This window comes from Equus asinus, chromosome 27 (assembly GCF_041296235.1).
Source record: "Equus asinus isolate D_3611 breed Donkey chromosome 27, EquAss-T2T_v2, whole genome shotgun sequence".
Lineage (NCBI taxonomy): Eukaryota > Metazoa > Chordata > Mammalia > Perissodactyla > Equidae > Equus > Equus asinus.
Genome location: NC_091816.1, coordinates 43,488,922 through 43,561,010, shown reverse-complemented (window position 1 = coordinate 43,561,010; position 72,089 = coordinate 43,488,922).

Here is a 72,089-nt window from a genome sequence, read left to right as displayed (position 1 = left end):
CTAGGGTTCCTTTCTTATCCCTTGCATCAGACTCTGTTTTATCTCTTCTAGTTTCTGTGCCTGCTTTCTGTTTGCCAAACCTGTTTCTGGGTATCTGTCCCTTTAATAGCCTAGCCTAGGCCAATCCTCAGACTGTAACCATGCGGCCACCCTGGGGGACATGTTCACCGTGATGTCATAAGCGACCTCAAAATTCGAAGTTGTCCTGACAACCTCCGTGCACACAGAGTTTCACAGCCATCTCAGACCAGTCTGACTCCTCACCCTGTCTAGGTAGGATAGTTTTCCTTTTTCTGCAATTGTTGTCAGTTTCTATCTTTCTCCTTGAACTTCGAAAGGGCTCCTACATTCTCTCTAGACACTGGTTTCACTCCTGTAAGATTATCCTGGGTTTTATCTCTTATATCTTGGGTAGATGGCAAAATGGGTGGACCTTACCCAGAAAAAGTCCTGGACTCCCTCACAAGTTGAAGTTGCCCAGGGAATGTTCTGATGCACAATGATGGTGTCATCTCGTGGCACTCTGCCAATTCCACCTTGGCAGGTCACAAGATTTCCTTCCTTCTGCCTTTGGGAAGTGTACCAGATACTTCCATAGATTGTAATATTCTTATGGTTCCTTTTCTTGTGCGTATTGATAACGTATCCTCACAATTGCTGCTTATTTATGATCTCTGCCCGCACCATACCATGAAATCTATATTTCCTAACACTACTAATGTGATATGCACTCGTAATGTGAAACAGTGAGGCCCGGGCCGCCCAAGCGGAATGTGGGCACTTACCTGCTCCACCACAGGGCCGGCCCTGAATTGTACTTTTGGACCAACCTTTTGCCTGAACTTGGGAAGACGTGGGCCTGTTTGGATTATTCGTGAAGGTGATTAGTAATAACATCATGGACGGTAACATTTTCCGTTCGTTCATGGGTTTAGGACTGATCATGTTCTCTTCGTAGTATTCCTCTTCACCTATTTGGAATGGTCTGCCTTTCTGTAGCATCTGTAAGCATTTGGAGGTGATTTTCCATCCTTGGAAGTTCACCTTCCGTAAACTCTTTCCGCCCCCAAAGCTTTATGACATCATTCTGGACCCCTTTTTGGATTTTTGATTTGAGGTGAATTTCTAGCCATGACCCTGCATTAGAACGTACTATAACTTCCAGATTCACATCCTCATTGCTTTAGACTTCTGTGTAGCTTACATCATCTTCACCAGTGTAAGACTAATCACAGGCCCTCACCACACACTTGTGCCTAATCTTCTCTTTCACCCTCCGTCACCGCCCCTCTTTGCCTCTGGGAGCCCGCATACAAATGTTCAGTGCCACCTGATGGTTAGTGCTTGCTTTTTCTTCGCCTTGTAAGTGAGATTCTATGGTATTTGAATTTCTCACTGGGGCTTGTTACACTTCCCCTAAAACCCTCACAGCCATTCTGGTGGTCACAAATGGCTGGATTGCATCATTTGTTCCGGCTGAGTGGTATACCATTGTGTGGCTATAGCCCATCTTCCTTCTCCAATCATCCCTTGCTGGACACCAGGGTGCTTTCCAAGTCTTGGATATCAGGAGTAAGACTGTGGTGAACACAGCCATGCACATGTCTTTATGCGGTAGTCTTTCTGACTTTTTTGGATAAACAAGCGGCAGATTAATAGCTGGGTCATACGGGACATGGATACTTAAATTTCTGAGGCAGTTCCACACCTTTGGCATCGTGGCTGCACCGGGTTACACTCCCACCAGCAGTGCAGGAGGCTTCCCTTCTCTCCACCTCCTCCCTGACACTTGTTATTTCCTGTCTGCTTCCTTCTAGCCATGCTGACCACAGTGAGCTGCCATGGCCTTGCAGTTTGGATTTGCATTTTCCTGAGACTTAATGATGGTGAACAAGTTTTCATGCACCTACTGGCCCTCTTTCTGTCTTCTTCGGAGAAATCTCTGCTTCCATCTTTTGACCAGGTTTTCATTGGCTTGTTTTTTTTCTTGTGGAGACGTGCGAGTTGATTGTATCTTTGGGCTTTTCACCCCTTGTCCGATGTGTGGTTTGCAAACATCCTCTCCCAATTGTTGTGGTGTCTTAGTATTCAGTTGATGGTTTCCTTGAGTGGGCAGAAGTGTGTGCATTTGATGTGGTCCCGTTTGTTTCTTGTTTCCTTTGTTGCCCTTGCCCAGTCAGACATGCTTCTTCCAAATAGGCGGCTCAGACAGATGGCAAAGAGCACTCTGCCTAGGTCTTCTCCTACAAGGTTCACGGTTTCAAGTCTGCCATTCAAGGCTTTAATCCATTTCAGGTGGTGTGTGTGCCAGGTGTAACATCATGGTGTACTCTCGTTGTGTTCCATGTGGCTGTGCAGGCTTCCCAGCACCGTTTATTGTAGAGACTCTCCTTTCTCCGCTGTCTAGACTTGGCTCCCTGGTCCAAAATGGGCTGTCCATGTAAGTTTGAGTTGGGCTCTGGGCTCTCAATTGTTTTGCATGGGTCTTCATGCCTGTTTTGGGGCCCAGACTGTGCCGTTTCGGTACCTAGCGCTTCGTCCTCTATGTTGAAATCAGAAATTGTGACACGTGCCGCTTTGTTCGTTTTCCTGAGGATTCCTTTGCCTAGTCAGGGTCTCGTGTTGCTGGCTAGAAACTTTAGGATTCTCTCTTCTTCTCTGTGGCAAATACTGCTGCAACTTTGACTGGGATTGCATGGAATCCAGAGATTCCTTACTGCGGTATGAACCTTTCAAGTGTGTTAATCCTTCCATTCCTAGATCCCTCGATATCTTTTTTTTTCTTGTGTCTTCTTGAGTTTCTTTCCCCAAAGGTTTGCTAGTTTTTGAATTAACATAGAATTCACCTGTTTTGCTAAGGTTATTCACAGAGATCCTATTCTTCGTAATGGCAAGCTCCTGTTTTTTTGTTTTTTTTTTTTTCTTAGCTTCAGTTTTTCTATTCTTTGCAACTTTTAATTGGTTTTGTTTTGGCACAAGTGCATTGCTGTGCTCACATCTGCTGGCAATGCTCCTGTATTTGCTGTGGAAGTGTGGCCCTGTCCAACGTCCCTTCCCATCTGCCTCTACTCTACCTCGGACGCCTGCACCAGAACAACTGAAGCAGTGGTGAGGAGGCCCAAACCGAGGATTCCACCCAGCCCATACTGGGCCACAGACCCAGAAGGTGCGGACCTCACCACTGCACCACCGGCCGGCCACTTACATGTTCAGTGGCAACGTGCAGTTGAGTGCAATGGGAGTTAAATATACTAGTGAGCCCAACTCTAGCACTGTGTAGATGAGGCTAGGTTGTTTTTCGGGTCCATTGTGATGTCAGAGGATTTGTCATAATTGTGTCTCTGAGGTCCAGCATGCTTCCTGGATACAGGTTTCAGAGCCTGCTTGGAGCAGTCTCATAACTCACCCTTCCCAGTTAGCCCATGCTTGACCTTCGCTGCCGTTTTTTGGCTTGTGAATTTCTCTGACTTTCAAACGTTCCAGCAGAGTCTGTCTAAAGACGGACATCATCTTTCATTGTGGATAATTCAGGTGTGATTTCTGTTCACCTTCCATTTTCTGGGTCCTCTTTTTCTTTTCCATAGTATACTCGTCATGGTCTTTCTCAGCTATCTCCCTTAGACATGCTTATCAGTCCGTTCTCCTTCATTCCAAGGGATTAGTTTGTATTTCTTTAATCGCTGTATGTTCTCTAGGGTGAGGTGTGAGTGCTTTCGTGACTCTTGGTTGTTGTCCTTGAATTTGCACCGGTCACTTGTAGGACTCTTGGCTACCCTAGCCAAGGTCAAACTAAGCACTGAGAACACGTGGTCATGTGGGTTGGTTTGACATCCTGAGATCAGAAACTCCAAATTCGAGGTGGTCCTGGCAACCCCCTTCACGGACACAATGTTTCCAAGACAACTTAGACAAATCGGATGAATTCCACTCTCCAGGAAAGATATTTTTCTGTCTCTTTTCCGGATTTGGGAAGTTTCGAACTTGACCCCTGATCCTTGAACGTTCCCCTAGATTCCGTCCAGATACGGGCTTACTTAATTTTTATAGGGTGTGCCATTTGTTTGCCCTACATCCTCTACCCTGGCCTGTTTATTTTTCTTGAAACACAACTGTAAAGTTCTAATTTTCGTGCAACTTCCTTACATATGGTGTCAAAACACATAATCAATAATCCTTCTACGGCAAGAGGTAGGGGGAGAGAATTTCGATGGAGGCAAACAGAGCACACTAGCCTGGGAGGGCAGCCTTCACGAAGGAACGAAGCCCTGTGGAAGAGGGTGCTTTTCAGCACCCTTGTAGAGCACTTCCAAACAAAGAGACATACCCCAAGCGTGACAGGGCTCCATTCCTTCAAGGCTTCCAAGACATCTCTTGGGACACATTACCATGTGCCCAGTGGGCCCACGTGACACCAGAGCTTCGGAAAAAGAGACTGACCTTCAAAGAATGCTATGGGCCTTGGAAAGGAGGCATCGATTCTTCTCTTCAATGTCCTCAAGACATCTTTCTTGACTTTGCATTATGCTTAAGGCACAAGGGCACTGTAGGTGTGATGAACGCCAAGTCCGGCCACTTGTTTCCAATGAAGTTGCAAGCTTGAATCAGCATGACCTCCCCATAGACTTGAATAGATGACAATGTTCTCCTCTCCGTGCCTGTCCCTCTATTCTCACTTGTGGCCTAGGGTTCCTTTCTTATCCCTTGCATCAGACTCTGTTTTATCTCTTCTAGTTTCTGTGCCTGCTTTCTGTTTGCCAAACCTGTTTCTGGGTATCTGTCCCTTTAATAGCCTAGCCTAGGCCAATCCTCAGACTGTAACCATGCGGCCACCCTGGGGGACATGTTGACCGTGATGTCATAAGCGACCTCAAAATTCGAAGTTGTCCTGACAACCTCCGTGCACACAGAGTTTCACAGCCATCTCAGACCAGTCTGACTCCTCACCCTGTCTAGGTAGGATAGTTTTCCTTTTTCTGCAATTGTTGTCAGTTTCTATCTTTCTCCTTGAACTTCGAAAGGGCTCCTACATTCTCTCTAGACACTGGTTTCACTCCTGTAAGATTATCCTGGGTTTTATCTCTTATATCTTGGGTAGATGGCAAAATGGGTGGACCTTACCCAGAAAAAGTCCTGGACTCCCTCACAAGTTGAAGTTGCCCAGGGAATGTTCTGATGCACAATGAGGGTGTCATCTCGTGGCACTCTGCCAATTCCGCCTTGGCAGGTCACAAGATTTCCTTCCTTCTGCCTTTGGGAAGTGTACCAGATACTTCCATAGATTGTAATATTCTTATGGTTCCTTTTCTTGTGCGTATTGATAACGTATCCTCACAATTGCTGCTTATTTATGATCTCTGCCCGCACCATACCATGAAATCTATATTTCCTAACACTACTAATGTGATATGCACTCGTAATGTGAAACAGTGAGGCCCGGGCCGCCCAAGCGGAATGTGGGCACTTACCTGCTCCACCACAGGGCCGGCCCTGAATTGTACTTTTGGACCAACCTTTTGCCTGAACTTGGGAAGACGTGGGCCTGTTTGGATTATTCGTGAAGGTGATTAGTAAGAACATCATGGACGGTAACATTTTCCGTTCGTTCATGGGTTTAGGACTGATCATGTTCTCTTCGTAGTATTCCTCTTCACCTATTTGGAATGGTCTGCCTTTCTGTAGCATCTGTAAGCATTTGGAGGTGATTTTCCATCCTTGGAAGTTCACCTTCCGTAAACTCTTTCCGCCCCCAAAGCTTTATGACATCATTCTGGACCCCTTTTTGGATTTTTGATTTGAGGTGAATATATAGCCATGACCCTGCATTAGAACGTACTATAACTTCCAGATTCACATCCTCATTGCTTTAGACTTCTGTGTAGCTTACATCATCTTCACCAGTGTAAGACTAATCACAGGCCCTCACCACACACTTGTGCCTAATCTTCTCTTTCACCCTCCGTCACCGCCCCTCTTTGCCTCTGGGAGCCCGCATACAAATGTTCAGTGCCACCTGTTGGTTAGTGCTTGCTTTTTCTTCGCCTTGTAAGTGAGATTCTATGGTATTTGAATTTCTCCCTGGGGCTTGTTACACTTCCCCTAAAACCCTCACAGCCATTCTGGTGGTCACAAATGGCTGGATTGCATCATTTGTTCCGGCTGAGTGGTATACCATTGTGTGGCTATAGCCCATCTTCCTTCTCCAATCATCCCTTGCTGGACACCAGGGTGCTTTCCAAGTCTTGGATATCAGGAGTAAGACTGTGGTGAACACAGCCATGCACATGTCTTTATGCGGTAGTCTTTCTGACTTTTTTGGATAAACAAGCGGCAGATTAATAGCTGGGTCATACGGGACATGGATACTTAAACTTCTGAGGCAGTTCCACACCTTTGGCATCGTGGCTGCACCGGGTTACACTCCCACCAGCAGTGCAGGAGGCTTCCCTTCTCTCCACCTCCTCTCTGACACTTGTTATTTCCTGTCTGCTTCCTTCTAGCCATGCTGACCACAGAGAGCTGCCATGGCCTTGCAGTTTGGATTTGCATTTTCCTGAGACTTAATGATGGTGAACAAGTTTTCATGCACCTACTGGCCCTCTTTCTGTCTTCTTCGGAGAAATCTCTGCTTCCATCTTTTGACCAGGTTTTCATTGGCTTGTTTTTTTTCTTGTGGAGACGTGCGAGTTGATTGTATCTTTGGGCTTTTCACCCCTTGTCCGATGTGTGGTTTGCAAACATCCTCTCCCAATTGTTGTGGTGTCTTAGTATTCAGTTGATGGTTTCCTTGAGTGGGCAGAAGTGTGTGCATTTGATGTGGTCCCGTTTGTTTCTTGTTTCCTTTGTTGCCCTTGCCCAGTCAGACATGCTTCTTCCCAATAGGCGGCTCAGACAGATGGCAAAGAGCACTCTGCCTAGGTCTTCTCCTACAAGGTTCACGGTTTCAAGTCTGCCATTCAAGGCTTTAATCCACTTCAGGTGGTGTGTGTGCCAGGTGTAACATCATGGCGTACTCTCGTTGTGTTCCATGTGGCTGTGCAGGCTTCCCAGCACCGTTTATTGTAGAGACTCTCCTTTCTCCGCTGTCTCCACTTGGCTCCCTGGTCCAAAATGGGCTGTCCATGTAAGTTTGAGTTGGGCTCTGGGCTCTCAATTGTTTTGCATGGGTCTTCATGCCTGTTTTGGGGCCCAGACTGTGCCGTTTCGGTACCTAGCGCTTCGTCCTCTATGTTGAAATCAGAAATTGTGACACGTGCTGCTTTGTTCGTTTTCCTGAGGATTCCTTTGCCTAGTCAGGGTCTCGTGTTGCTGGCTAGAAACTTTAGGATTCTCTCTTCTTCTCTGTGGCAAATACTGCTGCAACTTTGACTGGGATTGCATGGAATCCAGAGATTCCTTACTGCGGTATGAACCTTTCAAGTGTGTTAATCCTTCCATTCCTAGATCCCTCGATATCTTTTTTTTTCTTGTGTCTTCTTGAGTTTCTTTCCCCAAAGGTTTGCTAGTTTTTGAATTAACATAGAATTCACCTGTTTTGCTAAGGTTATTCACAGAGATCCTATTCTTCGTAATGGCAAGCTCCTGTTTTTTTGTTTTTTTTTCCTTAGCTTCAGTTTTTCTATTCTTTGCAACTTTTAATTGGTTTTGTTTTGGCACAAGTGCATTGCTGTGCTCACATCTGCTGGCAATGCTCCTGTATTTGCTGTGGAAGTCTGGCCCTGTCCAACGTCCCTTCCCATCTGCCTCTACTCTACCTCGGACGCCTGCACCAGAACAACTGAAGCAGTGGTGAGGAGGCCCAAACCGAGGATTCCACCCAGCCCATACTGGGCCACAGACCCAGAAGGTGCGGACCTCACCACTGCACCACCGGCCGGCCACTTACATGTTCAGTGGCAACGTGCAGTTGAGTGCAATGGGAGTTAAATATACTAGTGAGCCCAACTCTAGCACTGTGTAGATGAGGCTAGGTTGTTTTTCGGGTCCATTGTGATGTCAGAGGATTTGTCATAATTGTGTCTCTGAGGTCCAGCATGCTTCCTGGATACAGGTTTCAGAGCCTGCTTGGAGCAGTCTCATAACTCACCCTTCCCAGTTAGCCCATGCTTGACCTTCGCTGCCGTTTTTTGGCTTGTGAATTTCTCTGACTTTCAAACGTTCCAGCAGAGTCTGTCTAAAGACGGACATCATCTTTCATTGTGGATAATTCAGGTGTGATTTCTGTTCACCTTCCATTTTCTGGGGCCTCTTTTTCTTTTCCATAGTATACTCGTCATGGTCTTTCTCAGCTATCTCCCTTAGACATGCTTATCAGTCCGTTCTCCTTCATTCCAAGGGATTAGTTTGTATTTCTTTAATCGCTGTATGTTCTCTAGGGTGAGGTGTGAGTGCTTTCGTGACTCTTGGTTGTTGTCCTTGAATTTGCACCGGTCACTTGTAGGACTCTTGGCTACCCTAGCCAAGGTCAAATTAAGCACTGAGAACACGTGGTCATGTGGGTTGGTTTGACATCCTGAGATCAGAAACTCCAAATTCGAGGTGGTCCTGGCAACCCCCTTCACGGACACAATGTTTCCAAGACAACTTAGACAAATCGGATGAATTCCACTCTCCAGGAAAGATATTTTTCTGTCTCTTTTCCGGATTTGGGAAGTTTCGAACTTGACCCCTGATCCTTGAACGTTCCCCTAGATTCCGTCCAGATACGGGCTTACTTAATTTTTATAGGGTGTGCCATTTGTTTGCCCTACATCCTCTACCCTGGCCTGTTTATTTTTCTTGAAACACAACTGTAAAGTTCTAATTTTCGTGCAACTTCCTTACATATGGTGTCAAAACACATAATCAATAATCCTTCTACGGCAAGAGGTAGGGGGAGAGAATTTCGATGGAGGCAAACAGAGCACACTAGCCTGGGAGGGCAGCCTTCACGAAGGAACGAAGCCCTGTGGAAGAGGGTGCTTTTCAGCACCCTTGTAGAGCACTTCCAAACAAAGAGACATACCCCAAGCGTGACAGGGCTCCATTCTTTCAAGGCTTCCAAGACATCTCTTGGGACACATTACCATGTGCCCAGTGGGCCCACGTGACACCAGAGCTTCGGAAAAAGAGACTGACCTTCAAAGAATGCTATGGGCCTTGTTAAGGAGGCATCGATTCTTCTCTTCAATGTCCTCAAGACATCTTTCTTGACTTTGCATTATGCTTAAGGCACAAGGGCACTGTAGGTGTGATGAACGCCAAGTCCGGCCACTTGTTTCCAATGAAGTTGCAAGCTTGAATCAGCATGACCTCCCCATAGACTTGAATAGATGACAATGTTCTCCTCTCCGTGCCTGTCCCTCTATTCTCACTTGTGGCCTAGGGTTCCTTTCTTATCCCTTGCATCAGACTCTGTTTGATCTCTTCTAGTTTCTGTGCCTGCTTTCTGTTTGCCAAACCTGTTTCTGGCTATCTGTCCCTTTAATAGCCTAGCCTAGGCCAATCCTCAGACTGTAACCATGCGGCCACCCTGGGGGACATGTTCACCGTGATGTCATAAGCGACCTCAAAATTCGAAGTTGTCCTGACAACCTCCGTGCACACAGAGTTTCACAGCCATCTCAGACCAGTCTGACTCCTCACCCTGTCTAGGTAGGATAGTTTTCCTTTTTCTGCAATTGTTGTCAGTTTCTATCTTTCTCCTTGAACTTCGAAAGGGCTCCTACATTCTCTCTAGACACTGGTTTCACTCCTGTAAGATTATCCTGGGTTTTATCTCTTATATCTTGGGTAGATGGCAAAATGGGTGGACCTTACCCAGAAAAAGTCCTGGACTCCCTCACAAGTTGAAGTTGCCCAGGGAATGTTCTGATGCACAATGATGGTGTCATCTCGTGGCACTCTGCCAATTCCACCTTGGCAGGTCACAAGATTTCCTTCCTTCTGCCTTTGGGAAGTGTACCAGATACTTCCATAGATTGTAATATTCTTATGGTTCCTTTTCTTGTGCGTATTGATAACGTATCCTCACAATTGCTGCTTATTTATGATCTCTGCCCGCACCATACCATGAAATCTATATTTCCTAACACTACTAATGTGATATGCACTCGTAATGTGAAACAGTGAGGCCCGGGCCGCCCAAGCGGAATGTGGGCACTTACCTGCTCCACCACAGGGCCGGCCCTGAATTGTACTTTTGGACCAACCTTTTGCCTGAACTTGGGAAGACGTGGGCCTGTTTGGATTATTCGTGAAGGTGATTAGTAAGAACATCATGGACGGTAACATTTTCCGTTCGTTCATGGGTTTAGGACTGATCATGTTCTCTTCGTAGTATTCCTCTTCACCTATTTGGAATGGTCTGCCTTTCTGTAGCATCTGTAAGCATTTGGAGGTGATTTTCCATCCTTGGAAGTTCACCTTCCGTAAACTCTTTCCGCCCCCAAAGCTTTATGACATCATTCTGGACCCCTTTTTGGATTTTTGATTTGAGGTGAATTTCTAGCCATGACCCTGCATTAGAACGTACTATAACTTCCAGATTCACATCCTCATTGCTTTAGACTTCTGTGTAGCTTACATCATCTTCACCAGTGTAAGACTAATCACAGGCCCTCACCACACACTTGTGCCTAATCTTCTCTTTCACCCTCCGTCACCGCCCCTCTTTGCCTCTGGGAGCCCGCATACAAATGTTCAGTGCCACCTGTTGGTTAGTGCTTGCTTTTTCTTCTCCTTGTAAGTGAGATTCTATGGTATTTGAATTTCTCACTGGGGCTTGTTACACTTCCCCTAAAACCCTCACAGCCATTCTGGTGGTCACAAATGGCTGGATTGCATCATTTGTTCCGGCTGAGTGGTATACCATTGTGTGGCTATAGCCCATCTTCCTTCTCCAATCATCCCTTGCTGGACACCAGGGTGCTTTCCAAGTCTTGGATATCAGGAGTAAGACTGTGGTGAACACAGCCATGCACATGTCTTTATGCGGTAGTCTTTCTGACTTTTTTGGATAAACAAGCGGCAGATTAATAGCTGGGTCATACGGGACATGGATACTTAAACTTCTGAGGCAGTTCCACACCTTTGGCATCGTGGCTGCACCGGGTTACACTCCCACCAGCAGTGCAGGAGGCTTCCCTTCTCTCCACCTCCTCTCTGACACTTGTTATTTCCTGTCTGCTTCCTTCTAGCCATGCTGACCACAGTGAGCTGCCATGGCCTTGCAGTTTGGATTTGCATTTTCCTGAGACTTAATGATGGTGAACAAGTTTTCATGCACCTACTGGCCCTCTTTCTGTCTTCTTCGGAGAAATCTCTGCTTCCATCTTTTGACCAGGTTTTCATTGGCTTGTTTTTTTTCTTGTGGAGACGTGCGAGTTGATTGTATCTTTGGGCTTTTCACCCCTTGTCCGATGTGTGGTTTGCAAACATCCTCTCCCAATTGTTGTGGTGTCTTAGTATTCAGTTGATGGTTTCCTTGAGTGGGCAGAAGTGTGTGCATTTGATGTGGTCCCGTTTGTTTCTTGTTTCCTTTGTTGCCCTTGCCCAGTCAGACATGCTTCTTCCAAATAGGCGGCTCAGACAGATGGCAAAGAGCACTCTGCCTAGGTCTTCTCCTACAAGGTTCACGGTTTCAAGTCTGCCATTCAAGGCTTTAATCCACTTCAGGTGGTGTGTGTGCCAGGTGTAACATCATGGCGTACTCTCGTTGTGTTCCATGTGGCTGTGCAGGCTTATCAGCACCGTTTATTGTAGAGACTCTCCTTTCTCCGCTGTCTCCACTTGGCTCCCTGGTCCAAAATGGGCTGTCCATGTAAGTTTGAGTTGGGCTCTGGGCTCTCAATTGTTTTGCATGGGTCTTCATGCCTGTTTTGGGGCCCAGACTGTGCCGTTTCGGTACCTAGCGCTTCGTCCTCTATGTTGAAATCAGAAATTGTGACACGTGCTGCTTTGTTCGTTTTCCTGAGGATTCCTTTGCCTAGTCAGGGTCTCGTGTTGCTGGCTAGAAACTTTAGGATTCTCTCTTCTTCTCTGTGGCAAATACTGCTGCAACTTTGACTGGGATTGCATGGAATCCAGAGATTCCTTACTGCGGTATGAACCTTTCAAGTGTGTTAATCCTTCCATTCCTAGATCCCTCGATATCTTTTTTTTTCTTGTGTCTTCTTGAGTTTCTTTCCCCAAAGGTTTGCTAGTTTTTGAATTAACATAGAATTCACCTGTTTTGCTAAGGTTATTCACAGAGATCCTATTCTTCGTAATGGCAAGCTCCTGTTTTTTTGTTTTTTTTTTCCTTAGCTTCAGTTTTTCTAATCTTTGCAACTTTTAATTGGTTTTGTTTTGGCACAAGTGCATTGCTGTGCTCACATCTGCTGGCAATGCTCCTGTATTTGCTGTGGAAGTGTGGCCCTGTCCAACGTCCCTTCCCATCTGCCTCTACTCTACCTCGGACGCCTGCACCAGAACAACTGAAGCAGTGGTGAGGAGGCCCAAACCGAGGATTCCACCCAGCCCATACTGGGCCACAGACCCAGAAGGTGCGGACCTCACCACTGCACCACCGGCCGGCCACTTACATGTTCAGTGGCAACGTGCAGTTGAGTGCAATGGGAGTTAAATATACTAGTGAGCCCAACTCTAGCACTGTGTAGATGAGGCTAGGTTGTTTTTCGGGTCCATTGTGATGTCAGAGGATTTGTCATAATTGTGTCTCTGAGGTCCAGCATGCTTCCTGGATACAGGTTTCAGAGCCTGCTTGGAGCAGTCTCATAACTCACCCTTCCCAGTTAGCCCATGCTTGACCTTCGCTGCCGTTTTTTGGCTTGTGAATTTCTCTGACTTTCAAACGTTCCAGCAGAGTCTGTCTAAAGACGGACATCATCTTTCATTGTGGATAATTCAGGTGTGATTTCTGTTCACCTTCCATTTTCTGGGGCCTCTTTTTCTTTTCCATAGTATACTCGTCATGGTCTTTCTCAGCTATCTCCCTTAGACATGCTTATCAGTCCGTTCTCCTTCATTCCAAGGGATTAGTTTGTATTTCTTTAATCGCTGTATGTTCTCTAGGGTGAGGTGTGAGTGCTTTCGTGACTCTTGGTTGTTGTCCTTGAATTTGCACCGGTCACTTGTAGGACTCTTGGCTACCCTAGCCTAGGTCAAACTAAGCACTGAGAACACGTGGTCATGTGGGTTGGTTTGACATCCTGAGATCAGAAACTCCAAATTCGAGGTGGTCCTGGCAACCCCCTTCACGGACACAATGTTTCCAAGACAGCTTAGATAAATCGGATGAATTCCACGCTCCAGGAAAGATATTTTTCTGTCTCTTTTCCGGATTTGGGAAGTTTCGAACTTGACCCCTGATCCTTGAACGTTCCCCTAGATTCCGTCCAGATACGGGCTTACTTAATTTTTATAGGGTGTGCCATTTGTTTGCCCTACATCCTCTACCCTGGCCTGTTTATTTTTCTTGAAACACAACTGTAAAGTTCTAATTTTCGTGCAACTTCCTTACATATGGTGTCAAAACACATAATCAATAATCCTTCTACGGCAAGAGGTAGGGGGAGAGAATTTCGATGGAGGCAAACAGAGCACACTAGCCTGGGAGGGCAGCCTTCACGAAGGAACGAAGCCCTGTGGAAGAGGGTGCTTTTCAGCACCCTTGTAGAGCACTTCCAAACAAAGAGACATACCCCAAGCGTGACAGGGCTCCATTCTTTCAAGGCTTCCAAGACATCTCTTGGGACACATTACCATGTGCCCAGTGGGCCCACGTGACACCAGAGCTTCGGAAAAAGAGACTGACCTTCAAAGAATGCTATGGGCCTTGTTAAGGAGGCATCGATTCTTCTCTTCAATGTCCTCAAGACATCTTTCTTGACTTTGCATTATGCTTAAGGCACAAGGGCACTGTAGGTGTGATGAACGCCAAGTCCGGCCACTTGTTTCCAATGAAGTTGCAAGCTTGAATCAGCATGACCTCCCCATAGACTTGAATAGATGACAATGTTCTCCTCTCCGTGCCTGTCCCTCTATTCTCACTTGTGGCCTAGGGTTCCTTTCTTATCCCTTGCATCAGACTCTGTTTTATCTCTTCTAGTTTCTGTGCCTGCTTTCTGTTTGCCAAACCTGTTTCTGGGTATCTGTCCCTTTAATAGCCTAGCCTAGGCCAATCCTCAGACTGTAACCATGCGGCCACCCTGGGGGACATGTTCACCGTGATGTCATAAGCGACCTCAAAATTCGAAGTTGTCCTGACAACCTCCGTGCACACAGAGTTTCACAGCCATCTCAGACCAGTCTGACTCCTCACCCTGTCTAGGTAGGATAGTTTTCCTTTTTCTGCAATTGTTGTCAGTTTCTATCTTTCTCCTTGAACTTCCAAAGGGCTCCTACATTCTCTCTAGACACTGGTTTCACTCCTGTAAGATTATCCTGGGTGTTATCTCTTATATCTTGGGTAGATGGCAAAATGGGTGGACCTTACCCAGAAAAAGTCCTGGACTCCCTCACAAGTTGAAGTTGCCCAGGGAATGTTCTGATGCACAATGAGGGTGTCATCTCGTGGCACTCTGCCAATTCCGCCTTGGCAGGTCACAAGTTTTCCTTCCTTCTGCCTTTGGGAAGTGTACCAGATACTTCCATAGATTGTAATATTCTTATGGTTCCTTTTCTTGTGCGTATTGATAACGTATCCTCACAATTGCTGCTTATTTATGATCTCTGCCCGCACCATACCATGAAATCTATATTTCCTAACACTACTAATGTGATATGCACTCGTAATGTGAAACAGTGAGGCCCGGGCCGCCCAAGCGGAATGTGGGCACTTACTTGCTCCACCACAGGGCCGGCCCTGAATTGTACTTTTGGACCAACCTTTTGCCTGAACTTGGGAAGACGTGGGCCTGTTTGGATTATTCGTGAAGGTGATTAGTAAGAACATCATGGACGGTAACATTTTCCGTTCGTTCATGGGTTTAGGACTGATCATGTTTTCTTCGTAGTATTCCTCTTCACCTATTTGGAATGGTCTGCCTTTCTGTAGCATCTGTAAGCATTTGGAGGTGATTTTCCATCCTTGGAAGTTCACCTTCCGTAAACTCTTTCCGCCCCCAAAGCTTTATGACATCATTCTGGACCCCTTTTTGGATTTTTGATTTGAGGTGAATTTCTAGCCATGACCCTGCATTAGAACGTACTATAACTTCCAGATTCACATCCTCATTGCTTTAGACTTCTGTGTAGCTTACATCATCTTCACCAGTGTAAGACTAATCACAGGCCCTCACCACACACTTGTGCCTAATCTTCTCTTTCACCCTCCGTCACCGCCCCTCTTTGCCTCTGGGAGCCCGCATACAAATGTTCAGTGCCACCTGTTGGTTAGTGCTTGCTTTTTCTTCTCCTTGTAAGTGAGATTCTATGGTATTTGAATTTCTCCCTGGGGCTTGTTACACTTCCCCTAAAACCCTCACAGCCATTCTGGTGGTCACAAATGGCTGGATTGCATCATTTGTTCCGGCTGAGTGGTATACCATTGTGTGGCTATAGCCCATCTTCCTTCTCCAATCATCCCTTGCTGGACACCAGGGTGCTTTCCAAGTCTTGGATATCAGGAGTAAGACTGTGGTGAACACAGCCATGCACATGTCTTTATGCGGTAGTCTTTCTGACTTTTTTGGATAAACAAGCGGCAGATTAATAGCTGGGTCATACGGGACATGGATACTTAAACTTCTGAGGCAGTTCCACACCTTTGGCATCGTGGCTGCACCGGGTTACACTCCCACCAGCAGTGCAGGAGGCTTCCCTTCTCTCCACCTCCTCTCTGACACTTGTTATTTCCTGTCTGCTTCCTTCTAGCCATGCTGACCACAGTGAGCTGCCATGGCCTTGCAGTTTGGATTTGCATTTTCCTGAGACTTAATGATGGTGAACAAGTTTTCATGCACCTACTGGCCCTCTTTCTGTCTTCTTCGGAGAAATCTCTGCTTCCATCTTTTGACCAGGTTTTCATTGGCTTGTTTTTTTTCTTGTGGAGACGTGCGAGTTGATTGTATCTTTGGGCTTTTCACCCCTTGTCCGATGTGTGGTTTGCAAACATCCTCTCCCAATTGTTGTGGTGTCTTAGTATTCAGTTGATGGTTTCCTTGAGTGGGCAGAAGTGTGTGCATTTGATGTGGTCCCGTTTGTTTCTTGTTTCCTTTGTTGCCCTTGCCCAGTCAGACATGCTTCTTCCCAATAGGCGGCTCAGACAGATGGCAAAGAGCACTCTGCCTAGGTCTTCTCCTACAAGGTTCACGGTTTCAAGTCTGCCATTCAAGGCTTTAATCCACTTCAGGTGGTGTGTGTGCCAGGTGTAACATCATGGCGTACTCTCGTTGTGTTCCATGTGGCTGTGCAGGCTTCCCAGCACCGTTTATTGTAGAGACTCTCCTTTCTCCGCTGTCTCCACTTGGCTCCCTGGTCCAAAATGGGCTGTCCATGTAAGTTTGAGTTGGGCTCTGGGCTCTCAATTGTTTTGCATGGGTCTTCATGCCTGTTTTGGGGCCCAGACTGTGCCGTTTCGGTACCTAGCGCTTCGTCCTCTATGTTGAAATCAGAAATTGTGACACGTGCTGCTTTGTTCGTTTTCCTGAGGATTCCTTTGCCTAGTCAGGGTCTCGTGTTGCTGGCTAGAAACTTTAGGATTCTCTCTTCTTCTCTGTGGCAAATACTGCTGCAACTTTGACTGGGATTGCATGGAATCCAGAGATTCCTTACTGCGGTATGAACCTTTCAAGTGTGTTAATCCTTCCATTCCTAGATCCCTTGATATCTTTTTTTTTCTTGTGTCTTCTTGAGTTTCTTTCCCCAAAGGTTTGCTAGTTTTTGAATTAACATAGAATTCACCTGTTTTGCTAAGGTTATTCACAGAGATCCTATTCTTCGTAATGGCAAGCTCCTGTTTTTTTGTTTTTTTTTCCTTAGCTTCAGTTTTTCTATTCTTTGCAACTTTTAATTGGTTTTGTTTTGGCACAAGTGCATTGCTGTGCTCACATCTGCTGGCAATGCTCCTGTATTTGCTGTGGAAGTCTGGCCCTGTCCAACGTCCCTTCCCATCTGCCTCTACTCTACCTCGGACGCCTGCACCAGAACAACTGAAGCAGTGGTGAGGAGGCCCAAACCGAGGATTCCACCCAGCCCATACTGGGCCACAGACCCAGAAGGTGCGGACCTCACCACTGCACCACCGGCCGGCCACTTACATGTTCAGTGGCAACGTGCAGTTGAGTGCAATGGGAGTTAAATATACTAGTGAGCCCAACTCTAGCACTGTGTAGATGAGGCTAGGTTGTTTTTCGGGTCCATTGTGATGTCAGAGGATTTGTCATAATTGTGTCTCTGAGGTCCAGCATGCTTCCTGGATACAGGTTTCAGAGCCTGCTTGGAGCAGTCTCATAACTCACCCTTCCCAGTTAGCCCATGCTTGACCTTCGCTGCCGTTTTTTGGCTTGTGAATTTCTCTGACTTTCAAACGTTCCAGCAGAGTCTGTCTAAAGACGGACATCATCTTTCATTGTGGATAATTCAGGTGTGATTTCTGTTCACCTTCCATTTTCTGGGGCCTCTTTTTCTTTTCCATAGTATACTCGTCATGGTCTTTCTCAGCTATCTCCCTTAGACATGCTTATCAGTCCGTTCTCCTTCATTCCAAGGGATTAGTTTGTATTTCTTTAATCGCTGTATGTTCTCTAGGGTGAGGTGTGAGTGCTTTCGTGACTCTTGGTTGTTGTCCTTGAATTTGCACCGGTCACTTGTAGGACTCTTGGCTACCCTAGCCTAGGTCAAACTAAGCACTGAGAACACGTGGTCATGTGGGTTGGTTTGACATCCTGAGATCAGAAACTCCAAATTCGAGGTGGTCCTGGCAACCCCCTTCACGGACACAATGTTTCCAAGACAGCTTAGATAAATCGGATGAATTCCACGCTCCAGGAAAGATATTTTTCTGTCTCTTTTCCGGATTTGGGAAGTTTCGAACTTGACCCCTGATCCTTGAACGTTCCCCTAGATTCCGTCCAGATACGGGCTTACTTAATTTTTATAGGGTGTGCCATTTGTTTGCCCTACATCCTCTACCCTGGCCTGTTTATTTTTCTTGAAACACAACTGTAAAGTTCTAATTTTCGTGCAACTTCCTTACATATGGTGTCAAAACACATAATCAATAATCCTTCTACGGCAAGAGGTAGGGGGAGAGAATTTCGATGGAGGCAAACAGAGCACACTAGCCTGGGAGGGCAGCCTTCACGAAGGAACGAAGCCCTGTGGAAGAGGGTGCTTTTCAGCACCCTTGTAGAGCACTTCCAAACAAAGAGACATACCCCAAGCGTGACAGGGCTCCATTCCTTCAAGGCTTCCAAGACATCTCTTGGGACACATTACCATGTGCCCAGTGGGCCCACGTGACACCAGAGCTTCGGAAAAAGAGACTGACCTTCAAAGAATGCTATGGGCCTTGGAAAGGAGGCATCGATTCTTCTCTTCAATGTCCTCAAGACATCTTTCTTGACTTTGCATTATGCTTAAGGCACAAGGGCACTGTAGGTGTGATGAACGCCAAGTCCGGCCACTTGTTTCCAATGAAGTTGCAAGCTTGAATCAGCATGACCTCCCCATAGACTTGAATAGATGACAATGTTCTCCTCTCCGTGCCTGTCCCTCTATTCTCACTTGTGGCCTAGGGTTCCTTTCTTATCCCTTGCATCAGACTCTGTTTGATCTCTTCTAGTTTCTGTGCCTGCTTTCTGTTTGCCAAACCTGTTTCTGGGTATCTGTCCCTTTAATAGCCTAGCCTAGGCCAATCCTCAGACTGTAACCATGCGGCCACCCTGGGGGACATGTTCACCGTGATGTCATAAGCGACCTCAAAATTCGAAGTTGTCCTGACAACCTCCGTGCACACAGAGTTTCACAGCCATCTCAGACCAGTCTGACTCCTCACCCTGTCTAGGTAGGATAGTTTTCCTTTTTCTGCAATTGTTGTCAGTTTCTATCTTTCTCCTTGAACTTCCAAAGGGCTCCTACATTCTCTCTAGACACTGGTTTCACTCCTGTAAGATTATCCTGGGTGTTATCTCTTATATCTTGGGTAGATGGCAAAATGGGTGGACCTTACCCAGAAAAAGTCCTGGACTCCCTCACAAGTTGAAGTTGCCCAGGGAATGTTCTGATGCACAATGATGGTGTCATCTCGTGGCACTCTGCCAATTCCACCTTGGCAGGTCACAAGTTTTCCTTCCTTCTGCCTTTGGGAAGTGTACCAGATACTTCCATAGATTGTAATATTCTTATGGTTCCTTTTCTTGTGCGTATTGATAACGTATCCTCACAATTGCTGCTTATTTATGATCTCTGCCCGCACCATACCATGAAATCTATATTTCCTAACACTACTAATGTGATATGCACTCGTAATGTGAAACAGTGAGGCCCGGGCCGCCCAAGCGGAATGTGGGCACTTACCTGCTCCACCACAGGGCCGGCCCTGAATTGTACTTTTGGACCAACCTTTTGCCTGAACTTGGGAAGACGTGGGCCTGTTTGGATTATTCGTGAAGGTGATTAGTAATAACATCATGGACGGTAACATTTTCCGTTCGTTCATGGGTTTAGGACTGATCATGTTCTCTTCGTAGTATTCCTCTTCACCTATTTGGAATGGTCTGCCTTTCTGTAGCATCTGTAAGCATTTGGAGGTGATTTTCCATCCTTGGAAGTTCACCTTCTGTAAACTCTTTCCGCCCCCAAAGCTTTATGACATCATTCTGGACCCCTTTTTGGATTTTTGATTTGAGGTGAATTTCTAGCCATGACCCTGCATTAGAACGTACTATAACTTCCAGATTCACATCCTCATTGCTTTAGACTTCTGTGTAGCTTACATCATCTTCACCAGTGTAAGACTAATCACAGGCCCTCACCACACACTTGTGCCTAATCTTCTCTTTCACCCTCCGTCACCGCCCCTCTTTGCCTCTGGGAGCCCGCATACAAATGTTCAGTGCCACCTGTTGGTTAGTGCTTGCTTTTTCTTCTCCTTGTAAGTGAGATTCTATGGTATTTGAATTTCTCCCTGGGGCTTGTTACACTTCCCCTAAAACCCTCACAGCCATTCTGGTGGTCACAAATGGCTGGATTGCATCATTTGTTCCGGCTGAGTGGTATACCATTGTGTGGCTATAGCCCATCTTCCTTCTCCAATCATCCCTTGCTGGACACCAGGGTGCTTTCCAAGTCTTGGATATCAGGAGTAAGACTGTGGTGAACACAGCCATGCACATGTCTTTATGCGGTAGTCTTTCTGACTTTTTTGGATAAACAAGCGGCAGATTAATAGCTGGGTCATACGGGACATGGATACTTAAACTTCTGAGGCAGTTCCACACCTTTGGCATCGTGGCTGCACCGGGTTACACTCCCACCAGCAGTGCAGGAGGCTTCCCTTCTCTCCACCTCCTCTCTGACACTTGTTATTTCCTGTCTGCTTCCTTCTAGCCATGCTGACCACAGTGAGCTGCCATGGCCTTGCAGTTTGGATTTGCATTTTCCTGAGACTTAATGATGGTGAACAAGTTTTCATGCACCTACTGGCCCTCTTTCTGTCTTCTTCGGAGAAATCTCTGCTTCCATCTTTTGACCAGGTTTTCATTGGCTTGTTTTTTTTCTTGTGGAGACGTGCGAGTTGATTGTATCTTTGGGCTTTTCACCCCTTGTCCGATGTGTGGTTTGCAAACATCCTCTCCCAATTGTTGTGGTGTCTTAGTATTCAGTTGATGGTTTCCTTGAGTGGGCAGAAGTGTGTGCATTTGATGTGGTCCCGTTTGTTTCTTGTTTCCTTTGTTGCCCTTGCCCAGTCAGACATGCTTCTTCCCAATAGGCGGCTCAGACAGATGGCAAAGAGCACTCTGCCTAGGTCTTCTCCTACAAGGTTCACGGTTTCAAGTCTGCCATTCAAGGCTTTAATCCATTTCAGGTGGTGTGTGTGCCAGGTGTAACATCATGGTGTACTCTCGTTGTGTTCCATGTGGCTGTGCAGGCTTCCCAGCACCGTTTATTGTAGAGACTCTCCTTTCTCCGCTGTCTCCACTTGGCTCCCTGGTCCAAAATGGGCTGTCCATGTAAGTTTGAGTTGGGCTCTGGGCTCTCAATTGTTTTGCATGGGTCTTCATGCCTGTTTTGGGGCCCAGACTGTGCCGTTTCGGTACCTAGCGCTTCGTCCTCTATGTTGAAATCAGAAATTGTGACACGTGCTGCTTTGTTCGTTTTCCTGAGGATTCCTTTGCCTAGTCAGGGTCTCGTGTTGCTGGCTAGAAACTTTAGGATTCTCTCTTCTTCTCTGTGGCAAATACTGCTGCAACTTTGACTGGGATTGCATGGAATCCAGAGATTCCTTACTGCGGTATGAACCTTTCAAGTGTGTTAATCCTTCCATTCCTAGATCCCTCGATATCTTTTCTTTTCTTGTGTCTTCTTGAGTTTCTTTCCCCAAAGGTTTGCTAGTTTTTGAATTAACATAGAATTCACCTGTTTTGCTAAGGTTATTCACAGAGATCCTATTCTTCGTAATGGCAAGCTCCTGTTTTTTTGTTTTTTTTTTCCTTAGCTTCAGTTTTTCTATTCTTTGCAACTTTTAATTGGTTTTGTTTTGGCACAAGTGCATTGCTGTGCTCACATCTGCTGGCAATGCTCCTGTATTTGCTGTGGAAGTCTGGCCCTGTCCAACGTCCCTTCCCATCTGCCTCTACTCTACCTCGGACGCCTGCACCAGAACAACTGAAGCAGTGGTGAGGAGGCCCAAACCCAGGATTCCACCCAGCCCATACTGGGCCACAGACCCAGAAGGTGCGGACCTCACCACTGCACCACCGGCCGGCCACTTACATGTTCAGTGGCAACGTGCAGTTGAGTGCAATGGGAGTTAAATATACTAGTGAGCCCAACTCTAGCACTGTGTAGATGAGGCTAGGTTGTTTTTGGGTCCATTGTGATGTCAGAGGATTCGTCATAATTGTGTCTCTGAGGTCCAGCATGCTTCCTGGATACAGGTTTCAGAGCCTGCTTGGAGCAGTCTCATAACTCACCCTTCCCAGTTAGCCCATGCTTGACCTTCGCTGCCGTTTTTTGGCTTGTGAATTTCTCTGACTTTCAAACGTTCCAGCAGAGTCTGTCTAAAGACGGACATCATCTTTCATTGTGGATAATTCAGGTGTGATTTCTGTTCACCTTCCATTTTCTGGGTCCTCTTTTTCTTTTCCATAGTATACTCGTCATGGTCTTTCTCAGCTATCTCCCTTAGACATGCTTATCAGTCCGTTCCCCTTCATTCCAAGTGATTAGTTTGTATTTCTTTAATCGCTGTATGTTCTCTAGGGTGAGGTGTGAGTGCTTTCGTGACTCTTGGTTGTTGTCCTTGAATTTGCACCGGTCACTTGTAGGACTCTTGGCTATCCTAGCCTAGGTCAAACTAAGCACTGAGAACACGTGGTCATGTGGGTTGGTTTGACATCCTGAGATCAGAAACTCCAAATTCGAGGTGGTCCTGGCAACCCCCTTCACGGACACAATGTTTCCAAGACAGCTTAGACAAATCGGATGAATTCCACTCTCCAGGAAAGATATTTTTCTGTCTCTTTTCCGGATTTGGGAAGTTTCGAACTTGACCCCTGATCCTTGAACGTTCCCCTAGATTCCGTCCAGATACGGGCTTACTTAATTTTTATAGGGTGTGCCATTTGTTTGCCCTACATCCTCTACCCTGGCCTGTTTATTTTTCTTGAAACACAACTGTAAAGTTCTAATTTTCGTGCAACTTCCTTACATATGGTGTCAAAACACATAATCAATAATCCTTCTACGGCAAGAGGTAGGGGGAGAGAATTTCGATGGAGGCAAACAGAGCACACTAGCCTGGGAGGGCAGCCTTCACGAAGGAACGAAGCCCTGTGGAAGAGGGTGCTTTTCAGCACCCTTGTAGAGCACTTCCAAACAAAGAGACATACCCCAAGCGTGACAGGGCTCCATTCCTTCAAGGCTTCCAAGACATCTCTTGGGACACATTACCATGTGCCCAGTGGGCCCACGTGACACCAGAGCTTCGGAAAAAGAGACTGACCTTCAAAGAATGCTATGGGCCTTGGAAAGGAGGCATCGATTCTTCTCTTCAATGTCCTCAAGACATCTTTCTTGACTTTGCATTATGCTTAAGGCACAAGGGCACTGTAGGTGTGATGAACGCCAAGTCCGGCCACTTGTTTCCAATGAAGTTGCAAGCTTGAATCAGCATGACCTCCCCATAGACTTGAATAGATGACAATGTTCTCCTCTCCGTGCCTGTCCCTCTATTCTCACTTGTGGCCTAGGGTTCCTTTCTTATCCCTTGCATCAGACTCTGTTTTATCTCTTCTAGTTTCTGTGCCTGCTTTCTGTTTGCCAAACCTGTTTCTGGGTATCTGTCCCTTTAATAGCCTAGCCTAGGCCAATCCTCAGACTGTAACCATGCGGCCACCCTGGGGGACATGTTCACCGTGATGTCATAAGCGACCTCAAAATTCGAAGTTGTCCTGACAACCTCCGTGCACACAGAGTTTCACAGCCATCTCAGACCAGTCTGACTCCTCACCCTGTCTAGGTAGGATAGTTTTCCTTTTTCTGCAATTGGTGTCAGTTTCTATCTTTCTCCTTGAACTTCCAAAGGGCTCCTACATTCTCTCTAGACACTGGTTTCACTCCTGTAAGATTATCCTGGGTTTTATCTCTTATATCTTGGGTAGATGGCAAAATGGGTGGACCTTACCCAGAAAAAGTCCTGGACTCCCTCACAAGTTGAAGTTGCCCAGGGAATGTTCTGATGCACAATGATGGTGTCATCTCGTGGCACTCTGCCAATTCCACCTTGGCAGGTCACAAGTTTTCCTTCCTTCTGCCTTTGGGAAGTGTACCAGATACTTCCATAGATTGTAATATTCTTATGGTTCCTTTTCTTGTGTGTATTGATAACGTATCCTCACAATTGCTGCTTATTTATGATCTCTGCCCGCACCATACCATGAAATCTATATTTCCTAACACTACTAATGTGATATGCACTCGTAATGTGAAACAGTGAGGCCCGGGCCGCCCAAGCGGAATGTGGGCACTTACCTGCTCCACCACAGGGCCGGCCCTGAATTGTACTTTTGGACCAACCTTTTGCCTGAACTTGGGAAGACGTGGGCCTGTTTGGATTATTCGTGAAGGTGATTAGTAATAACATCATGGACGGTAACATTTTCCGTTCGTTCATGGGTTTAGGACTGATCATGTTCTCTTCGTAGTATTCCTCTTCACCTATTTGGAATGGTCTGCCTTTCTGTAGCATCTGTAAGCATTTGGAGGTGATTTTCCATACTTGGAAGTTCACCTTCTGTAAACTCTTTCCACCCCCAAAGCTTTATGACATCATTCTGGACCCCTTTTTGGATTTTTGATTTGAGGTGAATTTCTAGCCATGACCCTGCATTAGAACGTACTATAACTTCCAGATTCACATCCTCATTGCTTTAGACTTCTGTGTAGCTTACATCATCTTCACCAGTGTAAGACTAATCACAGGCCCTCACCACACACTTGTGCCTAATCTTCTCTTTCACCCTCCGTCACCGCCCCTCTTTGCCTCTGGGAGCCCGCATACAAATGTTCAGTGCCACCTGTTGGTTAGTGCTTGCTTTTTCTTCTCCTTGTAAGTGAGATTCTATGGTATTTGAATTTCTCCCTGGGGCTTGTTACACTTCCCCTAAAACCCTCACAGCCATTCTGGTGGTCACAAATGGCTGGATTGCATCATTTGTTCCGGCTGAGTGGTATACCATTGTGTGGCTATAGCCCATCTTCCTTCTCCAATCATCCCTTGCTGGACACCAGGGTGCTTTCCAAGTCTTGGATATCAGGAGTAAGACTGTGGTGAACACAGCCATGCACATGTCTTTATGCGGTAGTCTTTCTGACTTTTTTGGATAAACAAATGGAAGATTAATAGCTGGGTCATACGGGACATGGATACTTAAACTTCTGAGGCAGTTCCACACCTTTGGCATCGTGGCTGCACCGGGTTACACTCCCACCAGCAGTGCAGGAGGCTTCCCTTCTCTCCACCTCCTCTCTGACACTTGTTATTTCCTGTCTGCTTCCTTCTAGCCATGCTAACCACAGTGAGCTGCCATGGCCTTGCAGTTTGGATTTGCATTTTCCTGAGACTTAATGATGGTGAACAAGTTTTCATGCACCTACTGGCCCTCTTTCTGTCTTCTTCGGAGAAATCTCTGCTTCCATCTTTTGACCAGGTCTTCATTGGCTTGTTTTTTTTCTTGTGGAGACGTGCGAGTTGATTGTATCTTTGGGCTTTTCACCCCTTGTCCGATGTGTGGTTTGCAAACATCCTCTCCCAATTGTTGTGGTGTCTTAGTATTCAGTTGATGGTTTCCTTGAGTGGGCAGAAGTGTGTGCATTTGATGTGGTCCCGTTTGTTTCTTGTTTCCTTTGTTGCCCTTGCCCAGTCAGACATGCTTCTTCCAAATAGGCGGCTCAGACAGATGGCAAAGAGCACTCTGCCTAGGTCTTCTCCTACAAGGTTCACGGTTTCAAGTCTGCCATTCAAGGCTTTAATCCACTTCAGGTGGTGTGTGTGCCAGGTGTAACATCATGGTGTACTCTCGTTGTGTTCCATGTGGCTGTGCAGGCTTCCCAGCACCGTTTATTGTAGAGACTCTCCTTTCTCCGCTGTCTCCACTTGGCTCCCTGGTCCAAAATGGGCTGTCCATGTAAGTTTGAGTTGGGCTCTGGGCTCTCAATTGTTTTGCATGGGTCTTCATGCCTGTTTTGGGGCCCAGACTGTGCCGTTTCGGTACCTAGCGCTTCGTCCTCTATGTTGAAATCAGAAATTGTGACACGTGCTGCTTTGTTCGTTTTCCTGAGGATTCCTTTGCCTAGTCAGGGTCTCGTGTTGCTGGCTAGAAACTTTAGGATTCTCTCTTCTTCTCTGTGGCAAATACTGCTGCAACTTTGACTGGGATTGCATGGAATCCAGAGATTCCTTACTGCGGTATGAACCTTTCAAGTGTGTTAATCCTTCCATTCCTAGATCCCTCGATATCTTTTTTTTTCTTGTGTCTTCTTGAGTTTCTTTCCCCAAAGGTTTGCTAGTTTTTGAATTAACATAGAATTCACCTGTTTTGCTAAGGTTATTCACAGAGATCCTATTCTTCGTAATGGCAAGCTCCTGTTTTTTTGTTTTTTTTTTCCTTAGCTTCAGTTTTTCTATTCTTTGCAACTTTTAATTGGTTTTGTTTTGGCACAAGTGCATTGCTGTGCTCACATCTGCTGGCAATGCTCCTGTATTTGCTGTGGAAGTCTGGCCCTGTCCAACGTCCCTTCCCATCTGCCTCTACTCTACCTCGGACGCCTGCACCAGAACAACTGAAGCAGTGGTGAGGAGGCCCAAACCGAGGATTCCACCCAGCCCATACTGGGCCACAGACCCAGAAGGTGCGGACCTCACCACTGCACCACCGGCCGGCCACTTACATGTTCAGTGGCAACGTGCAGTTGAGTGCAATGGGAGTTAAATATACTAGTGAGCCCAACTCTAGCACTGTGTAGATGAGGCTAGGTTGTTTTTCGGGTCCATTGTGATGTCAGAGGATTTGTCATAATTGTGTCTCTGAGGTCCAGCATGCTTCCTGGATACAGGTTTCAGAGCCTGCTTGGAGCAGTCTCATAACTCACCCTTCCCAGTTAGCCCATGCTTGACCTTCGCTGCCGTTTTTTGGCTTGTGAATTTCTCTGACTTTCAAACGTTCCAGCAGAGTCTGTCTAAAGACGGACATCATCTTTCATTGTGGATAATTCAGGTGTGATTTCTGTTCACCTTCCATTTTCTGGGTCCTCTTTTTCTTTTCCATAGTATACTCGTCATGGTCTTTCTCAGCTATCTCCCTTAGACATGCTTATCAGTCCGTTCTCCTTCATTCCAAGTGATTAGTTTGTATTTCTTTAATCGCTGTATGTTCTCTAGGGTGAGGTGTGAGTGCTTTCGTGACTCTTGGTTGTTGTCCTTGAATTTGCACCGGTCACTTGTAGGACTCTTGGCTACCCTAGCCTAGGTCAAACTAAGCACTGAGAACACGTGGTCATGCGGGTTGGTTTGACATCCTGAGATCAGAAACTCCAAATTCGAGGTGGTCCTGGCAACCCCCTTCACGGACACAATGTTTCCAAGACAGCTTAGACAAATCGGATGAATTCCACTCTCCAGGAAAGATATTTTTCTGTCTCTTTTCCGGATTTGGGAAGTTTCGAACTTGACCCCTGATCCTTGAACGTTCCCCTAGATTCCGTCCAGATACGGGCTTACTTAATTTTTATAGGGTGTGCCATTTGTTTGCCCTACATCCTCTACCCTGGCCTGTTTATTTTTCTTGAAACACAACTGTAAAGTTCTAATTTTCGTGCAACTTCCTTACATATGGTGTCAAAACACATAATCAATAATCCTTCTACGGCAAGAGGTAGGGGGAGAGAATTTCGATGGAGGCAAACAGAGCACACTAGCCTGGGAGGGCAGCCTTCACGAAGGAACGAAGCCCTGTGGAAGAGGGTGCTTTTCAGCACCCTTGTAGAGCACTTCCAAACAAAGAGACATACCCCAAGCGTGACAGGGCTCCATTCCTTCAAGGCTTCCAAGACATCTCTTGGGACACATTACCATGTGCCCAGTGGGCCCACGTGACACCAGAGCTTCGGAAAAAGAGACTGACCTTCAAAGAATGCTATGGGCCTTGGAAAGGAGGCATCGATTCTTCTCTTCAATGTCCTCAAGACATCTTTCTTGACTTTGCATTATGCTTAAGGCACAAGGGCACTGTAGGTGTGATGAACGCCAAGTCCGGCCACTTGTTTCCAATGAAGTTGCAAGCTTGAATCAGCATGACCTCCCCATAGACTTGAATAGATGACAATGTTCTCCTCTCCGTGCCTGTCCCTCTATTCTCACTTGTGGCCTAGGGTTCCTTTCTTATCCCTTGCATCAGACTCTGTTTTATCTCTTCTAGTTTCTGTGCCTGCTTTCTGTTTGCCAAACCTGTTTCTGGGTATCTGTCCCTTTAATAGCCTAGCCTAGGCCAATCCTCAGACTGTAACCATGCGGCCACCCTGGGGGACATGTTCACCGTGATGTCATAAGCGACCTCAAAATTCGAAGTTGTCCTGACAACCTCCGTGCACACAGAGTTTCACAGCCATCTCAGACCAGTCTGACTCCTCACCCTGTCTAGGTAGGATAGTTTTCCTTTTTCTGCAATTGTTGTCAGTTTCTATCTTTCTCCTTGAACTTCCAAAGGGCTCCTACATTCTCTCTAGACACTGGTTTCACTCCTGTAAGATTATCCTGGGTTTTATCTCTTATATCTTGGGTAGATGGCAAAATGGGTGGACCTTACCCAGAAAAAGTCCTGGACTCCCTCACAAGTTGAAGTTGCCCAGGGAATGTTCTGATGCACAATGATGGTGTCATCTCGTGGCACTCTGCCAATTCCACCTTGGCAGGTCACAAGTTTTCCTTCCTTCTGCCTTTGGGAAGTGTACCAGATACTTCCATAGATTGTAATATTCTTATGGTTCCTTTTCTTGTGCGTATTGATAACGTATCCTCACAATTGCTGCTTATTTATGATCTCTGCCCGCACCATACCATGAAATCTATATTTCCTAACACTACTAATGTGATATGCACTCGTAATGTGAAACAGTGAGGCCCGGGCCGCCCAAGCGGAATGTGGGCACTTACCTGCTCCACCACAGGGCCGGCCCTGAATTGTACTTTTGGACCAACCTTTTGCCTGAACTTGGGAAGACGTGGGCCTGTTTGGATTATTCGTGAAGGTGATTAGTAATAACATCATGGACGGTAACATTTTCCGTTCGTTCATGGGTTTAGGACTGATCATGTTCTCTTCGTAGTATTCCTCTTCACCTATTTGGAATGGTCTGCCTTTCTGTAGCATCTGTAAGCATTTGGAGGTGATTTTCCATCCTTGGAAGTTCACCTTCTGTAAACTCTTTCCGCCCCCAAAGCTTTATGACATCATTCTGGACCCCTTTTTGGATTTTTGATTTGAGGTGAATTTATAGCCATGACCCTGCATTAGAACGTACTATAACTTCCAGATTCACATCCTCATTGCTTTAGACTTCTGTGTAGCTTACATCATCTTCACCAGTGTAAGACTAATCACAGGCCCTCACCACACACTTGTGCCTAATCTTCTCTTTCACCCTCCGTCACCGCCCCTCTTTGCCTCTGGGAGCCCGCATACAAATGTTCAGTGCCACCTGTTGGTTAGTGCTTGCTTTTTCTTCTCCTTGTAAGTGAGATTCTATGGTATTTGAATTTCTCCCTGGGGCTTGTTACACTTCCCCTAAAACCCTCACAGCCATTCTGGTGGTCACAAATGGCTGGATTGCATCATTTGTTCCGGCTGAGTGGTATACCATTGTGTGGCTATAGCCCATCTTCCTTCTCCAATCATCCCTTGCTGGACACCAGGGTGCTTTCCAAGTCTTGGATATCAGGAGTAAGACTGTGGTGAACACAGCCATGCACATGTCTTTATGCGGTAGTCTTTCTGACTTTTTTGGATAAACAAGCGGCAGATTAATAGCTGGGTCATACGGGACATGGATACTTAAACTTCTGAGGCAGTTCCACACCTTTGGCATCGTGGCTGCACCGGGTTACACTCCCACCAGCAGTGCAGGAGGCTTCCCTTCTCTCCACCTCCTCTCTGACACTTGTTATTTCCTGTCTGCTTCCTTCTAGCCATGCTGACCACAGTGAGCTGCCATGGCCTTGCAGTTTGGATTTGCATTTTCCTGAGACTTCATGATGGTGAACAAGTTTTCATGCACCTACTGGCCCTCTTTCTGTCTTCTTCGGAGAAATCTCTGCTTCCATCTTTTGACCAGGTTTTCATTGGCTTGTTTTTTTTCTTGTGGAGACGTGCGAGTTGATTGTATCTTTGGGCTTTTCACCCCTTGTCCGATGTGTGGTTTGCAAACATCCTCTCCCAATTGTTGTGGTGTCTTAGTATTCAGTTGATGGTTTCCTTGAGTGGGCAGAAGTGTGTGCATTTGATGTGGTCCCGTTTGTTTCTTGTTTCCTTTGTTGCCCTTGCCCAGTCAGACATGCTTCTTCCCAATAGGCGGCTCAGACAGATGGCAAAGAGCACTCTGCCTAGGTCTTCTCCTACAAGGTTCACGGTTTCAAGTCTGCCATTCAAGGCTTTAATCCATTTCAGGTGGTGTGTGTGCCAGGTGTAACATCATGGTGTACTCTCGTTGTGTTCCATGTGGCTGTGCAGGCTTCCCAGCACCGTTTATTGTAGAGACTCTCCTTTCTCCGCTGTCTCCACTTGGCTCCCTGGTCCAAAATGGGCTGTCCATGTAAGTTTGAGTTGGGCTCTGGGCTCTCAATTGTTTTGCATGGGTCTTCATGCCTGTTTTGGGGCCCAGACTGTGCCGTTTCGGTACCTAGCGCTTCGTCCTCTATGTTGAAATCAGAAATTGTGACACGTGCTGCTTTGTTCGTTTTCCTGAGGATTCCTTTGCCTAGTCAGGGTCTCGTGTTGCTGGCTAGAAACTTTAGGATTCTCTCTTCTTCTCTGTGGCAAATACTGCTGCAACTTTGACTGGGATTGCATGGAATCCAGAGATTCCTTACTGCGGTATGAACCTTTCAAGTGTGTTAATCCTTCCATTCCTAGATCCCTCGATATCTTTTTTTTTCTTGTGTCTTCTTGAGTTTCTTTCCCCAAAGGTTTGCTAGTTTTTGAATTAACATAGAATTCACCTGTTTTGCTAAGGTTATTCACAGAGATCCTATTCTTCGTAATGGCAAGCTCCTGTTTTTTTGTTTTTTTTTTCCTTAGCTTCAGTTTTTCTATTCTTTGCAACTTTTAATTGGTTTTGTTTTGGCACAAGTGCATTGCTGTGCTCACATCTGCTGGCAATGCTCCTGTATTTGCTGTGGAAGTCTGGCCCTGTCCAACGTCCCTTCCCATCTGCCTCTACTCTACCTCGGACGCCTGCACCAGAACAACTGAAGCAGTGGTGAGGAGGCCCAAACCGAGGATTCCACCCAGCCCATACTGGGCCACAGACCCAGAAGGTGCGGACCTCACCACTGCACCACCGGCCGGCCACTTACATGTTCAGTGGCAACGTGCAGTTGAGTGCAATGGGAGTTAAATATACTAGTGAGCCCAACTCTAGCACTGTGGAGATGAGGCTAGGTTGTTTTTCGGGTCCATTGTGATGTCAGAGGATTTGTCATAATTGTGTCTCTGAGGTCCAGCATGCTTCCTGGATACAGGTTTCAGAGCCTGCTTGGAGCAGTCTCATAACTCACCCTTCCCAGTTAGCCCATGCTTGACCTTCGCTGCCGTTTTTTGGCTTGTGAATTTCTCTGACTTTCAAACGTTCCAGCAGAGTCTGTCTAAAGACGGACATCATCTTTCATTGTGGATAATTCAGGTGTGATTTCTGTTCACCTTCCATTTTCTGGGGCCTCTTTTTCTTTTCCATAGTATACTCGTCATGGTCTTTCTCAGCTATCTCCCTTAGACATGCTTATCAGTCCGTTCTCCTTCATTCCAAGTGATTAGTTTGTATTTCTTTAATCGCTGTATGTTCTCTAGGGTGAGGTGTGAGTGCTTTCGTGACTCTTGGTTGTTGTCCTTGAATTTGCACCGGTCACTTGTAGGACTCTTGGCTATCCTAGCCTAGGTCAAACTAAGCACTGAGAACACGTGGTCATGCGGGTTGGTTTGACATCCTGAGATCAGAAACTCCAAATTCGAGGTGGTCCTGGCAACCCCCTTCACGGACACAATGTTTCCAAGACAACTTAGACAAATCGGATGAATTCCACTCTCCAGGAAAGATATTTTTCTGTCTCTTTTCCGGATTTGGGAAGTTTCGAACTTGACCCCTGATCCTTGAACGTTCCCCTAGATTCCGTCCAGATACGGGCTTACTTAATTTTTATAGGGTGTGCCATTTGTTTGCCCTACATCCTCTACCCTGGCCTGTTTATTTTTCTTGAAACACAACTGTAAAGTTCTAATTTTCGTGCAACTTCCTTACATATGGTGTCAAAACACATAATCAATAATCCTTCTACGGCAAGAGGTAGGGGGAGAGAATTTCGATGGAGGCAAACAGAGCACACTAGCCTGGGAGGGCAGCCTTCACGAAGGAACGAAGCCCTGTGGAAGAGGGTGCTTTTCAGCACCCTTGTAGAGCACTTCCAAACAAAGAGACATACCCCAAGCGTGACAGGGCTCCATTCCTTCAAGGCTTCCAAGACATCTCTTGGGACACATTACCATGTGCCCAGTGGGCCCACGTGACACCAGAGCTTCGGAAAAAGAGACTGACCTTCAAAGAATGCTATGGGCCTTGGAAAGGAGGCATCGATTCTTCTCTTCAATGTCCTCAAGACATCTTTCTTGACTTTGCATTATGCTTAAGGCACAAGGGCACTGTAGGTGTGATGAACGCCAAGTCCGGCCACTTGTTTCCAATGAAGTTGCAAGCTTGAATCAGCATGACCTCCCCATAGACTTGAATAGATGACAATGTTCTCCTCTCCGTGCCTGTCCCTCTATTCTCACTTGTGGCCTAGGGTTCCTTTCTTATCCCTTGCATCAGACTCTGTTTGATCTCTTCTAGTTTCTGTGCCTGCTTTCTGTTTGCCAAACCTGTTTCTGGGTATCTGTCCCTTTAATAGCCTAGCCTAGGCCAATCCTCAGACTGTAACCATGCGGCCACCCTGGGGGACATGTTCACCGTGATGTCATAAGCGACCTCAAAATTCGAAGTTGTCCTGACAACCTCCGTGCACACAGAGTTTCACAGCCATCTCAGACCAGTCTGACTCCTCACCCTGTCTAGGTAGGATAGTTTTCCTTTTTCTGCAATTGTTGTCAGTTTCTATCTTTCTCCTTGAACTTCCAAAGGGCTCCTACATTCTCTCTAGACACTGGTTTCACTCCTGTAAGATTATCCTGGGTGTTATCTCTTATATCTTGGGTAGATGGCAAAATGGGTGGACCTTACCCAGAAAAAGTCCTGGACTCCCTCACAAGTTGAAGTTGCCCAGGGAATGTTCTGATGCACAATGATGGTGTCATCTCGTGGCACTCTGCCAATTCCACCTTGGCAGGTCACAAGTTTTCCTTCCTTCTGCCTTTGGGAAGTGTACCAGATACTTCCATAGATTGTAATATTCTTATGGTTCCTTTTCTTGTGCGTATTGATAACGTATCCTCACAATTGCTGCTTATTTATGATCTCTGCCCGCACCATACCATGAAATCTATATTTCCTAACACTACTAATGTGATATGCACTCGTAATGTGAAACAGTGAGGCCCGGGCCGCCCAAGCGGAATGTGGGCACTTACCTGCTCCACCACAGGGCCGGCCCTGAATTGTACTTTTGGACCAACCTTTTGCCTGAACTTGGGAAGACGTGGGCCTGTTTGGATTATTCGTGAAGGTGATTAGTAATAACATCATGGACGGTAACATTTTCCGTTCGTTCATGGGTTTAGGACTGATCATGTTCTCTTCGTAGTATTCCTCTTCACCTATTTGGAATGGTCTGCCTTTCTGTAGCATCTGTAAGCATTTGGAGGTGATTTTCCATCCTTGGAAGTTCACCTTCTGTAAACTCTTTCCGCCCCCAAAGCTTTATGACATCATTCTGGACCCCTTTTTGGATTTTTGATTTGAGGTGAATTTATAGCCATGACCCTGCATTAGAACGTACTATAACTTCCAGATTCACATCCTCATTGCTTTAGACTTCTGTGTAGCTTACATCATCTTCACCAGTGTAAGACTAATCACAGGCCCTCACCACACACTTGTGCCTAATCTTCTCTTTCACCCTCCGTCACCGCCCCTCTTTGCCTCTGGGAGCCCGCATACAAATGTTCAGTGCCACCTGTTGGTTAGTGCTTGCTTTTTCTTCTCCTTGTAAGTGAGATTCTATGGTATTTGAATTTCTCACTGGGGCTTGTTACACTTCCCCTAAAACCCTCACAGCCATTCTGGTGGTCACAAATGGCTGGATTGCATCATTTGTTCCGGCTGAGTGGTATACCATTGTGTGGCTATAGCCCATCTTCCTTCTCCAATCATCCCTTGCTGGACACCAGGGTGCTTTCCAAGTCTTGGATATCAGGAGTAAGACTGTGGTGAACACAGCCATGCACATGTCTTTATGCGGTAGTCTTTCTGACTTTTTTGGATAAACAAGCGGCAGATTAATAGCTGGGTCATACGGGACATGGATACTTAAACTTCTGAGGCAGTTCCACACCTTTGGCATCGTGGCTGCACCGGGTTACACTCCCACCAGCAGTGCAGGAGGCTTCCCTTCTCTCCACCTCCTCTCTGACACTTGTTATTTCCTGTCTGCTTCCTTCTAGCCATGCTGACCACAGTGAGCTGCCATGGCCTTGCAGTTTGGATTTGCATTTTCCTGAGACTTCATGATGGTGAACAAGTTTTCATGCACCTACTGGCCCTCTTTCTGTCTTCTTCGGAGAAATCTCTGCTTCCATCTTTTGACCAGGTTTTCATTGGCTTGTTTTTTTTCTTGTGGAGACGTGCGAGTTGATTGTATCTTTGGGCTTTTCACCCCTTGTCCGATGTGTGGTTTGCAAACATCCTCTCCCAATTGTTGTGGTGTCTTAGTATTCAGTTGATGGTTTCCTTGAGTGGGCAGAAGTGTGTGCATTTGATGTGGTCCCGTTTGTTTCTTGTTTCCTTTGTTGCCCTTGCCCAGTCAGACATGCTTCTTCCCAATAGGCGGCTCAGACAGATGGCAAAGAGCACTCTGCCTAGGTCTTCTCCTACAAGGTTCACGGTTTCAAGTCTGCCATTCAAGGCTTTAATCCATTTCAGGTGGTGTGTGTGCCAGGTGTAACATCATGGTGTACTCTCGTTGTGTTCCATGTGGCTGTGCAGGCTTCCCAGCACCGTTTATTGTAGAGACTCTCCTTTCTCCGCTGTCTCCACTTGGCTCCCTGGTCCAAAATGGGCTGTCCATGTAAGTTTGAGTTGGGCTCTGGGCTCTCAATTGTTTTGCATGGGTCTTCATGCCTGTTTTGGGGCCCAGACTGTGCCGTTTCGGTACCTAGCGCTTCGTCCTCTATGTTGAAATCAGAAATTGTGACACGTGCTGCTTTGTTCGTTTTCCTGAGGATTCCTTTGCCTAGTCAGGGTCTCGTGTTGCTGGCTAGAAACTTTAGGATTCTCTCTTCTTCTCTGTGGCAAATACTGCTGCAACTTTGACTGGGATTGCATGGAATCCAGAGATTCCTTACTGCGGTATGAACCTTTCAAGTGTGTTAATCCTTCCATTCCTAGATCCCTCGATATCTTTTTTTTTCTTGTGTCTTCTTGAGTTTCTTTCCCCAAAGGTTTGCTAGTTTTTGAATTAACATAGAATTCACCTGTTTTGCTAAGGTTATTCACAGAGATCCTATTCTTCGTAATGGCAAGCTCCTGTTTTTTTGTTTTTTTTTTCCTTAGCTTCAGTTTTTCTATTCTTTGCAACTTTTAATTGGTTTTGTTTTGGCACAAGTGCATTGCTGTGCTCACATCTGCTGGCAATGCTCCTGTATTTGCTGTGGAAGTCTGGCCCTGTCCAACGTCCCTTCCCATCTGCCTCTACTCTACCTCGGACGCCTGCACCAGAACAACTGAAGCAGTGGTGAGGAGGCCCAAACCGAGGATTCCACCCAGCCCATACTGGGCCACAGACCCAGAAGGTGCGGACCTCACCACTGCACCACCGGCCGGCCACTTACATGTTCAGTGGCAACGTGCAGTTGAGTGCAATGGGAGTTAAATATACTAGTGAGCCCAACTCTAGCACTGTGGAGATGAGGCTAGGTTGTTTTTCGGGTCCATTGTGATGTCAGAGGATTTGTCATAATTGTGTCTCTGAGGTCCAGCATGCTTCCTGGATACAGGTTTCAGAGCCTGCTTGGAGCAGTCTCATAACTCACCCTTCCCAGTTAGCCCATGCTTGACCTTCGCTGCCGTTTTTTGGCTTGTGAATTTCTCTGACTTTCAAACGTTCCAGCAGAGTCTGTCTAAAGACGGACATCATCTTTCATTGTGGATAATTCAGGTGTGATTTCTGTTCACCTTCCATTTTCTGGGGCCTCTTTTTCTTTTCCATAGTATACTCGTCATGGTCTTTCTCAGCTATCTCCCTTAGACATGCTTATCAGTCCGTTCTCCTTCATTCCAAGTGATTAGTTTGTATTTCTTTAATCGCTGTATGTTCTCTAGGGTGAGGTGTGAGTGCTTTCGTGACTCTTGGTTGTTGTCCTTGAATTTGCACCGGTCACTTGTAGGACTCTTGGCTATCCTAGCCTAGGTCAAACTAAGCACTGAGAACACGTGGTCATGCGGGTTGGTTTGACATCCTGAGATCAGAAACTCCAAATTCGAGGTGGTCCTGGCAACCCCCTTCACGGACACAATGTTTCCAAGACAACTTAGACAAATCGGATGAATTCCACTCTCCAGGAAAGATATTTTTCTGTCTCTTTTCCGGATTTGGGAAGTTTCGAACTTGACCCCTGATCCTTGAACGTTCCCCTAGATTCCGTCCAGATACGGGCTTACTTAATTTTTATAGGGTGTGCCATTTGTTTGCCCTACATCCTCTACCCTGGCCTGTTTATTTTTCTTGAAACACAACTGTAAAGTTCTAATTTTCGTGCAACTTCCTTACATATGGTGTCAAAACACATAATCAATAATCCTTCTACGGCAAGAGGTAGGGGGAGAGAATTTCGATGGAGGCAAACAGAGCACACTAGCCTGGGAGGGCAGCCTTCACGAAGGAACGAAGCCCTGTGGAAGAGGGTGCTTTTCAGCACCCTTGTAGAGCACTTCCAAACAAAGAGACATACCCCAAGCGTGACAGGGCTCCATTCCTTCAAGGCTTCCAAGACATCTCTTGGGACACATTACCATGTGCCCAGTGGGCCCACGTGACACCAGAGCTTCGGAAAAAGAGACTGACCTTCAAAGAATGCTATGGGCCTTGGAAAGGAGGCATCGATTCTTCTCTTCAATGTCCTCAAGACATCTTTCTTGACTTTGCATTATGCTTAAGGCACAAGGGCACTGTAGGTGTGATGAACGCCAAGTCCGGCCACTTGTTTCCAATGAAGTTGCAAGCTTGAATCAGCATGACCTCCCCATAGACTTGAATAGATGACAATGTTCTCCTCTCCGTGCCTGTCCCTCTATTCTCACTTGTGGCCTAGGGTTCCTTTCTTATCCCTTGCATCAGACTCTGTTTGATCTCTTCTAGTTTCTGTGCCTGCTTTCTGTTTGCCAAACCTGTTTCTGGGTATCTGTCCCTTTAATAGCCTAGCCTAGGCCAATCCTCAGACTGTAACCATGCGGCCACCCTGGGGGACATGTTCACCGTGATGTCATAAGCGACCTCAAAATTCGAAGTTGTCCTGACAACCTCCGTGCACACAGAGTTTCACAGCCATCTCAGACCAGTCTGACTCCTCACCCTGTCTAGGTAGGATAGTTTTCCTTTTTCTGCAATTGTTGTCAGTTTCTATCTTTCTCCTTGAACTTCCAAAGGGCTCCTACATTCTCTCTAGACACTGGTTTCACTCCTGTAAGATTATCCTGGGTGTTATCTCTTATATCTTGGGTAGATGGCAAAATGGGTGGACCTTACCCAGAAAAAGTCCTGGACTCCCTCACAAGTTGAAGTTGCCCAGGGAATGTTCTGATGCACAATGATGGTGTCATCTCGTGGCACTCTGCCAATTCCACCTTGGCAGGTCACAAGTTTTCCTTCCTTCTGCCTTTGGGAAGTGTACCAGATACTTCCATAGATTGTAATATTCTTATGGTTCCTTTTCTTGTGCGTATTGATAACGTATCCTCACAATTGCTGCTTATTTATGATCTCTGCCCGCACCATACCATGAAATCTATATTTCCTAACACTACTAATGTGATATGCACTCGTAATGTGAAACAGTGAGGCCCGGGCCGCCCAAGCGGAATGTGGGCACTTACCTGCTCCACCACAGGGCCGGCCCTGAATTGTACTTTTGGACCAACCTTTTGCCTGAACTTGGGAAGACGTGGGCCTGTTTGGATTATTCGTGAAGGTGATTAGTAATAACATCATGGACGGTAACATTTTCCGTTCGTTCATGGGTTTAGGACTGATCATGTTCTCTTCGTAGTATTCCTCTTCACCTATTTGGAATGGTCTGCCTTTCTGTAGCATCTGTAAGCATTTGGAGGTGATTTTCCATCCTTGGAAGTTCACCTTCTGTAAACTCTTTCCGCCCCCAAAGCTTTATGACATCATTCTGGACCCCTTTTTGGATTTTTGATTTGAGGTGAATTTATAGCCATGACCCTGCATTAGAACGTACTATAACTTCCAGATTCACATCCTCATTGCTTTAGACTTCTGTGTAGCTTACATCATCTTCACCAGTGTAAGACTAATCACAGGCCCTCACCACACACTTGTGCCTAATCTTCTCTTTCACCCTCCGTCACCGCCCCTCTTTGCCTCTGGGAGCCCGCATACAAATGTTCAGTGCCACCTGTTGGTTAGTGCTTGCTTTTTCTTCTCCTTGTAAGTGAGATTCTATGGTATTTGAATTTCTCACTGGGGCTTGTTACACTTCCCCTAAAACCCTCACAGCCATTCTGGTGGTCACAAATGGCTGGATTGCATCATTTGTTCCGGCTGAGTGGTATACCATTGTGTGGCTATAGCCCATCTTCCTTCTCCAATCATCCCTTGCTGGACACCAGGGTGCTTTCCAAGTCTTGGATATCAGGAGTAAGACTGTGGTGAACACAGCCATGCACATGTCTTTATGCGGTAGTCTTTCTGACTTTTTTGGATAAACAAGCGGCAGATTAATAGCTGGGTCATACGGGACATGGATACTTAAACTTCTGAGGCAGTTCCACACCTTTGGCATCGTGGCTGCACCGGGTTACACTCCCACCAGCAGTGCAGGAGGCTTCCCTTCTCTCCACCTCCTCTCTGACACTTGTTATTTCCTGTCTGCTTCCTTCTAGCCATGCTGACCACAGTGAGCTGCCATGGCCTTGCAGTTTGGATTTGCATTTTCCTGAGACTTCATGATGGTGAACAAGTTTTCATGCACCTACTGGCCCTCTTTCTGTCTTCTTCGGAGAAATCTCTGCTTCCATCTTTTGACCAGGTTTTCATTGGCTTGTTTTTTTTCTTGTGGAGACGTGCGAGTTGATTGTATCTTTGGGCTTTTCACCCCTTGTCCGATGTGTGGTTTGCAAACATCCTCTCCCAATTGTTGTGGTGTCTTAGTATTCAGTTGATGGTTTCCTTGAGTGGGCAGAAGTGTGTGCATTTGATGTGGTCCCGTTTGTTTCTTGTTTCCTTTGTTGCCCTTGCCCAGTCAGACATGCTTCTTCCCAATAGGCGGCTCAGACAGATGGCAAAGAGCACTCTGCCTAGGTCTTCTCCTACAAGGTTCACGGTTTCAAGTCTGCCATTCAAGGCTTTAATCCATTTCAGGTGGTGTGTGTGCCAGGTGTAACATCATGGTGTACTCTCGTTGTGTTCCATGTGGCTGTGCAGGCTTCCCAGCACCGTTTATTGTAGAGACTCTCCTTTCTCCGCTGTCTCCACTTGGCTCCCTGGTCCAAAATGGGCTGTCCATGTAAGTTTGAGTTGGGCTCTGGGCTCTCAATTGTTTTGCATGGGTCTTCATGCCTGTTTTGGGGCCCAGACTGTGCCGTTTCGGTACCTAGCGCTTCGTCCTCTATGTTGAAATCAGAAATTGTGACACGTGCTGCTTTGTTCGTTTTCCTGAGGATTCCTTTGCCTAGTCAGGGTCTCGTGTTGCTGGCTAGAAACTTTAGGATTCTCTCTTCTTCTCTGTGGCAAATACTGCTGCAACTTTGACTGGGATTGCATGGAATCCAGAGATTCCTTACTGCGGTATGAACCTTTCAAGTGTGTTAATCCTTCCATTCCTAGATCCCTCGATATCTTTTTTTTTCTTGTGTCTTCTTGAGTTTCTTTCCCCAAAGGTTTGCTAGTTTTTGAATTAACATAGAATTCACCTGTTTTGCTAAGGTTATTCACAGAGATCCTATTCTTCGTAATGGCAAGCTCCTGTTTTTTTGTTTTTTTTTTCCTTAGCTTCAGTTTTTCTATTCTTTGCAACTTTTAATTGGTTTTGTTTTGGCACAAGTGCATTGCTGTGCTCACATCTGCTGGCAATGCTCCTGTATTTGCTGTGGAAGTCTGGCCCTGTCCAACGTCCCTTCCCATCTGCCTCTACTCTACCTCGGACGCCTGCACCAGAACAACTGAAGCAGTGGTGAGGAGGCCCAAACCGAGGATTCCACCCAGCCCATACTGGGCCACAGACCCAGAAGGTGCGGACCTCACCACTGCACCACCGGCCGGCCACTTACATGTTCAGTGGCAACGTGCAGTTGAGTGCAATGGGAGTTAAATATACTAGTGAGCCCAACTCTAGCACTGTGTAGATGAGGCTAGGTTGTTTTTCGGGTCCATTGTGATGTCAGAGGATTTGTCATAATTGTGTCTCTGAGGTCCAGCATGCTTCCTGGATACAGGTTTCAGAGCCTGCTTGGAGCAGTCTCATAACTCACCCTTCCCAGTTAGCCCATGCTTGACCTTCGCTGCCGTTTTTTGGCTTGTGAATTTCTCTGACTTTCAAACGTTCCAGCAGAGTCTGTCTAAAGACGGACATCATCTTTCATTGTGGATAATTCAGGTGTGATTTCTGTTCACCTTCCATTTTCTGGGTCCTCTTTTTCTTTTCCATAGTATACTCGTCATGGTCTTTCTCAGCTATCTCCCTTAGACATGCTTATCAGTCCGTTCTCCTTCATTCCAAGGGATTAGTTTGTATTTCTTTAATCGCTGTATGTTCTCTAGGGTGAGGTGTGAGTGCTTTCGTGACTCTTGGTTGTTGTCCTTGAATTTGCACCGGTCACTTGTAGGACTCTTGGCTATCCTAGCCTAGGTCAAACTAAGCACTGAGAACACGTGGTCATGCGGGTTGGTTTGACATCCTGAGATCAGAAACTCCAAATTCGAGGTGGTCCTGGCAACCCCCTTCACGGACACAATGTTTCCAAGACAACTTAGACAAATCGGATGAATTCCACTCTCCAGGAAAGATATTTTTCTGTCTCTTTTCCGGATTTGGGAAGTTTCGAACTTGACCCCTGATCCTTGAACGTTCCCCTAGATTCCGTCCAGATACGGGCTTACTTAATTTTTATAGGGTGTGCCATTTGTTTGCCCTACATCCTCTACCCTGGCCTGTTTATTTTTCTTGAAACACAACTGTAAAGTTCTAATTTTCGTGCAACTTCCTTACATATGGTGTCAAAACACATAATCAATAATCCTTCTACGGCAAGAGGTAGGGGGAGAGAATTTCGATGGAGGCAAACAGAGCACACTAGCCTGGGAGGGCAGCCTTCACGAAGGAACGAAGCCCTGTGGAAGAGGGTGCTTTTCAGCACCCTTGTAGAGCACTTCCAAACAAAGAGACATACCCCAAGCGTGACAGGGCTCCATTCCTTCAAGGCTTCCAAGACATCTCTTGGGACACATTACCATGTGCCCAGTGGGCCCACGTGACACCAGAGCTTCGGAAAAAGAGACTGACCTTCAAAGAATGCTATGGGCCTTGGAAAGGAGGCATCGATTCTTCTCTTCAATGTCCTCAAGACATCTTTCTTGACTTTGCATTATGCTTAAGGCACAAGGGCACTGTAGGTGTGATGAACGCCAAGTCCGGCCACTTGTTTCCAATGAAGTTGCAAGCTTGAATCAGCATGACCTCCCCATAGACTTGAATAGATGACAATGTTCTCCTCTCCGTGCCTGTCCCTCTATTCTCACTTGTGGCCTAGGGTTCCTTTCTTATCCCTTGCATCAGACTCTGTTTGATCTCTTCTAGTTTCTGTGCCTGCTTTCTGTTTGCCAAACCTGTTTCTGGGTATCTGTCCCTTTAATAGCCTAGCCTAGGCCAATCCTCAGACTGTAACCATGCGGCCACCCTGGGGGACATGTTCACCGTGATGTCATAAGCGACCTCAAAATTCGAAGTTGTCCTGACAACCTCCGTGCACACAGAGTTTCACAGCCATCTCAGACCAGTCTGACTCCTCACCCTGTCTAGGTAGGATAGTTTTCCTTTTTCTGCAATTGTTGTCAGTTTCTATCTTTCTCCTTGAACTTCGAAAGGGCTCCTACATTCTCTCTAGACACTGGTTTCACTCCTGTAAGATTATCCTGGGTGTTATCTCTTATATCTTGGGTAGATGGCAAAATGGGTGGACCTTACCCAGAAAAAGTCCTGGACTCCCTCACAAGTTGAAGTTGCCCAGGGAATGTTCTGATGCACAATGATGGTGTCATCTCGTGGCACTCTGCCAATTCCACCTTGGCAGGTCACAAGTTTTCCTTCCTTCTGCCTTTGGGAAGTGTACCAGATACTTCCATAGATTGTAATATTCTTATGGTTCCTTTTCTTGTGCGTATTGATAACGTATCCTCACAATTGCTGCTTATTTATGATCTCTGCCCGCACCATACCATGAAATCTATATTTCCTAACACTACTAATGTGATATGCACTCGTAATGTGAAACAGTGAGGCCCGGGCCGCCCAAGCGGAATGTGGGCACTTACCTGCTCCACCACAGGGCCGGCCCTGAATTGTACTTTTGGACCAACCTTTTGCCTGAACTTGGGAAGACGTGGGCCTGTTTGGATTATTCGTGAAGGTGATTAGTAATAACATCATGGACGGTAACATTTTCCGTTCGTTCATGGGTTTAGGACTGATCATGTTCTCTTCGTAGTATTCCTCTTCACCTATTTGGAATGGTCTGCCTTTCTGTAGCATCTGTAAGCATTTGGAGGTGATTTTCCATCCTTGGAAGTTCACCTTCTGTAAACTCTTTCCGCCCCCAAAGCTTTATGACATCATTCTGGACCCCTTTTTGGATTTTTGATTTGAGGTGAATTTATAGCCATGACCCTGCATTAGAACGTACTATAACTTCCAGATTCACATCCTCATTGCTTTAGACTTCTGTGTAGCTTACATCATCTTCACCAGTGTAAGACTAATCACAGGCCCTCACCACACACTTGTGCCTAATCTTCTCTTTCACCCTCCGTCACCGCCCCTCTTTGCCTCTGGGAGCCCGCATACAAATGTTCAGTGCCACCTGTTGGTTAGTGCTTGCTTTTTCTTCTCCTTGTAAGTGAGATTCTATGGTATTTGAATTTCTCACTGGGGCTTGTTACACTTCCCCTAAAACCCTCACAGCCATTCTGGTGGTCACAAATGGCTGGATTGCATCATTTGTTCCGGCTGAGTGGTATACCATTGTGTGGCTATAGCCCATCTTCCTTCTCCAATCATCCCTTGCTGGACACCAGGGTGCTTTCCAAGTCTTGGATATCAGGAGTAAGACTGTGGTGAACACAGCCATGCACATGTCTTTATGCGGTAGTCTTTCTGACTTTTTTGGATAAACAAGCGGCAGATTAATAGCTGGGTCATACGGGACATGGATACTTAAACTTCTGAGGCAGTTCCACACCTTTGGCATCGTGGCTGCACCGGGTTACACTCCCACCAGCAGTGCAGGAGGCTTCCCTTCTCTCCACCTCCTCTCTGACACTTGTTATTTCCTGTCTGCTTCCTTCTAGCCATGCTGACCACAGTGAGCTGCCATGGCCTTGCAGTTTGGATTTGCATTTTCCTGAGACTTAATGATGGTGAACAAGTTTTCATGCACCTACTGGCCCTCTTTCTGTCTTCTTCGGAGAAATCTCTGCTTCCATCTTTTGACCAGGTTTTCATTGGCTTGTTTTTTTTCTTGTGGAGACGTGCGAGTTGATTGTATCTTTGGGCTTTTCACCCCTTGTCCGATGTGTGGTTTGCAAACATCCTCTCCCAATTGTTGTGGTGTCTTAGTATTCAGTTGATGGTTTCCTTGAGTGGGCAGAAGTGTGTGCATTTGATGTGGTCCCGTTTGTTTCTTGTTTCCTTTGTTGCCCTTGCCCAGTCAGACATGCTTCTTCCCAATAGGCGGCTCAGACAGATGGCAAAGAGCACTCTGCCTAGGTCTTCTCCTACAAGGTTCACGGTTTCAAGTCTGCCATTCAAGGCTTTAATCCATTTCAGGTGGTGTGTGTGCCAGGTGTAACATCATGGTGTACTCTCGTTGTGTTCCATGTGGCTGTGCAGGCTTCCCAGCACCGTTTATTGTAGAGACTCTCCTTTCTCCGCTGTCTCCACTTGGCTCCCTGGTCCAAAATGGGCTGTCCATGTAAGTTTGAGTTGGGCTCTGGGCTCTCAATTGTTTTGCATGGGTCTTCATGCCTGTTTTGGGGCCCAGACTGTGCCGTTTCGGTACCTAGCGCTTCGTCCTCTATGTTGAAATCAGAAATTGTGACACGTGCTGCTTTGTTCGTTTTCCTGAGGATTCCTTTGCCTAGTCAGGGTCTCGTGTTGCTGGCTAGAAACTTTAGGATTCTCTCTTCTTCTCTGTGGCAAATACTGCTGCAACTTTGACTGGGATTGCATGGAATCCAGAGATTCCTTACTGCGGTATGAACCTTTCAAGTGTGTTAATCCTTCCATTCCTAGATCCCTCGATATCTTTTTTTTTCTTGTGTCTTCTTGAGTTTCTTTCCCCAAAGGTTTGCTAGTTTTTGAATTAACATAGAATTCACCTGTTTTGCTAAGGTTATTCACAGAGATCCTATTCTTCGTAATGGCAAGCTCCTGTTTTTTTGTTTTTTTTTTCCTTAGCTTCAGTTTTTCTATTCTTTGCAACTTTTAATTGGTTTTGTTTTGGCACAAGTGCATTGCTGTGCTCACATCTGCTGGCAATGCTCCTGTATTTGCTGTGGAAGTCTGGCCCTGTCCAACGTCCCTTCCCATCTGCCTCTACTCTACCTCGGACGCCTGCACCAGAACAACTGAAGCAGTGGTGAGGAGGCCCAAACCGAGGATTCCACCCAGCCCATACTGGGCCACAGACCCAGAAGGTGCGGACCTCACCACTGCACCACCGGCCGGCCACTTACATGTTCAGTGGCAACGTGCAGTTGAGTGCAATGGGAGTTAAATATACTAGTGAGCCCAACTCTAGCACTGTGTAGATGAGGCTAGGTTGTTTTTCGGGTCCATTGTGATGTCAGAGGATTTGTCATAATTGTGTCTCTGAGGTCCAGCATGCTTCCTGGATACAGGTTTCAGAGCCTGCTTGGAGCAGTCTCATAACTCACCCTTCCCAGTTAGCCCATGCTTGACCTTCGCTGCCGTTTTTTGGCTTGTGAATTTCTCTGACTTTCAAACGTTCCAGCAGAGTCTGTCTAAAGACGGACATCATCTTTCATTGTGGATAATTCAGGTGTGATTTCTGTTCACCTTCCATTTTCTGGGTCCTCTTTTTCTTTTCCATAGTATACTCGTCATGGTCTTTCTCAGCTATCTCCCTTAGACATGCTTATCAGTCCGTTCTCCTTCATTCCAAGTGATTAGTTTGTATTTCTTTAATCGCTGTATGTTCTCTAGGGTGAGGTGTGAGTGCTTTCGTGACTCTTGGTTGTTGTCCTTGAATTTGCACCGGTCACTTGTAGGACTCTTGGCTATCCTAGCCTAGGTCAAACTAAGCACTGAGAACACGTGGTCATGCGGGTTGGTTTGACATCCTGAGATCAGAAACTCCAAATTCGAGGTGGTCCTGGCAACCCCCTTCACGGACACAATGTTTCCAAGACAACTTAGACAAATCGGATGAATTCCACTCTCCAGGAAAGATATTTTTCTGTCTCTTTTCCGGATTTGGGAAGTTTCGAACTTGACCCCTGATCCTTGAACGTTCCCCTAGATTCCGTCCAGATACGGGCTTACTTAATTTTTATAGGGTGTGCCATTTGTTTGCCCTACATCCTCTACCCTGGCCTGTTTATTTTTCTTGAAACACAAATGTAAAGTTCTAATTTTCGTGCAACTTCCTTACATATGGTGTCAAAACACATAATCAATAATCCTTCTACGGCAAGAGGTAGGGGGAGAGAATTTCGATGGAGGCAAACAGAGCACACTAGCCTGGGAGGGCAGCCTTCACGAAGGAACGAAGCCCTGTGGAAGAGGGTGCTTTTCAGCACCCTTGTAGAGCACTTCCAAACAAAGAGACATACCCCAAGCGTGACAGGGCTCCATTCCTTCAAGGCTTCCAAGACATCTCTTGGGACACATTACCATGTGCCCAGTGGGCCCACGTGACACCAGAGCTTCGGAAAAAGAGACTGACCTTCAAAGAATGCTATGGGCCTTGGAAAGGAGGCATCGATTCTTCTCTTCAATGTCCTCAAGACATCTTTCTTGACTTTGCATTATGCTTAAGGCACAAGGGCACTGTAGGTGTGATGAACGCCAAGTCCGGCCACTTGTTTCCAATGAAGTTGCAAGCTTGAATCAGCATGACCTCCCCATAGACTTGAATAGATGACAATGTTCTCCTCTCCGTGCCTGTCCCTCTATTCTCACTTGTGGCCTAGGGTTCCTTTCTTATCCCTTGCATCAGACTCTGTTTTATCTCTTCTAGTTTCTGTGCCTGCTTTCTGTTTGCCAAACCTGTTTCTGGGTATCTGTCCCTTTAATAGCCTAGCCTAGGCCAATCCTCAGACTGTAACCATGCGGCCACCCTGGGGGACATGTTCACCGTGATGTCATAAGCGACCTCAAAATTCGAAGTTGTCCTGACAACCTCCGTGCACACAGAGTTTCACAGCCATCTCAGACCAGTCTGACTCCTCACCCTGTCTAGGTAGGATAGTTTTCCTTTTTCTGCAATTGTTGTCAGTTTCTATCTTTCTCCTTGAACTTCCAAAGGGCTCCTACATTCTCTCTAGACACTGGTTTCACTCCTGTAAGATTATCCTGGGTTTTATCTCTTATATCTTGGGTAGATGGCAAAATGGGTGGACCTTACCCAGAAAAAGTCCTGGACTCCCTCACAAGTTGAAGTTGCCCAGGGAATGTTCTGATGCACAATGATGGTGTCATCTCGTGGCACTCTGCCAATTCCACCTTGGCAGGTCACAAGTTTTCCTTCCTTCTGCCTTTGGGAAGTGTACCAGATACTTCCATAGATTGTAATATTCTTATGGTTCCTTTTCTTGTGCGTATTGATAACGTATCCTCACAATTGCTGCTTATTTATGATCTCTGCCCGCACCATACCATGAAATCTATATTTCCTAACACTACTAATGTGATATGCACTCGTAATGTGAAACAGTGAGGCCCGGGCCGCCCAAGCGGAATGTGGGCACTTACCTGCTCCACCACAGGGCCGGCCCTGAATTGTACTTTTGGACCAACCTTTTGCCTGAACTTGGGAAGACGTGGGCCTGTTTGGATTATTCGTGAAGGTGATTAGTAATAACATCATGGACGGTAACATTTTCCGTTCGTTCATGGGTTTAGGACTGATCATGTTCTCTTCGTAGTATTCCTCTTCACCTATTTGGAATGGTCTGCCTTTCTGTAGCATCTGTAAGCATTTGGAGGTGATTTTCCATCCTTGGAAGTTCACCTTCCGTAAACTCTTTCCGCCCCCAAAGCTTTATGACATCATTCTGGACCCCTTTTTGGATTTTTGATTTGAGGTGAATTTATAGCCATGACCCTGCATTAGAACGTACTATAACTTCCAGATTCACATCCTCATTGCTTTAGACTTCTGTGTAGCTTACATCATCTTCACCAGTGTAAGACTAATCACAGGCCCTCACCACACACTTGTGCCTAATCTTCTCTTTCACCCTCCGTCACCGCCCCTCTTTGCCTCTGGGAGCCCGCATACAAATGTTCAGTGCCACCTGTTGGTTAGTGCTTGCTTTTTCTTCTCCTTGTAAGTGAGATTCTATGGTATTTGAATTTCTCACTGGGGCTTGTTACACTTCCCCTAAAACCCTCACAGCCATTGTGGTGGTCACAAATCGCTGGATTGCATCATTTGTTCCGGCTGAGTGGTATACCATTGTGTGGCTATAGCCCATCTTCCTTCTCCAATCATCCCTTGCTGGACACCAGGGTGCTTTCCAAGTCTTGGATATCAGGAGTAAGACTGTGGTGAACACAGCCATGCACATGTCTTTATGCGGTAGTCTTTCTGACTTTTTTGGATAAACAAGCGGCAGATTAATAGCTGGGTCATACGGGACATGGATACTTAAACTTCTGAGGCAGTTCCACACCTTTGGCATCGTGGCTGCACCGGGTTACACTCCCACCAGCAGTGCAGGAGGCTTCCCTTCTCTCCACCTCCTCTCTGACACTTGTTATTTCCTGTCTGCTTCCTTCTAGCCATGCTGACCACAGTGAGCTGCCATGGCCTTGCAGTTTGGATTTGCATTTTCCTGAGACTTAATGATGGTGAACAAGTTTTCATGCACCTACTGGCCCTCTTTCTGTCTTCTTCGGAGAAATCTCTGCTTCCATCTTTTGACCAGGTTTTCATTGGCTTGTTTTTTTTCTTGTGGAGACGTGCGAGTTGATTGTATCTTTGGGCTTTTCACCCCTTGTCCGATGTGTGGTTTGCAAACATCCTCTCCCAATTGTTGTGGTGTCTTAGTATTCAGTTGATGGTTTCCTTGAGTGGGCAGAAGTGTGTGCATTTGATGTGGTCCCGTTTGTTTCTTGTTTCCTTTGTTGCCCTTGCCCAGTCAGACATGCTTCTTCCCAATAGGCGGCTCAGACAGATGGCAAAGAGCACTCTGCCTAGGTCTTCTCCTACAAGGTTCACGGTTTCAAGTCTGCCATTCAAGGCTTTAATCCACTTCAGGTGGTGTGTGTGCCAGGTGTAACATCATGGTGTACTCTCGTTGTGTTCCATGTGGCTGTGCAGGCTTATCAGCACCGTTTATTGTAGAGACTCTCCTTTCTCCGCTGTCTCCACTTGGCTCCCTGGTCCAAAATGGGCTGTCCATGTAAGTTTGAGTTGGGCTCTGGGCTCTCAATTGTTTTGCATGGGTCTTCATGCCTGTTTTGGGGCCCAGACTGTGCCGTTTCGGTACCGAGCGCTTCGTCCTCTATGTTGAAATCAGAAATTGTGACACGTGCTGCTTTGTTCGTTTTCCTGAGGATTCCTTTGCCTAGTCAGGGTCTCGTGTTGCTGGCTAGAAACTTTAGGATTCTCTCTTCTTCTCTGTGGCAAATACTGCTGCAACTTTGACTGGGATTGCATGGAATCCAGAGATTCCTTACTGCGGTATGAACCTTTCAAGTGTGTTAATCCTTCCATTCCTAGATCCCTCGATATCTTTTTTTTTCTTGTGTCTTCTTGAGTTTCTTTCCCCAAAGGTTTGCTAGTTTTTGAATTAACATAGAATTCACCTGTTTTGCTAAGGTTATTCACAGAGATCCTATTCTTCGTAATGGCAAGCTCCTGTTTTTTTGGTTTTTTTTTCCTTAGCTTCAGTTTTTCTATTCTTTGCAACTTTTAATTGGTTTTGTTTTGGCACAAGTGCATTGCTGTGCTCACATCTGCTGGCAATGCTCCTGTATTTGCTGTGGAAGTCTGGCCCTGTCCAACGTCCCTTCCCATCTGCCTCTACTCTACCTCGGACGCCTGCACCAGAACAACTGAAGCAGTGGTGAGGAGGCCCAAACCGAGGATTCCACCCAGCCCATACTGGGCCACAGACCCAGAAGGTGCGGACCTCACCACTGCACCACCGGCCGGCCACTTACATGTTCAGTGGCAACGTGCAGTTGAGTGCAATGGGAGTTAAATATACTAGTGAGCCCAACTCTAGCACTGTGTAGATGAGGCTAGGTTGTTTTTCGGGTCCATTGTGATGTCAGAGGATTTGTCATAATTGTGTCTCTGAGGTCCAGCATGCTTCCTGGATACAGGTTTCAGAGCCTGCTTGGAGCAGTCTCATAACTCACCCTTCCCAGTTAGCCCATGCTTGACCTTCGCTGCCGTTTTTTGGCTTGTGAATTTCTCTGACTTTCAAACGTTCCAGCAGAGTCTGTCTAAAGACGGACATCATCTTTCATTGTGGATAATTCAGGTGTGATTTCTGTTCACCTTCCATTTTCTGGGTCCTCTTTTTCTTTTCCATAGTATACTCGTCATGGTCTTTCTCAGCTATCTCCCTTAGACATGCTTATCAGTCCGTTCTCCTTCATTCCAAGTGATTAGTTTGTATTTCTTTAATCGCTGTATGTTCTCTAGGGTGAGGTGTGAGTGCTTTCGTGACTCTTGGTTGTTGTCCTTGAATTTGCACCGGTCACTTGTAGGACTCTTGGCTATCCTAGCCTAGGTCAAACTAAGCACTGAGAACACGTGGTCATGCGGGTTGGTTTGACATCCTGAGATCAGAAACTCCAAATTCGAGGTGGTCCTGGCAACCCCCTTCACGGACACAATGTTTCCAAGACAACTTAGACAAATCGGATGAATTCCACTCTCCAGGAAAGATATTTTTCTGTCTCTTTTCCGGATTTGGGAAGTTTCGAACTTGACCCCTGATCCTTGAACGTTCCCCTAGATTCCGTCCAGATACGGGCTTACTTAATTTTTATAGGGTGTGCCATTTGTTTGCCCTACATCCTCTACCCTGGCCTGTTTATTTTTCTTGAAACACAAATGTAAAGTTCTAATTTTCGTGCAACTTCCTTACATATGGTGTCAAAACACATAATCAATAATCCTTCTACGGCAAGAGGTAGGGGGAGAGAATTTCGATGGAGGCAAACAGAGCACACTAGCCTGGGAGGGCAGCCTTCACGAAGGAACGAAGCCCTGTGGAAGAGGGTGCTTTTCAGCACCCTTGTAGAGCACTTCCAAACAAAGAGACATACCCCAAGCGTGACAGGGCTCCATTCCTTCAAGGCTTCCAAGACATCTCTTGGGACACATTACCATGTGCCCAGTGGGCCCACGTGACACCAGAGCTTCGGAAAAAGAGACTGACCTTCAAAGAATGCTATGGGCCTTGGAAAGGAGGCATCGATTCTTCTCTTCAATGTCCTCAAGACATCTTTCTTGACTTTGCATTATGCTTAAGGCACAAGGGCACTGTAGGTGTGATGAACGCCAAGTCCGGCCACTTGTTTCCAATGAAGTTGCAAGCTTGAATCAGCATGACCTCCCCATAGACTTGAATAGATGACAATGTTCTCCTCTCCGTGCCTGTCCCTCTATTCTCACTTGTGGCCTAGGGTTCCTTTCTTATCCCTTGCATCAGACTCTGTTTTATCTCTTCTAGTTTCTGTGCCTGCTTTCTGTTTGCCAAACCTGTTTCTGGGTATCTGTCCCTTTAATAGCCTAGCCTAGGCCAATCCTCAGACTGTAACCATGCGGCCACCCTGGGGGACATGTTCACCGTGATGTCATAAGCGACCTCAAAATTCGAAGTTGTCCTGACAACCTCCGTGCACACAGAGTTTCACAGCCATCTCAGACCAGTCTGACTCCTCACCCTGTCTAGGTAGGATAGTTTTCCTTTTTCTGCAATTGTTGTCAGTTTCTATCTTTCTCCTTGAACTTCCAAAGGGCTCCTACATTCTCTCTAGACACTGGTTTCACTCCTGTAAGATTATCCTGGGTGTTATCTCTTATATCTTGGGTAGATGGCAAAATGGGTGGACCTTACCCAGAAAAAGTCCTGGACTCCCTCACAAGTTGAAGTTGCCCAGGGAATGTTCTGATGCACAATGATGGTGTCATCTCGTGGCACTCTGCCAATTCCACCTTGGCAGGTCACAAGTTTTCCTTCCTTCTGCCTTTGGGAAGTGTACCAGATACTTCCATAGATTGTAATATTCTTATGGTTCCTTTTCTTGTGCGTATTGATAACGTATCCTCACAATTGCTGCTTATTTATGATCTCTGCCCGCACCATACCATGAAATCTATATTTCCTAACACTACTAATGTGATATGCACTCGTAATGTGAAACAGTGAGGCCCGGGCCGCCCAAGCGGAATGTGGGCACTTACCTGCTCCACCACAGGGCCGGCCCTGAATTGTACTTTTGGACCAACCTTTTGCCTGAACTTGGGAAGACGTGGGCCTGTTTGGATTATTCGTGAAGGTGATTAGTAATAACATCATGGACGGTAACATTTTCCGTTCGTTCATGGGTTTAGGACTGATCATGTTCTCTTCGTAGTATTCCTCTTCACCTATTTGGAATGGTCTGCCTTTCTGTAGCATCTGTAAGCATTTGGAGGTGATTTTCCATCCTTGGAAGTTCACCTTCCGTAAACTCTTTCCACCCCCAAAGCTTTATGACATCATTCTGGACCCCTTTTTGGATTTTTGATTTGAGGTGAATTTATAGCCATGACCCTGCATTAGAACGTACTATAACTTCCAGATTCACATCCTCATTGCTTTAGACTTCTGTGTAGCTTACATCATCTTCACCAGTGTAAGACTAATCACAGGCCCTCACCACACACTTGTGCCTAATCTTCTCTTTCACCCTCCGTCACCGCCCCTCTTTGCCTCTGGGAGCCCGCATACAAATGTTCAGTGCCACCTGTTGGTTAGTGCTTGCTTTTTCTTCTCCTTGTAAGTGAGATTCTATGGTATTTGAATTTCTCACTGGGGCTTGTTACACTTCCCCTAAAACCCTCACAGCCATTGTGGTGGTCACAAATGGCTGGATTGCATCATTTGTTCCGGCTGAGTGGTATACCATTGTGTGGCTATAGCCCATCTTCCTTCTCCAATCATCCCTTGCTGGACACCAGGGTGCTTTCCAAGTCTTGGATATCAGGAGTAAGACTGTGGTGAACACAGCCATGCACATGTCTTTATGCGGTAGTCTTTCTGACTTTTTTGGATAAACAAGCGGCAGATTAATAGCTGGGTCATACGGGACATGGATACTTAAACTTCTGAGGCAGTTCCACACCTTTGGCATCGTGGCTGCACCGGGTTACACTCCCACCAGCAGTGCAGGAGGCTTCCCTTCTCTCCACCTCCTCTCTGACACTTGTTATTTCCTGTCTGCTTCCTTCTAGCCATGCTGACCACAGTGAGCTGCCATGGCCTTGCAGTTTGGATTTGCATTTTCCTGAGACTTAATGATGGTGAACAAGTTTTCATGCACCTACTGGCCCTCTTTCTGTCTTCTTCGGAGAAATCTCTGCTTCCATCTTTTGACCAGGTTTTCATTGGCTTGTTTTTTTTCTTGTGGAGACGTGCGAGTTGATTGTATCTTTGGGCTTTTCACCCCTTGTCCGATGTGTGGTTTGCAAACATCCTCTCCCAATTGTTGTGGTGTCTTAGTATTCAGTTGATGGTTTCCTTGAGTGGGCAGAAGTGTGTGCATTTGATGTGGTCCCGTTTGTTTCTTGTTTCCTTTGTTGCCCTTGCCCAGTCAGACATGCTTCTTCCCAATAGGCGGCTCAGACAGATGGCAAAGAGCACTCTGCCTAGGTCTTCTCCTACAAGGTTCACGGTTTCAAGTCTGCCATTCAAGGCTTTAATCCACTTCAGGTGGTGTGTGTGCCAGGTGTAACATCATGGTGTACTCTCGTTGTGTTCCATGTGGCTGTGCAGGCTTATCAGCACCGTTTATTGTAGAGACTCTCCTTTCTCCGCTGTCTCCACTTGGCTCCCTGGTCCAAAATGGGCTGTCCATGTAAGTTTGAGTTGGGCTCTGGGCTCTCAATTGTTTTGCATGGGTCTTCATGCCTGTTTTGGGGCCCAGACTGTGCCGTTTCGGTACCTAGCGCTTCGTCCTCTATGTTGAAATCAGAAATTGTGACACGTGCTGCTTTGTTCGTTTTCCTGAGGATTCCTTTGCCTAGTCAGGGTCTCGTGTTGCTGGCTAGAAACTTTAGGATTCTCTCTTCTTCTCTGTGGCAAATACTGCTGCAACTTTGACTGGGATTGCATGGAATCCAGAGATTCCTTACTGCGGTATGAACCTTTCAAGTGTGTTAATCCTTCCATTCCTAGATCCCTCGATATCTTTTTTTTTCTTGTGTCTTCTTGAGTTTCTTTCCCCAAAGGTTTGCTAGTTTTTGAATTAACATAGAATTCACCTGTTTTGCTAAGGTTATTCACAGAGATCCTATTCTTCGTAATGGCAAGCTCCTGTTTTTTTGTTTTTTTTTTCCTTAGCTTCAGTTTTTCTATTCTTTGCAACTTTTAATTGGTTTTGTTTTGGCACAAGTGCATTGCTGTGCTCACATCTGCTGGCAATGCTCCTGTATTTGCTGTGGAAGTCTGGCCCTGTCCAACGTCCCTTCCCATCTGCCTCTACTCTACCTCGGACGCCTGCACCAGAACAACTGAAGCAGTGGTGAGGAGGCCCAAACCGAGGATTCCACCCAGCCCATACTGGGCCACAGACCCAGAAGGTGCGGACCTCACCACTGCACCACCGGCCGGCCACTTACATGTTCAGTGGCAACGTGCAGTTGAGTGCAATGGGAGTTAAATATACTAGTGAGCCCAACTCTAGCACTGTGTAGATGAGGCTAGGTTGTTTTTCGGGTCCATTGTGATGTCAGAGGATTTGTCATAATTGTGTCTCTGAGGTCCAGCATGCTTCCTGGATACAGGTTTCAGAGCCTGCTTGGAGCAGTCTCATAACTCACCCTTCCCAGTTAGCCCATGCTTGACCTTCGCTGCCGTTTTTTGGCTTGTGAATTTCTCTGACTTTCAAACGTTCCAGCAGAGTCTGTCTAAAGACGGACATCATCTTTCATTGTGGATAATTCAGGTGTGATTTCTGTTCACCTTCCATTTTCTGGGTCCTCTTTTTCTTTTCCATAGTATACTCGTCATGGTCTTTCTCAGCTATCTCCCTTAGACATGCTTATCAGTCCGTTCTCCTTCATTCCAAGTGATTAGTTTGTATTTCTTTAATCGCTGTATGTTCTCTAGGGTGAGGTGTGAGTGCTTTCGTGACTCTTGGTTGTTGTCCTTGAATTTGCACCGGTCACTTGTAGGACTCTTGGCTATCCTAGCCTAGGTGAAACTAAGCACTGAGAACACGTGGTCATGCGGGTTGGTTTGACATCCTGAGATCAGAAACTCCAAATTCGAGGTGGTCCTGGCAACCCCCTTCACGGACACAATGTTTCCAAGACAACTTAGACAAATCGGATGAATTCCACTCTCCAGGAAAGATATTTTTCTGTCTCTTTTCCGGATTTGGGAAGTTTCGAACTTGACCCCTGATCCTTGAACGTTCCCCTAGATTCCGTCCAGATACGGGCTTACTTAATTTTTATAGGGTGTGCCATTTGTTTGCCCTACATCCTCTACCCTGGCCTGTTTATTTTTCTTGAAACACAACTGTAAAGTTCTAATTTTCGTGCAACTTCCTTACATATGGTGTCAAAACACATAATCAATAATCCTTCTACGGCAAGAGGTAGGGGGAGAGAATTTCGATGGAGGCAAACAGAGCACACTAGCCTGGGAGGGCAGCCTTCACGAAGGAACGAAGCCCTGTGGAAGAGGGTGCTTTTCAGCACCCTTGTAGAGCACTTCCAAACAAAGAGACATACCCCAAGCGTGACAGGGCTCCATTCCTTCAAGGCTTCCAAGACATCTCTTGGGACACATTACCATGTGCCCAGTGGGCCCACGTGACACCAGAGCTTCGGAAAAAGAGACTGACCTTCAAAGAATGCTATGGGCCTTGGAAAGGAGGCATCGATTCTTCTCTTCAATGTCCTCAAGACATCTTTCTTGACTTTGCATTATGCTTAAGGCACAAGGGCACTGTAGGTGTGATGAACGCCAAGTCCGGCCACTTGTTTCCAATGAAGTTGCAAGCTTGAATCAGCATGACCTCCCCATAGACTTGAATAGATGACAATGTTCTCCTCTCCGTGCCTGTCCCTCTATTCTCACTTGTGGCCTAGGGTTCCTTTCTTATCCCTTGCATCAGACTCTGTTTTATCTCTTCTAGTTTCTGTGCCTGCTTTCTGTTTGCCAAACCTGTTTCTGGGTATCTGTCCCTTTAATAGCCTAGCCTAGGCCAATCCTCAGACTGTAACCATGCGGCCACCCTGGGGGACATGTTCACCGTGATGTCATAAGCGACCTCAAAATTCGAAGTTGTCCTGACAACCTCCGTGCACACAGAGTTTCACAGCCATCTCAGACCAGTCTGACTCCTCACCCTGTCTAGGTAGGATAGTTTTCCTTTTTCTGCAATTGTTGTCAGTTTCTATCTTTCTCCTTGAACTTCCAAAGGGCTCCTACATTCTCTCTAGACACTGGTTTCACTCCTGTAAGATTATCCTGGGTTTTATCTCTTATATCTTGGGTAGATGGCAAAATGGGTGGACCTTACCCAGAAAAAGTCCTGGACTCCCTCACAAGTTGAAGTTGCCCAGGGAATGTTCTGATGCACAATGATGGTGTCATCTCGTGGCACTCTGCCAATTCCACCTTGGCAGGTCACAAGTTTTCCTTCCTTCTGCCTTTGGGAAGTGTACCAGATACTTCCATAGATTGTAATATTCTTATGGTTCCTTTTCTTGTGCGTATTGATAACGTATCCTCACAATTGCTGCTTATTTATGATCTCTGCCCGCACCATACCATGAAATCTATATTTCCTAACACTACTAATGTGATATGCACTCGTAATGTGAAACAGTGAGGCCCGGGCCGCCCAAGCGGAATGTGGGCACTTACCTGCTCCACCACAGGGCCGGCCCTGAATTGTACTTTTGGACCAACCTTTTGCCTGAACTTGGGAAGACGTGGGCCTGTTTGGATTATTCGTGAAGGTGATTAGTAATAACATCATGGACGGTAACATTTTCCGTTCGTTCATGGGTTTAGGACTGATCATGTTCTCTTCGTAGTATTCCTCTTCACCTGTTTGGAATGGTCTGCCTTTCTGTAGCATCTGTAAGCATTTGGAGGTGATTTTCCATCCTTGGAAGTTCACCTTCCGTAAACTCTTTCCGCCCCCAAAGCTTTATGACATCATTCTGGACCCCTTTTTGGATTTTTGATTTGAGGTGAATTTCTAGCCATGACCCTGCATTAGAACGTACTATAACTTCCAGATTCACATCCTCATTGCTTTAGACTTCTGTGTAGCTTACATCATCTTCACCAGTGTAAGACTAATCACAGGCCCTCACCACACACTTGTGCCTAATCTTCTCTTTCACCCTCCGTCACCGCCCCTCTTTGCCTCTGGGAGCCCGCATACAAATGTTCAGTGCCACCTGTTGGTTAGTGCTTGCTTTTTCTTCTCCTTGTAAGTGAGATTCTATGGTATTTGAATTTCTCCCTGGGGCTTGTTACACTTCCCCTAAAACCCTCACAGCCATTCTGGTGGTCACAAATGGCTGGATTGCATCATTTGTTCCGGCTGAGTGGTATACCATTGTGTGGCTATAGCCCATCTTCCTTCTCCAATCATCCCTTGCTGGACACCAGGGTGCTTTCCAAGTCTTGGATATCAGGAGTAAGACTGTGGTGAACACAGCCATGCACATGTCTTTATGCGGTAGTCTTTCTGACTTTTTTGGATAAACAAGCGGCAGATTAATAGCTGGGTCATACGGGACATGGATACTTAAACTTCTGAGGCAGTTCCACACCTTTGGCATCGTGGCTGCACCGGGTTACACTCCCACCAGCAGTGCAGGAGGCTTCCCTTCTCTCCACCTCCTCTCTGACACTTGTTATTTCCTGTCTGCTTCCTTCTAGCCATGCTGACCACAGTGAGCTGCCATGGCCTTGCAGTTTGGATTTGCATTTTCCTGAGACTTCATGATGGTGAACAAGTTTTCATGCACCTACTGGCCCTCTTTCTGTCTTCTTCGGAGAAATCTCTGCTTCCATCTTTTGACCAGGTTTTCATTGGCTTGTTTTTTTTCTTGTGGAGACGTGCGAGTTGATTGTATCTTTGGGCTTTTCACCCCTTGTCCGATGTGTGGTTTGCAAACATCCTCTCCCAATTGTTGTGGTGTCTTAGTATTCAGTTGATGGTTTCCTTGAGTGGGCAGAAGTGTGTGCATTTGATGTGGTCCCGTTTGTTTCTTGTTTCCTTTGTTGCCCTTGCCCAGTCAGACATGCTTCTTCCCAATAGGCGGCTCAGACAGATGGCAAAGAGCACTCTGCCTAGGTCTTCTCCTACAAGGTTCACGGTTTCAAGTCTGCCATTCAAGGCTTTAATCCATTTCAGGTGGTGTGTGTGCCAGGTGTAACATCATGGTGTACTCTCGTTGTGTTCCATGTGGCTGTGCAGGCTTCCCAGCACCGTTTATTGTAGAGACTCTCCTTTCTCCGCTGTCTCCACTTGGCTCCCTGGTCCAAAATGGGCTGTCCATGTAAGTTTGAGTTGGGCTCTGGGCTCTCAATTGTTTTGCATGGGTCTTCATGCCTGTTTTGGGGCCCAGACTGTGCCGTTTCGGTACCTAGCGCTTCGTCCTCTATGTTGAAATCAGAAATTGTGACACGTGCTGCTTTGTTCGTTTTCCTGAGGATTCCTTTGCCTAGTCAGGGTCTCGTGTTGCTGGCTAGAAACTTTAGGATTCTCTCTTCTTCTCTGTGGCAAATACTGCTGCAACTTTGACTGGGATTGCATGGAATCCAGAGATTCCTTACTGCGGTATGAACCTTTCAAGTGTGTTAATCCTTCCATTCCTAGATCCCTCGATATCTTTTTTTTTCTTGTGTCTTCTTGAGTTTCTTTCCCCAAAGGTTTGCTAGTTTTTGAATTAACATAGAATTCACCTGTTTTGCTAAGGTTATTCACAGAGATCCTATTCTTCGTAATGGCAAGCTCCTGTTTTTTTGGTTTTTTTTTCCTTAGCTTCAGTTTTTCTATTCTTTGCAACTTTTAATTGGTTTTGTTTTGGCACAAGTGCATTGCTGTGCTCACATCTGCTGGCAATGCTCCTGTATTTGCTGTGGAAGTCTGGCCCTGTCCAACGTCCCTTCCCATCTGCCTCTACTCTACCTCGGACGCCTGCACCAGAACAACTGAAGCATTGGTGAGGAGGCCCAAACCGAGGATTCCACCCAGCCCATACTGGGCCACAGACCCAGAAGGTGCGGACCTCACCACTGCACCACCGGCCGGCCACTTACATGTTCAGTGGCAACGTGCAGTTGAGTGCAATGGGAGTTAAATATACTAGTGAGCCCAACTCTAGCACTGTGTAGATGAGGCTAGGTTGTTTTTCGGGTCCATTGTGATGTCAGAGGATTTGTCATAATTGTGTCTCTGAGGTCCAGCATGCTTCCTGGATACAGGTTTCAGAGCCTGCTTGGAGCAGTCTCATAACTCACCCTTCCCAGTTAGCCCATGCTTGACCTTCGCTGCCGTTTTTTGGCTTGTGAATTTCTCTGACTTTCAAACGTTCCAGCAGAGTCTGTCTAAAGACGGACATCATCTTTCATTGTGGATAATTCAGGTGTGATTTCTGTTCACCTTCCATTTTCTGGGGCCTCTTTTTCTTTTCCATAGTATACTCGTCATGGTCTTTCTCAGCTATCTCCCTTAGACATGCTTATCAGTCCGTTCTCCTTCATTCCAAGTGATTAGTTTGTATTTCTTTAATCGCTGTATGTTCTCTAGGGTGAGGTGTGAGTGCTTTCGTGACTCTTGGTTGTTGTCCTTGAATTTGCACCGGTCACTTGTAGGACTCTTGGCTATCCTAGCCTAGGTCAAACTAAGCACTGAGAACACGTGGTCATGCGGGTTGGTTTGACATCCTGAGATCAGAAACTCCAAATTCGAGGTGGTCCTGGCAACCCCCTTCACGGACACAATGTTTCCAAGACAACTTAGACAAATCGGATGAATTCCACTCTCCAGGAAAGATATTTTTCTGTCTCTTTTCCGGATTTGGGAAGTTTCGAACTTGACCCCTGATCCTTGAACGTTCCCCTAGATTCCGTCCAGATACGGGCTTACTTAATTTTTATAGGGTGTGCCATTTGTTTGCCCTACATCCTCTACCCTGGCCTGTTTATTTTTCTTGAAACACAACTGTAAAGTTCTAATTTTCGTGCAACTTCCTTACATATGGTGTCAAAACACATAATCAATAATCCTTCTACGGCAAGAGGTAGGGGGAGAGAATTTCGATGGAGGCAAACAGAGCACACTAGCCTGGGAGGGCAGCCTTCACGAAGGAACGAAGCCCTGTGGAAGAGGGTGCTTTTCAGCACCCTTGTAGAGCACTTCCAAACAAAGAGACATACCCCAAGCGTGACAGGGCTCCATTCCTTCAAGGCTTCCAAGACATCTCTTGGGACACATTACCATGTGCCCAGTGGGCCCACGTGACACCAGAGCTTCGGAAAAAGAGACTGACCTTCAAAGAATGCTATGGGCCTTGGAAAGGAGGCATCGATTCTTCTCTTCAATGTCCTCAAGACATCTTTCTTGACTTTGCATTATGCTTAAGGCACAAGGGCACTGTAGGTGTGATGAACGCCAAGTCCGGCCACTTGTTTCCAATGAAGTTGCAAGCTTGAATCAGCATGACCTCCCCATAGACTTGAATAGATGACAATGTTCTCCTCTCCGTGCCTGTCCCTCTATTCTCACTTGTGGCCTAGGGTTCCTTTCTTATCCCTTGCATCAGACTCTGTTTGATCTCTTCTAGTTTCTGTGCCTGCTTTCTGTTTGCCAAACCTGTTTCTGGGTATCTGTCCCTTTAATAGCCTAGCCTAGGCCAATCCTCAGACTGTAACCATGCGGCCACCCTGGGGGACATGTTCACCGTGATGTCATAAGCGACCTCAAAATTCGAAGTTGTCCTGACAACCTCCGTGCACACAGAGTTTCACAGCCATCTCAGACCAGTCTGACTCCTCACCCTGTCTAGGTAGGATAGTTTTCCTTTTTCTGCAATTGTTGTCAGTTTCTATCTTTCTCCTTGAACTTCCAAAGGGCTCCTACATTCTCTCTAGACACTGGTTTCACTCCTGTAAGATTATCCTGGGTTTTATCTCTTATATCTTGGGTAGATGGCAAAATGGGTGGACCTTACCCAGAAAAAGTCCTGGACTCCCTCACAAGTTGAAGTTGCCCAGGGAATGTTCTGATGCACAATGATGGTGTCATCTCGTGGCACTCTGCCAATTCCACCTTGGCAGGTCACAAGTTTTCCTTCCTTCTGCCTTTGGGAAGTGTACCAGATACTTCCATAGATTGTAATATTCTTATGGTTCCTTTTCTTGTGCGTATTGATAACGTATCCTCACAATTGCTGCTTATTTATGATCTCTGCCCGCACCATACCATGAAATCTATATTTCCTAACACTACTAATGTGATATGCACTCGTAATGTGAAACAGTGAGGCCCGGGCCGCCCAAGCGGAATGTGGGCACTTACCTGCTCCACCACAGGGCCGGCCCTGAATTGTACTTTTGGACCAACCTTTTGCCTGAACTTGGGAAGACGTGGGCCTGTTTGGATTATTCGTGAAGGTGATTAGTAATAACATCATGGACGGTAACATTTTCCGTTCGTTCATGGGTTTAGGACTGATCATGTTCTCTTCGTAGTATTCCTCTTCACCTGTTTGGAATGGTCTGCCTTTCTGTAGCATCTGTAAGCATTTGGAGGTGATTTTCCATCCTTGGAAGTTCACCTTCCGTAAACTCTTTCCGCCCCCAAAGCTTTATGACATCATTCTGGACCCCTTTTTGGATTTTTGATTTGAGGTGAATTTCTAGCCATGACCCTGCATTAGAACGTACTATAACTTCCAGATTCACATCCTCATTGCTTTAGACTTCTGTGTAGCTTACATCATCTTCACCAGTGTAAGACTAATCACAGGCCCTCACCACACACTTGTGCCTAATCTTCTCTTTCACCCTCCGTCACCGCCCCTCTTTGCCTCTGGGAGCCCGCATACAAATGTTCAGTGCCACCTGTTGGTTAGTGCTTGCTTTTTCTTCTCCTTGTAAGTGAGATTCTATGGTATTTGAATTTCTCACTGGGGCTTGTTACACTTCCCCTAAAACCCTCACAGCCATTCTGGTGGTCACAAATGGCTGGATTGCATCATTTGTTCCGGCTGAGTGGTATACCATTGTGTGGCTATAGCCCATCTTCCTTCTCCAATCATCCCTTGCTGGACACCAGGGTGCTTTCCAAGTCTTGGATATCAGGAGTAAGACTGTGGTGAACACAGCCATGCACATGTCTTTATGCGGTAGTCTTTCTGACTTTTTTGGATAAACAAGCGGCAGATTAATAGCTGGGTCATACGGGACATGGATACTTAAACTTCTGAGGCAGTTCCACACCTTTGGCATCGTGGCTGCACCGGGTTACACTCCCACCAGCAGTGCAGGAGGCTTCCCTTCTCTCCACCTCCTCTCTGACACTTGTTATTTCCTGTCTGCTTCCTTCTAGCCATGCTGACCACAGTGAGCTGCCATGGCCTTGCAGTTTGGATTTGCATTTTCCTGAGACTTAATGATGGTGAACAAGTTTTCATGCACCTACTGGCCCTCTTTCTGTCTTCTTCGGAGAAATCTCTGCTTCCATCTTTTGACCAGGTTTTCATTGGCTTGTTTTTTTTCTTGTGGAGACGTGCGAGTTGATTGTATCTTTGGGCTTTTCACCCCTTGTCCGATGTGTGGTTTGCAAACATCCTCTCCCAATTGTTGTGGTGTCTTAGTATTCAGTTGATGGTTTCCTTGAGTGGGCAGAAGTGTGTGCATTTGATGTGGTCCCGTTTGTTTCTTGTTTCCTTTGTTGCCCTTGCCCAGTCAGACATGCTTCTTCCCAATAGGCGGCTCAGACAGATGGCAAAGAGCACTCTGCCTAGGTCTTCTCCTACAAGGTTCACGGTTTCAAGTCTGCCATTCAAGGCTTTAATCCATTTCAGGTGGTGTGTGTGCCAGGTGTAACATCATGGTGTACTCTCGTTGTGTTCCATGTGGCTGTGCAGGCTTCCCAGCACCGTTTATTGTAGAGACTCTCCTTTCTCCGCTGTCTCCACTTGGCTCCCTGGTCCAAAATGGGCTGTCCATGTAAGTTTGAGTTGGGCTCTGGGCTCTCAATTGTTTTGCATGGGTCTTCATGCCTGTTTTGGGGCCCAGACTGTGCCGTTTCGGTACCTAGCGCTTCGTCCTCTATGTTGAAATCAGAAATTGTGACACGTGCTGCTTTGTTCGTTTTCCTGAGGATTCCTTTGCCTAGTCAGGGTCTCGTGTTGCTGGCTAGAAACTTTAGGATTCTCTCTTCTTCTCTGTGGCAAATACTGCTGCAACTTTGACTGGGATTGCATGGAATCCAGAGCGGTATGAACCTTTCAAGTGTGTTAATCCTTCCATTCCTAGATCCCTCGATATCTTTTTTTTTCTTGTGTCTTCTTGAGTTTCTTTCCCCAAAGGTTTGCTAGTTTTTGAATTAACATAGAATTCACCTGTTTTGCTAAGGTTATTCACAGAGATCCTATTCTTCGTAATGGCAAGCTCCTGTTTTTTTGTTTTTTTTTTCCTTAGCTTCAGTTTTTCTATTCTTTGCAACTTTTAATTGGTTTTGTTTTGGCACAAGTGCATTGCTGTGCTCACATCTGCTGGCAATGCTCCTGTATTTGCTGTGGAAGTCTGGCCCTGTCCAACGTCCCTTCCCATCTGCCTCTACTCTACCTCGGACGCCTGCACCAGAACAACTGAAGCAGTGGTGAGGAGGCCCAAACCGAGGATTCCACCCAGCCCATACTGGGCCACAGACCCAGAAGGTGCGGACCTCACCACTGCACCACCGGCCGGCCACTTACATGTTCAGTGGCAACGTGCAGTTGAGTGCAATGGGAGTTAAATATACTAGTGAGCCCAACTCTAGCACTGTGTAGATGAGGCTAGGTTGTTTTTCGGGTCCATTGTGATGTCAGAGGATTTGTCATAATTGTGTCTCTGAGGTCCAGCATGCTTCCTGGATACAGGTTTCAGAGCCTGCTTGGAGCAGTCTCATAACTCACCCTTCCCAGTTAGCCCATGCTTGACCTTCGCTGCCGTTTTTTGGCTTGTGAATTTCTCTGACTTTCAAACGTTCCAGCAGAGTCTGTCTAAAGACGGACATCATCTTTCATTGTGGATAATTCAGGTGTGATTTCTGTTCACCTTCCATTTTCTGGGGCCTCTTTTTCTTTTCCATAGTATACTCGTCATGGTCTTTCTCAGCTATCTCCCTTAGACATGCTTATCAGTCCGTTCTCCTTCATTCCAAGTGATTAGTTTGTATTTCTTTAATCGCTGTATGTTCTCTAGGGTGAGGTGTGAGTGCTTTCGTGACTCTTGGTTGTTGTCCTTGAATTTGCACCGGTCACTTGTAGGACTCTTGGCTATCCTAGCCTAGGTCAAACTAAGCACTGAGAACACGTGGTCATGCGGGTTGGTTTGACATCCTGAGATCAGAAACTCCAAATTCGAGGTGGTCCTGGCAACCCCCTTCACGGACACAATGTTTCCAAGACAACTTAGACAAATCGGATGAATTCCACTCTCCAGGAAAGATATTTTTCTGTCTCTTTTCCGGATTTGGGAAGTTTCGAACTTGACCCCTGATCCTTGAACGTTCCCCTAGATTCCGTCCAGATACGGGCTTACTTAATTTTTATAGGGTGTGCCATTTGTTTGCCCTACATCCTCTACCCTGGCCTGTTTATTTTTCTTGAAACACAACTGTAAAGTTCTAATTTTCGTGCAACTTCCTTACATATGGTGTCAAAACACATAATCAATAATCCTTCTACGGCAAGAGGTAGGGGGAGAGAATTTCGATGGAGGCAAACAGAGCACACTAGCCTGGGAGGGCAGCCTTCACGAAGGAACGAAGCCCTGTGGAAGAGGGTGCTTTTCAGCACCCTTGTAGAGCACTTCCAAACAAAGAGACATACCCCAAGCGTGACAGGGCTCCATTCCTTCAAGGCTTCCAAGACATCTCTTGGGACACATTACCATGTGCCCAGTGGGCCCACGTGACACCAGAGCTTCGGAAAAAGAGACTGACCTTCAAAGAATGCTATGGGCCTTGGAAAGGAGGCATCGATTCTTCTCTTCAATGTCCTCAAGACATCTTTCTTGACTTTGCATTATGCTTAAGGCACAAGGGCACTGTAGGTGTGATGAACGCCAAGTCCGGCCACTTGTTTCCAATGAAGTTGCAAGCTTGAATCAGCATGACCTCCCCATAGACTTGAATAGATGACAATGTTCTCCTCTCCGTGCCTGTCCCTCTATTCTCACTTGTGGCCTAGGGTTCCTTTCTTATCCCTTGCATCAGACTCTGTTTTATCTCTTCTAGTTTCTGTGCCTGCTTTCTGTTTGCCAAACCTGTTTCTGGGTATCTGTCCCTTTAATAGCCTAGCCTAGGCCAATCCTCAGACTGTAACCATGCGGCCACCCTGGGGGACATGTTCACCGTGATGTCATAAGCGACCTCAAAATTCGAAGTTGTCCTGACAACCTCCGTGCACACAGAGTTTCACAGCCATCTCAGACCAGTCTGACTCCTCACCCTGTCTAGGTAGGATAGTTTTCCTTTTTCTGCAATTGTTGTCAGTTTCTATCTTTCTCCTTGAACTTCGAAAGGGCTCCTACATTCTCTCTAGACACTGGTTTCACTCCTGTAAGATTATCCTGGGTTTTATCTCTTATATCTTGGGTAGATGGCAAAATGGGTGGACCTTACCCAGAAAAAGTCCTGGACTCCCTCACAAGTTGAAGTTGCCCAGGGAATGTTCTGATGCACAATGATGGTGTCATCTCGTGGCACTCTGCCAATTCCACCTTGGCAGGTCACAAGTTTTCCTTCCTTCTGCCTTTGGGAAGTGTACCAGATACTTCCATAGATTGTAATATTCTTATGGTTCCTTTTCTTGTGCGTATTGATAACGTATCCTCACAATTGCTGCTTATTTATGATCTCTGCCCGCACCATACCATGAAATCTATATTTCCTAACACTACTAATGTGATATGCACTCGTAATGTGAAACAGTGAGGCCCGGGCCGCCCAAGCGGAATGTGGGCACTTACCTGCTCCACCACAGGGCCGGCCCTGAATTGTACTTTTGGACCAACCTTTTGCCTGAACTTGGGAAGACGTGGGCCTGTTTGGATTATTCGTGAAGGTGATTAGTAATAACATCATGGACGGTAACATTTTCCGTTCGTTCATGGGTTTAGGACTGATCATGTTCTCTTCGTAGTATTCCTCTTCACCTATTTGGAATGGTCTGCCTTTCTGTAGCATCTGTAAGCATTTGGAGGTGATTTTCCATCCTTGGAAGTTCACCTTCTGTAAACTCTTTCCGCCCCCAAAGCTTTATGACATCATTCTGGACCCCTTTTTGGATTTTTGATTTGAGGTGAATTTATAGCCATGACCCTGCATTAGAACGTACTATAACTTCCAGATTCACATCCTCATTGCTTTAGACTTCTGTGTAGCTTACATCATCTTCACCAGTGTAAGACTAATCACAGGCCCTCACCACACACTTGTGCCTAATCTTCTCTTTCACCCTCCGTCACCGCCCCTCTTTGCCTCTGGGAGCCCGCATACAAATGTTCAGTGCCACCTGTTGGTTAGTGCTTGCTTTTTCTTCTCCTTGTAAGTGAGATTCTATGGTATTTGAATTTCTCCCTGGGGCTTGTTACACTTCCCCTAAAACCCTCACAGCCATTCTGGTGGTCACAAATGGCTGGATTGCATCATTTGTTCCGGCTGAGTGGTATACCATTGTGTGGCTATAGCCCATCTTCCTTCTCCAATCATCCCTTGCTGGACACCAGGGTGCTTTCCAAGTCTTGGATATCAGGAGTAAGACTGTGGTGAACACAGCCATGCACATGTCTTTATGCGGTAGTCTTTCTGACTTTTTTGGATAAACAAGCGGCAGATTAATAGCTGGGTCATACGGGACATGGATACTTAAACTTCTGAGGCAGTTCCACACCTTTGGCATCGTGGCTGCACCGGGTTACACTCCCACCAGCAGTGCAGGAGGCTTCCCTTCTCTCCACCTCCTCTCTGACACTTGTTATTTCCTGTCTGCTTCCTTCTAGCCATGCTGACCACAGAGAGCTGCCATGGCCTTGCAGTTTGGATTTGCATTTTCCTGAGACTTAATGATGGTGAACAAGTTTTCATGCACCTACTGGCCCTCTTTCTGTCTTCTTCGGAGAAATCTCTGCTTCCATCTTTTGACCAGGTTTTCATTGGCTTGTTTTTTTTCTTGTGGAGACGTGCGAGTTGATTGTATCTTTGGGCTTTTCACCCCTTGTCCGATGTGTGGTTTGCAAACATCCTCTCCCAATTGTTGTGGTGTCTTAGTATTCAGTTGATGGTTTCCTTGAGTGGGCAGAAGTGTGTGCATTTGATGTGGTCCCGTTTGTTTCTTGTTTCCTTTGTTGCCCTTGCCCAGTCAGACATGCTTCTTCCCAATAGGCGGCTCAGACAGATGGCAAAGAGCACTCTGCCTAGGTCTTCTCCTACAAGGTTCACGGTTTCAAGTCTGCCATTCAAGGCTTTAATCCACTTCAGGTGGTGTGTGTGCCAGGTGTAACATCATGGCGTACTCTCGTTGTGTTCCATGTGGCTGTGCAGGCTTCCCAGCACCGTTTATTGTAGAGACTCTCCTTTCTCCGCTGTCTCCACTTGGCTCCCTGGTCCAAAATGGGCTGTCCATGTAAGTTTGAGTTGGGCTCTGGGCTCTCAATTGTTTTGCATGGGTCTTCATGCCTGTTTTGGGGCCCAGACTGTGCCGTTTCGGTACCTAGCGCTTCGTCCTCTATGTTGAAATCAGAAATTGTGACACGTGCTGCTTTGTTCGTTTTCCTGAGGATTCCTTTGCCTAGTCAGGGTCTCGTGTTGCTGGCTAGAAACTTTAGGATTCTCTCTTCTTCTCTGTGGCAAATACTGCTGCAACTTTGACTGGGATTGCATGGAATCCAGAGATTCCTTACTGCGGTATGAACCTTTCAAGTGTGTTAATCCTTCCATTCCTAGATCCCTCGATATCTTTTTTTTTCTTGTGTCTTCTTGAGTTTCTTTCCCCAAAGGTTTGCTAGTTTTTGAATTAACATAGAATTCACCTGTTTTGCTAAGGTTATTCACAGAGATCCTATTCTTCGTAATGGCAAGCTCCTGTTTTTTTGTTTTTTTTTTCCTTAGCTTCAGTTTTTCTATTCTTTGCAACTTTTAATTGGTTTTGTTTTGGCACAAGTGCATTGCTGTGCTCACATCTGCTGGCAATGCTCCTGTATTTGCTGTGGAAGTCTGGCCCTGTCCAACGTCCCTTCCCATCTGCCTCTACTCTACCTCGGACGCCTGCACCAGAACAACTGAAGCAGTGGTGAGGAGGCCCAAACCGAGGATTCCACCCAGCCCATACTGGGCCACAGACCCAGAAGGTGCGGACCTCACCACTGCACCACCGGCCGGCCACTTACATGTTCAGTGGCAACGTGCAGTTGAGTGCAATGGGAGTTAAATATACTAGTGAGCCCAACTCTAGCACTGTGTAGATGAGGCTAGGTTGTTTTTCGGGTCCATTGTGATGTCAGAGGATTTGTCATAATTGTGTCTCTGAGGTCCAGCATGCTTCCTGGATACAGGTTTCAGAGCCTGCTTGGAGCAGTCTCATAACTCACCCTTCCCAGTTAGCCCATGCTTGACCTTCGCTGCCGTTTTTTGGCTTGTGAATTTCTCTGACTTTCAAACGTTCCAGCAGAGTCTGTCTAAAGACGGACATCATCTTTCATTGTGGATAATTCAGGTATGATTTCTGTTCACCTTCCATTTTCTGGGTCCTCTTTTTCTTTTCCATAGTATACTCGTCATGGTCTTTCTCAGCTATCTCCCTTAGACATGCTTATCAGTCCGTTCTCCTTCATTCCAAGTGATTAGTTTGTATTTCTTTAATCGCTGTATGTTCTCTAGGGTGAGGTGTGAGTGCTTTCGTGACTCTTGGTTGTTGTCCTTGAATTTGCACCGGTCACTTGTAGGACTCTTGGCTATCCTAGCCTAGGTCAAACTAAGCACTGAGAACACGTGGTCATGCGGGTTGGTTTGACATCCTGAGATCAGAAACTCCAAATTCGAGGTGGTCCTGGCAACCCCCTTCACGGACACAATGTTTCCAAGACAACTTAGACAAATCGGATGAATTCCACTCTCCAGGAAAGATATTTTTCTGTCTCTTTTCCGGATTTGGGAAGTTTCGAACTTGACCCCTGATCCTTGAACGTTCCCCTAGATTCCGTCCAGATACGGGCTTACTTAATTTTTATAGGGTGTGCCATTTGTTTGCCCTACATCCTCTACCCTGGCCTGTTTATTTTTCTTGAAACACAACTGTAAAGTTCTAATTTTCGTGCAACTTCCTTACATATGGTGTCAAAACACATAATCAATAATCCTTCTACGGCAAGAGGTAGGGGGAGAGAATTTCGATGGAGGCAAACAGAGCACACTAGCCTGGGAGGGCAGCCTTCACGAAGGAACGAAGCCCTGTGGAAGAGGGTGCTTTTCAGCACCCTTGTAGAGCACTTCCAAACAAAGAGACATACCCCAAGCGTGACAGGGCTCCATTCCTTCAAGGCTTCCAAGACATCTCTTGGGACACATTACCATGTGCCCAGTGGGCCCACGTGACACCAGAGCTTCGGAAAAAGAGACTGACCTTCAAAGAATGCTATGGGCCTTGGAAAGGAGGCATCGATTCTTCTCTTCAATGTCCTCAAGACATCTTTCTTGACTTTGCATTATGCTTAAGGCACAAGGGCACTGTAGGTGTGATGAACGCCAAGTCCGGCCACTTGTTTCCAATGAAGTTGCAAGCTTGAATCAGCATGACCTCCCCATAGACTTGAATAGATGACAATGTTCTCCTCTCCGTGCCTGTCCCTCTATTCTCACTTGTGGCCTAGGGTTCCTTTCTTATCCCTTGCATCAGACTCTGTTTTATCTCTTCTAGTTTCTGTGCCTGCTTTCTGTTTGCCAAACCTGTTTCTGGGTATCTGTCCCTTTAATAGCCTAGCCTAGGCCAATCCTCAGACTGTAACCATGCGGCCACCCTGGGGGACATGTTCACCGTGATGTCATAAGCGACCTCAAAATTCGAAGTTGTCCTGACAACCTCCGTGCACACAGAGTTTCACAGCCATCTCAGACCAGTCTGACTCCTCACCCTGTCTAGGTAGGATAGTTTTCCTTTTTCTGCAATTGTTGTCAGTTTCTATCTTTCTCCTTGAACTTCCAAAGGGCTCCTACATTCTCTCTAGACACTGGTTTCACTCCTGTAAGATTATCCTGGGTTTTATCTCTTATATCTTGGGTAGATGGCAAAATGGGTGGACCTTACCCAGAAAAAGTCCTGGACTCCCTCACAAGTTGAAGTTGCCCAGGGAATGTTCTGATGCACAATGATGGTGTCATCTCGTGGCACTCTGCCAATTCCACCTTGGCAGGTCACAAGTTTTCCTTCCTTCTGCCTTTGGGAAGTGTACCAGATACTTCCATAGATTGTAATATTCTTATGGTTCCTTTTCTTGTGCGTATTGATAACGTATCCTCACAATTGCTGCTTATTTATGATCTCTGCCCGCACCATACCATGAAATCTATATTTCCTAACACTACTAATGTGATATGCACTCGTAATGTGAAACAGTGAGGCCCGGGCCGCCCAAGCGGAATGTGGGCACTTACCTGCTCCACCACAGGGCCGGCCCTGAATTGTACTTTTGGACCAACCTTTTGCCTGAACTTGGGAAGACGTGGGCCTGTTTGGATTATTCGTGAAGGTGATTAGTAATAACATCATGGACGGTAACATTTTCCGTTCGTTCATGGGTTTAGGACTGATCATGTTCTCTTCGTAGTATTCCTCTTCACCTATTTGGAATGGTCTGCCTTTCTGTAGCATCTGTAAGCATTTGGAGGTGATTTTCCATCCTTGGAAGTTCACCTTCTGTAAACTCTTTCCGCCCCCAAAGCTTTATGACATCATTCTGGACCCCTTTTTGGATTTTTGATTTGAGGTGAATTTCTAGCCATGACCCTGCATTAGAACGTACTATAACTTCCAGATTCACATCCTCATTGCTTTAGACTTCTGTGTAGCTTACATCATCTTCACCAGTGTAAGACTAATCACAGGCCCTCACCACACACTTGTGCCTAATCTTCTCTTTCACCCTCCGTCACCGCCCCTCTTTGCCTCTGGGAGCCCGCATACAAATGTTCAGTGCCACCTGTTGGTTAGTGCTTGCTTTTTCTTCTCCTTGTAAGTGAGATTCTATGGTATTTGAATTTCTCCCTGGGGCTTGTTACACTTCCCCTAAAACCCTCACAGCCATTCTGGTGGTCACAAATGGCTGGATTGCATCATTTGTTCCGGCTGAGTGGTATACCATTGTGTGGCTATAGCCCATCTTCCTTCTCCAATCATCCCTTGCTGGACACCAGGGTGCTTTCCAAGTCTTGGATATCAGGAGTAAGACTGTGGTGAACACAGCCATGCACATGTCTTTATGCGGTAGTCTTTCTGACTTTTTTGGATAAACAAGCGGCAGATTAATAGCTGGGTCATACGGGACATGGATACTTAAACTTCTGAGGCAGTTCCACACCTTTGGCATCGTGGCTGCACCGGGTTACACTCCCACCAGCAGTGCAGGAGGCTTCCCTTCTCTCCACCTCCTCTCTGACACTTGTTATTTCCTGTCTGCTTCCTTCTAGCCATGCTGACCACAGTGAGCTGCCATGGCCTTGCAGTTTGGATTTGCATTTTCCTGAGACTTAATGATGGTGAACAAGTTTTCATGCACCTACTGGCCCTCTTTCTGTCTTCTT